At 33.3% G+C, this 60,948-nt stretch overlaps 2 protein-coding genes and 2 long non-coding RNA genes across 5 annotated transcripts; 1 reads left to right on the forward strand and 3 right to left on the reverse strand.

The window, feature by feature from the left end:
- Window positions 1-17,759: 17,759 nt before the first annotated feature.
- LOC134259447 (uncharacterized) lies at window positions 17,760-58,784 on the reverse strand. The gene is made up of 17 exons (XM_062742058.1): window positions 58,646-58,784; window positions 52,836-53,084; window positions 49,075-49,266; window positions 35,594-35,776; window positions 31,444-31,641; window positions 30,021-30,203; window positions 29,571-29,747; window positions 28,520-28,690; window positions 26,797-26,868; window positions 25,586-25,753; window positions 25,244-25,325; window positions 24,647-24,864; window positions 24,397-24,567; window positions 23,892-24,025; window positions 23,573-23,744; window positions 23,136-23,297; window positions 17,760-19,163 (listed from the first exon to the last, which is right to left on the reverse strand). Exons 1-17 carry the CDS (start codon window positions 58,713-58,715, stop codon window positions 19,075-19,077), a joined length of 2,691 nt encoding a protein of 896 aa, XP_062598042.1. The 5' UTR covers window positions 58,716-58,784; the 3' UTR covers window positions 17,760-19,074.
- On the forward strand, window positions 37,654-41,354 carry LOC134259379 (uncharacterized). Its single transcript, XR_009990347.1, has 6 exons — window positions 37,654-37,954; window positions 38,144-38,287; window positions 38,448-38,541; window positions 38,669-38,839; window positions 39,945-40,242; window positions 40,383-41,354. It is a non-coding gene; the product is annotated as an uncharacterized LOC134259379 (long non-coding RNA).
- LOC134259151 (uncharacterized) lies at window positions 41,309-42,978 on the reverse strand. Of its 2 annotated transcripts, XM_062741847.1 has the most exons (4): window positions 42,869-42,978; window positions 42,418-42,557; window positions 42,014-42,138; window positions 41,694-41,755 (listed from the first exon to the last, which is right to left on the reverse strand). In XM_062741847.1, the coding sequence occupies exons 2-4, from the start codon at window positions 42,527-42,529 to the stop codon at window positions 41,729-41,731; spliced, it is 264 nt and encodes an 87-aa protein (XP_062597831.1). In that variant the 5' UTR covers window positions 42,530-42,557; window positions 42,869-42,978; the 3' UTR covers window positions 41,694-41,728. The 2 variants fall into 2 exon arrangements, with proteins under 2 accessions (XP_062597764.1, XP_062597831.1); XM_062741780.1 differs by lacking the exon at window positions 42,014-42,138 and having other exon boundaries at window positions 41,309-41,755.
- LOC134259314 (uncharacterized) lies at window positions 44,646-48,759 on the reverse strand. The gene is made up of 4 exons (XR_009990335.1): window positions 48,421-48,759; window positions 45,511-45,579; window positions 45,190-45,274; window positions 44,646-44,753 (listed from the first exon to the last, which is right to left on the reverse strand). It is a non-coding gene; the product is annotated as an uncharacterized LOC134259314 (long non-coding RNA).
- Window positions 58,785-60,948: the final 2,164 nt, after the last annotated feature.

The raw sequence follows: 60,948 nt of genomic DNA on the forward strand, positions 1-60,948 counted from the left end.
TTAAAGAACAACATGATCAAAGCTACTCAGGTGAGCGATGTGGCCCATGGGCGTCTTGTTTTTAATTCATTTCTCTGCACGTAGGCGCATGTAATAAACAAAACAAATACATAGTTTTGTTGAATAAGGCTGCCTCTTCTAAAATTGTGAATTTCATGATCCCAAGGTCAGGGTTTCTTAGGTACTAGGTGTTGCGGGTTCTTCCTTATTATAGTAAAATAACAACAGTCAAAAGCGTTTTCACATTTATCTAGATTACATCAACTGTACATAATATATATTCCGGCTCCACTGTAACCATAACCTCCACACCATACAGCATAAAACACCGAACACATGACGTAACGTAGGACGTGTAACCTGGAACGGGACTTACATAACACAAAAAAAATGTAAACATAAACACATTAAGTTACACATTAATACAGAAAGCAAGTTTACATACAAGTTATTACCCACATAGCCCACCATACATAAAAAATGGGATAATAATGGGGTGAACATCACAGCGCTGCATTAAAGAACTCGTATTAAATGCTTTTACACAATAATTACATTATTTTACATGTGACTTACACTTACACACAGTAACTTCACTTAGATAATTATTTTACTGTGTAGAATCATAATGAAAACATAAACACATTAAGTTACACATTAATACAGAAAGCAAGTTTACATACAAGTTATTACCCACATAGCCCACCATACATAAAAAATGGGATAATAATGGGGTGAACATCACAGCGCTGCATTAAAGAACTCGTATGTAATGCTTTTACACAATAATTACATTATTTTACATGTGACTTACACTTACACACAGTAACTTCACTTAGATAATTATTTTACTGTGTAGAATCATAATGAAACTAAATACTAGAATACTAGAGCCGATACTATCAATTAACACTACTCACTATAATATTTATAGAACATACAAACTATACAAACAAACGAACATTCAAACGAATAAACTGAAATGAAAATACGTTGAAATAACAAAGTTATCCCAGGACCGCTTAATTAACAAAACAGAGAAGAAAATGTAAATAAAACATTGCTCACCTCAGAAGTCAGTGTCTGTATTAACGCTGTAAAATACTCAGTACTTTAACTTTACAAAACTATGGCAGTATAAAATTGGACAGTCATTGAACTCGTGCAGCTACATCTCGGAAAGCCGGTTTTAAGAAGGGCGGAAGCCTAAACTCAGGTGAATAAATACAGGTAGTGGAGAGGTACCGTAAAAAATGCTTGTTTTTATTGTTTGTTAATACATAATAAAGAATTTTTATATGATACATTGTAAATACTTTTTACATATTAGTAGTATTGTTTATATATAATATAGAAAGAAAACTAAAAAAAAGTGTACTGTAGTTAATCTAAACCTTTTCATCTCAATAGTTCGTTAGCTCAGCAAAATAATCACTAGTAAATTTAAAATATTTTCTTAATGTGAAACTAACCTTTATAATTTTCTAAAACTCTTTTAAAATTTTCTAAGTTCAAGACAAATAAACAACACCGTAAATGTGAACAATAATCACAGTAAATTTAAAATACTTTACAAGACAAACAACACCGTAAATGTGACACTAGGGCGGGGTTTTATAAAGTGAAAATGCATTATTATTTTATTTCTTTGAAAATCTTCTTTTTTACTCCTGGGAATTCAATAAACAAACCAAATACATAATTATGTTGAATAAGGCTGCCTCTTTCAAAATTGTGAATTTCATGGTCCCAGGGTCAGGGGTTCTGGTGTTAGGATGGGGCTGTATTGAGTGAAAATACATTAATTCTTTATAAATCTTCTCCTCTGCTTCTGCTTATTAAAACAGTGAACTATGTAAATAATTATGATGAGAAAGGCTGCCTCTTCAAACACTGTGAATTTTAGGGCCCTTTGGTCAGGCTTTTTGGTGTTAGGGCGGGGCTCTATTATGATTTTATGTAGGAATGCATTCATTCTTTGAAAATCTTTTCCTTTGCTCCTTGGTATTATGCCAATGATCTAAGTACATATTTATGATTAAGAAAGCTGCCTCTTCCAAAATTATGAATTTCATGGCCCCTGTGTCGGGGGTACTTGGAAAGGGGGGGTATATAGGCTGAATTCAAAATAAATCAATGCTTTGAAATCTGCTCTTTGGTATTAATAAACCATTTATGATGAAATGAAATTTATGATAAAATTTCCAGAATTTTGAAATATGTGCCCCAGGGTCAGTGGTTTATTAAGGTGATGTGCACAACGAGGTTATAAAGTGGAAATGCATTTTCTCTTTGTTACTCTGGTCTAACTCATGGTATCAAGTAAAGAAAGCAAGCAAGCTAAGTGTATAATTATCATGAGCAATAGTGCCTCTTTCGAAATTGTGAATTTCATGGCCTTCGGTTTAAAACATGAAGCAATTCAATTATTGGAAAGTTGTTAAATGATACTCAGTTGACCCGCGAGCCTCTTGTTTTCAATGCAATAATGAGGAAAATTGTCCTTGTTGTCCACATTATGAATTGTCTATAGGTGTCTATTATAATTAGCTTATATTTTTTTTCCCAAAACGGAATTGCATATATACATTTTCCTTGTCCTCTCATTTCATCACAGTTAATCTGTTGATGGTAGCTTAATACAGTTGCAATTTACTCTAACGGCGGCATCTACCTAACTAGTAAAAATTCATGCATTAAGAACAGATGATATAAAAAAAGATGGACGTCTGGATAGGTATATATTTTTTGGTCTAATTTCGTTGAAAGTGATGCAAATAATAAATACATGTATCTGGAACATAAAGAAAGATTCAACCTTCTGTCCTAGTTAAAGTCTGCCTCTCTGAAATCATCCAATATTTTCCACTTTAAATCCAATTTTAGTGAAAATTTAAATAAAAAAATTAAAAAACTACGCGGTAAAACCATATCATTTTACTCATTAAAACATGACTTAGGCTGATAATAGTTTGTTTGTATCTTCTGTACTTAAGCATAATTTTTATTGTATAGAATCTTGCGAATATTTACTACCATCATTCATAAGGATATTTACCATTGTTATTAATCTTAAAAAATCATGAAAGTATTGAATATTTTCAATTTTCTGTTTATTCTTTTCAGAAAACATGTCATCAAATAGTATGTGGAGCCGGACTGAAATATGAAAACTCTGAATGTGTTCCAATTCACAAACAAATTAATCAACAAATGTACGAGATTAATCTAATACTGAAAGCACAAAAATTTCCAAACAATATACCGTTGTTGAAGTATCAGGTAGATATTCTAAATTCAATAAGAACAGATCAGGAGATCTGGAAACATTTATGTTTTGCTCAGACTATGACCTCTGACCCAGAGGTTTTACTAAACACGTCTGCCATCTCTTCTCTTATGATCTACATTAAGCTTAGTGTAAGTGAGTTTCATGATTTAAAGGAATTTGTGAAAAAAATGATCGAAAAGTTTAAATTTACGAAACGTTTGCACAATAACTTAGACATTGAAATGATCAGTAAATCCTTTAAATCCACGTATAGTCCCTCTGTTCCTGGGCATTCCGCACACGGAGAGAGCGTCCCGGAGTACTTTCTGGACCCCGTGTCTCAAGGCGTTACATACGGCGTTTTCAAATTAAAAGGTAAAAATAAAACGCTAAAGTGCACAGACAATGTTTCGCCTGTCATTACAACGATTGCCCCAGTCACCATTTGTCCGAGAATAGTTATACATAAAAGTCAAACAAAGGTTGTTGTATCTAATCTCTCTCTTTGCTTTGATGACTTTGGATTTTGTTTGGAATCTCGATATTTTAAGGAATCCCCGAACAGAAGTCAAGTTGAGGTCTGTTTAAGTCAGTACCTTGAGAGAGCAAGTATTTCAGCAGCATCATTGACGGAGGAGAAGATATTATCTGTCGTATGTCTGTCTCTGTCCTCTGTTGGGTGTCTGGGCTCCGTGGTCACCTTTGTCATATTTGATGAAGTCAAACACCTGCATGGATTCAATATGGTAGGCTTGTCGATTACGTTATTCTTGGCTAACACCGTCTATACTTTCTCTAGGGTTTCTTCCCTCTATCCCACACTGTGTGTGACGGTGGGGGCGCTCTCTCACTTCCTGTGGCTGTCTGTCGTCGTGTGGATGACGGTCTCTTCCCTCCCAATCTTCCGTGCGTTGACATACTTGACAGCAAAGAAGACGGAATCTCAGAGGGTTGGACGTCGATTTATGCTCAATATATTTTGCAGTTTTCTAATTCCAATTTTGATGGTTTCTACGAATATACTGATAAGTGTTTTTGTATATCAGGATTCCAGTTACGGTTATTCGATGTTTACTTGCTATATTTCAAGAACAGATATGATAATCTACACCTTCGCCATTCCATTAGCCGTTATGGTAACTCTGAATGTCTTCATGTTTATTCTAACAGTCCGTGAGATCAATCTCAAAAGGGTCAGCCCTGTTGTAAAGCAGGGCACTGACAGACAGATGCTTTTGATTTTCTGCAGATTGTCAACCATAACGGGAGGGGCGTGGGTTTTTGGTTTTCTGCATCAGTTTTTCCAGATTCAGTTGTTCTCCTACTTGCAGATCCTAATCACTGGTTCACAAGGTTTATTTATATTCTTAGCCTTCGGAGTGAGATTGATTTCCAGGAAGTCCATTAAAAGAGATCCCACGACTAATTCAACTTTGACATCGTAGATTTTATTTTTGGGATATGATGCTAATTATTACCTGTATAAGACTGAAATGGGGATTAAACAAGGTTTTCCTCAGCTTCAAGTTTACGTCTGTTCATTACGAAAGCCCATTTGGCTCATTTTCGTAGGTAAAAAATAATTTTTTCGCGTTATAACCGCGTAATTTTCGCGAATGAACACGAAACTTTTGCGACATAAGGTGTACCTTTCGAATTCGCGAATTATCACGAAACTTTCGCGAATAAACGCGAATAAACGCGAAACTTCCGCTCAATTACGTGAAACTTTAGCGAAATATTTCACATATACATGTAGTAATATATTTTTCAGGAACCTTGATCTTCACTTACAAATAAAAATAAACATGAACGTTGACAGGAACTTACATGAATACATTCATAAAATATTATTTCTTCAGAATAAATAAGTCATCAGATTATTTTTATTTCAAAACCCTACCAATTTATAGAATGAATTTTACTTTTTTGTACTTGTTTTTCAGTTATTAAATTCAAGAAATTCTCTAGATTGATTACTTTATTTAAGTAAAATCTCCAATTGTCACTTTCTCAAGCTGTTTTTTTTTATCAGTAACATTCACTACAACTGTACTACTAGTTAATTAAGCAATCAATCATTTTGGACTAAAAATTATACCTTTAGAAACAAAGTTTAAAAGTGTGTGAACAATGTATTTTTTTTATCAGTAACATTCACTACAACTGTACTACTAGTTAATTAAGCAATCAATCATTTTGGACTAAAAATTATACCTTTAGAAACAAAGTTTAAAAGTGTGTGAACAATGTATCATTTCACCAGTTAACGTACCTTATGATTAGGGATGTCAAAATTGTCAATAATTGATATTCGAATATTCGATAAGAGTATTCGAATATATTCGAATATTCGATAAAATAAATACATTTTGCATTATGAAGTATATATTTTATCTCTCCTGTCAGCCAGTATATGTTGTACGTCATTATTTTAGAAAAAAAATTTACGTAGAGTATTGTAAATGCAAACTAATTATATATTTAAAATTTTTACAGAGTATATGAAGAGTATACATCTAAAATGTAATAATGAAAATTCAAAAGCTTCTTTAGTATGTTCCAGATTAACTGATCGACTTACAAAGTCTTCAATACTTACTCCAATTTATACCACTTTAAACAATTATCCACTGAAGAACAATTAAAATCAATTAATTTTTGAAGTAACGATAATTATTTTTAATGATATATACATAAACAAGGGATCCATGTGTTTTCCGTAAAACTGTGTCCTTACAACAATACAAACTGATTGTAGGTTAAAAGTGTGTAATTTATTCTAATAATTACACTCTTCACACTTTTAAAGTAATCCAACAGGACTGTCTTTTAATTTTTTTAAAAAATCAAATCTTATTCATGTCAACTGTACAAACTTCATTCAATTTCAAATAAAACATGTCAGATTTTTCTCTCTATTATGCTTATGATTAAAAACCGAATATTCGAATCACAAATTTGTATTCGAATGTCAACCGAATGAATAGAATATTAACGTGCCTTATGATGCTTTTTAAGTAATAAATATAGATGGATGTTTGTTATGTACAAATTTATGGAGGTAGAGGGGTCTTAATTTTTCTCCAATATTTATATATCCGAGGGGCTATTGATTATAACGCGAAAAAAATATTTTTTTAACCTACAAAAATGAGATCACTGGGCTTTCGTAGTACATAAATTTGACTTTTTGGCAGTTTTTTAAAGATCATTATATACCTATTGTTATCTCCACTTTTTTTCATTTGTTCAGTCACTACAGAAAAGAAAGATGTTACATGGAGATAACTAATAGTATTCAAGCTCAAAAGCCCGTTAAAACAATACAAATCATAGCAAACACGAATCTCTCTTAAAAACATCAAAGGTGGGATCAGGTGGCAAGCGGTCTTTTTTCACCTTGAATAGTCTGTATTTATTTTGAAAAGTGGAACAACCAAAACCTTAGTCACTGATGTGACCTATTTCTATATCTTTTCGTCCGTCGTGCGTTTGTACGTTTTGTATTAAAATTTGGGCTGGACCAAATTCAACAAAATTTGGCATATACAGCATCTATGGGTAAAGGGGAACAAAAAGTATGTAATCCATGGGGCCTTACATGTGGGGCTTAAATAATAAAAATTAATACAATCTTCAAAAATCAGCTTATTTACTTCTGGGTACAAAGCAGTCAAACTGATAGCATGATTATAATAAGGTTAAACCCACTAGCTAAATTGCGAAACTCATGGCCCCCAGGGTCAGGGCTCTGGTGCTAAGGAGGGGTTTCTTGTGTTGACGATACATTGAATTACACATTAATTAATAGGAAAGCCGATAAACTGTGTACATAATTATGATGAGAAACGGTGCCTTTTCCAAAATTGTGAATTCCATGGTCCCTGGTTCAGGGGTTCTGGTGTTAGGGTGTAAAGTAAAAATGTATTCATTATTTGAAAATGTTTTCTTCTGTTCCTGGGTACTATGCCGATGATGCTATTAGTACATAGTGATGATGAACAGGGGTTCCTTCAGAATTGTGAATCAATGCACTTGGGTCAGGGGTACCTTGGTGGGGTGGGATAGGAGATATAAAGATTATATACTGAAAATAAATTATTGATTTAAAATATGTTCCTTGGTATTTATCAAACATTTATGAGCAGCAAGGGTGCCTTTTTCAGAATTGTGAAACAATGTGGGTCAGAGTATCCTGTGAGATGTAGCACTACTAAATTTATAATGGACATATCTTCTTTCTCTTTGCTCTACCTGTGGGTATTACGCATGCTTAATGTATGGTTATGATGAGGAAGTGTGCTTCTTTCAAAATTGAGAATCTTATGGCCTCTGGTTTAAAAGATGAACCATATTCAATTGTTGGAAAGTTGTCACATGATACAGGTGACCAATAATTGTTTTGTGATTTCCTAAAGTTAGAACTGTTATGTACAGCAGTCGTCGATTAGACTACGTCGCCGCCTCACTATGGAACTCTCTTCCTTTGTGTCTTAAACATTTCAGATCTGTCTCGGCTTTTAAAGAAGGTCACCTCTTTGAACAAGCTTACGGGGGAATGTAAATATTGTATTTTAGTGATATGCCTAATGTACAAAGGAACTGATGAACATATTTTAAGGTCATTTAGGATTTTATTTTTTTGCTCTACTGATAAAGTACAGGTTCTTTTATTTAAAAAAAATGTTTCAATACTTTACGTCGCGGGCTCGAATCCCACTGTGGGATCTGGAGACCGGTCCTTCGGTTAAGGTCGTATAATCCGAAGTCCCGTGTCGCGGTAAGTGCTGGTATGATAAAGATTCCTCACTGTTCAATGGCCTTGAGTGCCGAGTATAGGACAAAATGTGTAGCTCTCCACCGGCAAGTGGTGGCGTCTCCATCTGAGTGAAAAATTTTTGAGAGGGACGTTAAACAACATTCAATCAATCAATCAATCAATAGTTGTATTTTTTTAAAAGTGACTTCCACGAAACGTACAGTATATAAGTAATATTTTATGATCTTTTAGTATAAATGAGGTCTTTTAGATATACTTTTTTTTTTACACACAAATATATATATTTTTTTAAAAAGTAGGTTGTTCTCCATTTTGTATGCTTATGTATATTTTAATGTTAAACGCACTAGAGCGTCTTTATTATCATGCGCCTTAGAACTTATTGTATTGTAATTGTATAAGGCCTGTGTGCCTCTTGTTCGATATGTTGTCTATTGTATCGTCTATTAGCCCATATTTTATTATTTAATATGTATACTTTTATTAGGAACTCAATTTTGAGCAAATCGGACAAAAAGTTTGAATCTGTTTCTTTAAATATACATGTATCAACAACGCGTAGGTTAGGTGAGCATTGTGTCCTGGGCTTCTTGCTTTTTCCTTTGAAATGTTGCATGTGATTATATATATAGATTTTTTGCAAGTATTCTGTAAAAAAAGAAAACAAAACAAATATCAAGTTGTTATAACCATAATATTTTAAAATTGTACATTGTATATTAGTTAAAAAATATTAGTAATGCTATATAAGTCCTTCGTTGTAAAATATTGTCGAGTTTAATATAACTATTTTAATGTTTGCTTTATTGCATTTTCTTTATAGTTCCTGCATTTTGCTTGATTCTGTATAAGAAAAAAAACTATTACATGAATGTTCGGGAGACATGAAGATTTCTTCGCCCATGAAAAATCATATTTCCCTCTGGTTTTGCCCTCGGAGAATACCTATGATTTTTCATGAATCTTCATGTCTCCCAAAAATAAATGCAATAAATGTATAATATTCTTGTTGTAGATCGAAAAATTAGAAATTGCACCTTAAAATCAATAGAAGACGAAATTTATTTTCAAATTTGATTGTTCTAGGTATGCATTGCACAAAAAGAACTAAAAAATTACATTCAAAATATAAAATTAAAAAAATCCTCATTATCAAATAAAAATAAATTGTGTGGCTCATGAAAAATGAAAATAGTGAAGTAGTGAATTGTTTTGCAGAATATACAATATTTAAATGTTTTCAAATTGGAAACAATATTTCCCAGGATGAATTTAAGCATTACACAATTATTTGAATTAGCAGGAGACATGTTGTTACTTTTTAGCTCTTCTGAGCCAAAGGCTCAAAGAGCTAATGCTATGGCCATTTGTGCGGTGTGCGTAACTTTTTAGAATATGGGCCATAACTCAAGAATCCCTTGGCCAATCAGTACCAAATTTGTCACAGGGTATCCTTGGCCCAAGGGCTACCCATCGTCTCAAGCCACGGTCCGGAGTCCGCATATAGCTCTCTCCTACCCGTGGCTGCTTGATCACAAAAAGTGTCGTAATCTTGAATATTCACGCCTCTTTATTGTGACGTCATATTTAGTCAATGACAAGTTTTTTTTCCATCGCAATTGAAATCAACAATTGACATCAGCAGTATACAAGAAATATTTCGTACACTGCGATTGGGTATTGAAAGGTCACATGAAAGGTCAATTTCTGACTATGCTTTACTCGCATTGGTCAATACTTTAATGAGCTACGAGAAAATTCTCGTCTCATGCAACCACGGCCAGAATGGGAGAGGATCGTACATTTTGGCCGTGGTTTGCGACGATGAGGGCTACCATTTATAATAAAATATTTACATTTCCAGTGTCTTTGTCCGAGAAAAAATTACCAATTGTAAATGTAATTTATTTCCTCATGAATGTTTTGGCGCGAAAAAAAAACCAAACGTGCAGGGCGGGACAAAATCTTCTTAGAGAGAAGCAGGCACCCGTGGATTGGCAGAATCAAAACATGTAAATATAAGGAATAACAGGATTTGAATTCATGAAGATGATAAAATTGGCTTGTGTGGAATTTGCATAAACGTAAACGGCAAAGGGTTTATGCAAAGGTCACTTCAAAGTTGACCTCAAATTTCAAAAATAAAAACAGTTATTCCTTAAATAAGGGTTGGGACCCTTAAACAAGGGAAGATAATTAGGAAAACAAAACCAAAAGTACTGGTTGCTAAAAAATCTTCTTCTCCATAACCACCAGGCAGATTTTCACCAAACTTACAAACAAGGAATAGGATATGTCGAAGGTTAAAATTTGCACGGGGAATTACCCTGGGGCAAAGGGCGTGGTCTCAAGGTCACTTCAAAGTTGACCTAAATTTACAATTAATAAAAACATGTATATTTTGCTTACTACAAGGACTAGGATCATCAAATCTTGCAAGTTCATGCACCTTAGGACTTCACATCATGTTAACTCAAAAGTAGGTCACTGTGACCTACTTTTTAACTTTATGACGGGGATTTGTTTTCAAAAAAATTTGTAGGCATATTTTGGACACTTTAAGGCCTATGATCATCAAACTTTGTCAGTTGATGCATCTTGGGTCTTCAAGCAATGTCAACTTAAAAGTAGATCACCGTGACCTACTTTTTGAACTTTATGACTTATCCTTTTAAAAAAATTTAATCCCATTATTTCAGACACTGGGAGGTTTAGAATCATCAAATCTTGTACTTTGATGCACCTTGGGACTTTAAAACATATTTATGAAAAAGTAGGTCACTGTGACCTACTTTTTGAATTTTGCCGACATTTGTTTTCAAATTGTTTAAAAAGCATATTTTGATTACCTTCAGACCTATGATCATCAAACTTGGTCAGTAGATGCATCTTGGGTCTTTAAAAAATGTCGACCAAAATGTAGGTCACGATGACCTACTTTCGAAATTTTATGGCTATATTTAAGTATATTAGGTACATTTTGGCTTAGAATCATCAAACTTTGTGAGTTGATGCATCTTGGGTTTTCGGAGAGTGACGACCAAAAAGTAGGTCATGGTGACCTACTTTTGATATTTTGTGACTATAATTAAGTATCTCTGGTACTTATTGACCTAAAATCATCAAACTTTGTCAGTTGATGCATCTTGGGTTTTCGGAGATTGTCAGGCAAAAAGTTGACATTTATGGCTATATTTAAGTATCTCAGGCACTTATTGGCTAAGAATGATCAAACTTTGTCAGTTGAGGCATCTTGGGTTTTCGGAGAATGTAGACCAAAAAGTAGGTCAAGGTGACCTACTTTTGAATATCTCAGGTACGTATTAGCTTAGAATCATCAAACTTTGTCAGTTTAGACACCTTGGGTTTTCGGAGAACGTTGACCAAAAAGTAGGTCACTGTGACCTACTTTGACATTTTATGGCTATATTTAATTATATCTGGTACTTATTGGCTCGGAATCATCAAACTTTGTCAGTTGAGGCATCTTGCGGTTTCATTGAATGTCCAACAAGAAGTAGGTCACGGTGACATACTTTTGAATATCTCAGGTACTTATTGGCTTAGAATCATAAAATTTTGTCAGTTTAGGCATCTTGGGTTTTTGGATAACGTCGACCAAAAAGTAGGTCACCATGACCTACTTTTGACATTTGATGGCTATATTTAATTATCTCTGGTACTAATTGGCTTAGAATCGTCAAACTTTTTCAGATGATGCATTTTGGGTTCTCAGAGAATGTTGACAAAAAGTAGGTCATGATGACCTACTTTTGCTTTTGAATATCTCAGGTACTTATTCAATTAGAATCATCAGTCTTTGTCAGTTAATGTATCTTGAGTCCTCAGAAAATTTCAATCAAAAGGTAGGTCACTGTGACCTACTTATGGTATTTTATTTATAATTAAATTATAGTATCTTCAGTCTTAACTTGCTAAATATTATCAAACTTTGTAAGTTGATGCATTTTGGGTCATGATACTAAAAGAGTTGGAGGCTTCTAATAGAAGTGATAGATTGTACAATTTATCAGAAGAGCGATTCAAGGCCCTTGGGCCTCGTATTTATGATTGATGTCTCAAACTTTGTTACGTGCATATCTATCTTTTGGATCTCTTGTCCTACAAGTATCTGTTGTTTGTTTATTTTCTTATTTATGTTTGATGTTGTTTTCATATCCTTATAGAGTTTTTAAATGGAAATAAAGAATTAACTTGCTTACTCACTTGTATATTTTTTTCGACATTCCAAATTATCCATCTTTATTGGAAGACGATTGTTACTTGTTCTGAATTTTGCAGACTTATTTCTAAAGTTTTCCTGGTAAAACACTTTTAAAGTGTTCCTCACACACTAAGAATATGTATGTAATACTGTATGTAATTATCTTTGAAATGAAACATACAGTTAGAAGCATTGTTGTCCATGAATTTATGATTAAAAGAGGACATGGAAGTATTTGAAAAGAAATCTGCACCAAAAACTTTAAACAGGGACTCTGAAAACGTCATAAATATCGTTTGTAGTTCAGTGTAACCTTAAAAATTTTCACCCCTCGAAAACCATAAGATTGTCAACCGAGGCGCAACATTAAAAATTTTCACCCCAAGAAAACCATTGTCAACCGAGGCGCAGCCGAGGTTGATTTTTGTTTTCTTGGGGTGAAAATTTTCAGTGTTACACTCAACTACATGCAATATTTATTATTTCATATTGAATGTTTTAGACAAATAAATACCGGTTATAACAGTGAACCGTGCGCGCATAAATTCTGCGCAGTCGCCATTTTTTGGAATATCACCCGTCGTCAAGCAATGTTGACCGTTGCTACGCTGGAAGGCGTGGCTTCATTATTAGAGGGTAACAGTGTTTTTAACAAATGTTTTTCGGCCAATCAAATTCAGCTAATATACATGAAAGTATAATATTAGCTGCTAACAACTTTATTGAGGTGACCTACCAAGAGATTAATAGTTACTGCTAGCGTTCGCGAGCAATCTCTCACCAGAAGGCGTATTACGTTTCGCTAAAGTATAAGTGGAACGATAATCATGGGTAGAGATTGGCACTCTAGCGCTAGCAACTACTTTAGTGCATATTTCAGGAGTACGCATGCTAAGCTTCATGGTCGGGCATTCTGGGAAAATTTCAAGGTCTAGCATTCTGTGTATAGATAGATTGTACGTTAACTATTTCATTGTGAATTAAATAACGTTGCCATGGCCTTTTTAGGTCACCTGAGTAAACTTAGGTGATCTATTGCTATCCGTTTCCGTCTGTCTTCGTGCGGTGTGCGTCGTGTGTTAACATTTGAACATTTTCAGCTTTTTCTCTGCAACCGCTCAACCAATTACAACCAAATTTGGCACAAAGCATATACGGGTAAAGGGAAACAAAAAACGTTAATTTCATGGTCCCTGCCCCCTGGGGCCTGAGGGATGGGGCCAAAAGCACTAAAATTAATGCAATCTTTAAAAATCTTCTTTACTCCTGGACATCAAGCAGTCAAACTGTTGACATGATTATAATGAGCATCGAGTCCTCTACCAAACTTGTGAAATTTATGGCCCCAGGGTCAGGGGTTCTAGTGCTAGGGCGGGACTATATAGATTATATAGTGAAAATGCATTATTTCTTTGAAAATCTTCTTCTCTACTCATGGGTATTAAATAAGCTAACTAAGTACATAGTTATGATGAGCAAGAGTGCCTCTCCGAAAATTGTGAATTTTATGGCCCCAGGGTCAGGGGTTCTGGTGTCAGGGCGGGGCTTTATTGATTATATAGTGAAAATGAATTAATTCTTTGAAAACGTTCTCCTCTGCTCCTGGGTATTAAATTAACTAACCAAGCACATAGTTATGATGAGTAAGAGTGCCTCTTACAAAATTATGAATTTTATGGCCCGAAGGTCAGGGGTTCTGGTGTTAGGGTGGGGCTCTATTAATTATATAGTGAAAATCCATTAATTCTTTGATAATCTTCTCTGCTCCTGGGTATTAAATAAACTAACTAAGTACATAGTTATGATGGATAAAAGTGCCTCTTCCATAATTGTGAATTTCATGGCCCCTGTTTCAGGGGTTTTGCCATTTGGTGTAGGGTAGGGTGCTCTTTAGATTATATGGTGAAAATACATTAATTTTTTGAAAATCTTTTAATTTGTTTCTGCGTATTATGCCAATGATCCAAGTATATATATATTTATGATGAAGAAAGGTGCATCTAGCAAAGTGGTTAAATTTTTGCCCCCTGGGTCAGGGGTATGGGGGGGGGGGGTTACATAGTCTGAAAATAAATTAATGCTTTGATATCTGCTCTTTGGTATTAATCAACCATTTATGATGAAATAAAACTCATGATAAAAGTTCCAAAATTTTTGTCCCAGGGTCAGTGGTTCCTTTGCGGTGGGGTGCACAACTGGTTATAAAGTGAAAGTGCATTTTCTCTTTGTTACTCTGACGTACCTCTTGGTTTTAAGTAGCTAGAGTAAGCATGCTAAGTGTATAATTATGATAAGCAATGGTGTCTCTTTCAAAGTTGTGAATTTCATGGCCTCTGGTTTAAAACACGAACAAATTCAATTGTTGGAGAGTTGTTACATGATACTCAGGTGACCTATAAGGCCCGTGGTCCTCTTGTTTAAACAAAACAGACCACCTTAAAACCAAATCAACAAGCTCGTTTGCAAAATTAACAGACTCCGAGGCAAAACCAACGATCACCGATGCAAAATCAACAATTATTCGCTGAATTGACGCTAGATGGCGTGTAAAAAACAGGCATTACCTGAATTAACGTTAGATGGCGCGCAAGTTTTTCTGTCATATTTGTGTACTTTCATAGTCCTGAACGTAAATCCCGCAAAATTGTGTACATGCATCTAATTGGCAGATTTAGGAATATATTATAAAATATATTATCGGTAATGGAATCGTATATCGAAATATATAATAGCTGGGGGATTCCATACTCTGTGCACTCATTTTTTCTCTCGGATTGACCCTGTGCTTACATTTTATGGAATGAAGTGAGTAATTTATTGTATAAGAAAAGAAATTAAGGCAAGATGTACACTGTATGTTACCCAGATCTTTTTTTTTGCTCAAAAATAAGGTGACGGAACGTAGGACAGCGATTAATCCAGGTTTTTTTTAAAGGGGAGGGGGTACTGCTTTTCTAAGAAATTAAGAAAACCATTAGGGGGCCTTGGAGCCCAGAGCATGCAGGAGGCGTGGGGGTGACTGAAATTGAATTTGAGCAATCTTATGGCCATTTAGAGTGCCTAAATTGCATATGAAACCATTATCCGTGTCGGTAAAAATGCACAAGGTAACCACGCATACCTTGACAAGATGCCACCACATATTGTACAGGGGTACAACTTAGTCATATCCTTGTATTCCTACACTGTAAGTTTCTTTACGGTTTCAACGATTTATTTGCTCATAAGCCACTCACCAATTGGATTTGGCGCAAAATAGTTCATGCATGAATTTATCATTTATCAAACATAAGTATTTTCAGAATGTAATTTTGTATTTTTGCATAATGTAATTTATATATATACAGGCGTGGAATTTTTCCAGAAGGGGTGGGGGTCCACCCTAATAAAAAAAAATCCAGGCCAGAAATTGCTTGACATGCAAAAAACAAACAAAGGTAAACGCCTTTTCCAAACCTGAAAAACCGGGCGCGGGGGGGGGGGGGGGCTAGTTTATTTGATACCCTGGAGCAGAGAAAAAGATTTTCAAATAAAAAATGTATTTTCACTACATAATCAATAGGGCCCCGTCCTAGACCCAAGAACACCTGACCCTGGGGCTATGAAATTTACAATTTTGGATGAATCAGCATTATTTGATATAACTATATACTTGGTTAGTTTATTTAATGCCCAGGAGCATAGAAGAAGATTTTGAAAGAAATTATGCATTTACTATATAATCTATATTTTTTTTAGCCTTTCCCTAGCACTAAAACCCCTGACCCCAGGACCATGAATTTCACAATTTTGATAGAGGTCTCATTGCTAATTATAATCATGGCAACAGTTTCACTGCTAGATGTTCAAGAGTAAAGAAAAAGCTTTTTTAAAGATTTTAAATTATTTTTAATTTTAATTCTAGTGTTCTTGTCCCCACCCCTCAGGCCCCTGTAGAGCAGGGACCATGAAATTCACGATTTGTTTCCCTTCACCCAGACATGCTTTATGCCAAAATTGGTTGAAATTGGTTGAGCGGTTGCAGAGAAGAAGTTGAAAATGTTTAAATGTTAATGCACGACGACGGACGAAAACACATAGCAATAGGTCACGTGAGTTTACACAGGTGTATGGCACTCCAAATTCACAAAAATGAGCTAAACATAGTTTCATAGTCGGAAAACTCGGTTTATCGACTGTAAACCATAGTTAACAAACAGTGAACTATAGTTAACAATTCGTTAACTATAGTTTTCATCTGTAAAACTGTAAAACTATATTTAAAGGTTAGTTTACGGATGTTCATCTAAGTTTTTCTGTCTGTAATAAAACGTTGACAATAGATTTTGTTGATAAACATAGAATCACGTCTGTAAACTATAATTTAAAAACGTGAACTATAGTTAAGACTTGTTAATCGTAGTTTCACAAATCTTGAAACTATAATTATCAGACCGTTAACTATAGATAAGAGTTGTAAATCATAGTTTACAAATCGTGAAACTGTTTTTATCAGGTAATATATGTTTTGGAATTGCAAATAATTGTTTTCGGTGTTAAGAAAAGTTTACGGTTCTGAAACATAGATTATCGCTTTAACTATGATTTACACCTTCGGCGTTTATGCAAATTATCACACAAGCCAATCCATTGATCACTTCATGAATTCGAAAAATAAGACAGTTATTCCTTAAAGAAACTATGTTTAGTTCATTTTTGTGAATTTGGCGTACCATACAAGTGACCTAAAAAGTAAAAATAATGATGAAAAAAAAATTATCAAATTCAAGATTTATTAAAAAACAGAGCTTATATAGGAATTCACAAGAAAACAAGATACGAGGGCCGTTCAAAAATTAACTGTGCTATTATACGTCATATAGTTATAAAATTTCACAGAAATATGTTTCTTAAAGATTCCAATAAATTTGGGCAAAATTTCTGTATTTTAAAAAAATTCTACTAAAATTATCAGTATGTTGATATCGTTGATGGAGAGGTACGGCGCACGACAAAAAAATTGAAGCAAAAGCATGCGGATTCAAAAAATTATCTCATTGATTTTCTAAAATTCGCGATATTTTTCAACAATTTTCTCAAATGTACCTTTAAATAGTTCTATTATTATGTATTTAGATTTCGGACGTAATATTTGAAGTACTAACAGAAATATAGTGATTTTTCTCTGATGCGATTCCCGTGAAAAGGACTGTGAAAATGACGTCTCCTGAATTGACGGCGCACCACTTTTTTGTTAAAATATGTGTAATGCTCGAGATATCGGCAACATAGATCCAAAATATGCATAATAAAACATGTAGTAAACTAGGCTACTCGTGACATTCGCCCACAAATAGCAAATTGAAATTTTAGACAGTTAGACCTCTGTAAAAAGGCTATACAGGAGGACGGGAAGAAGATTATAGACGAAAAGTTCGGACTGTAAAGAACGTGATTGAGAGTCACCAATATCACACTATATCTCATAAGTAGTTTTTGGTTTTAAAACAAAAAAAGAAAAAAGAATATTCTTTACATGTTTAATAGATTTTAAGCTTGACAAGAAATGGTGTTTTGATGTTGAGTAGATAAGGTAACTCAAACTATACAGGTACTCAAGGGAAAATATTGAGAAGATGAAAGCTCAATCACATATTTTTTATAATTCTTGTGACGTCGAAGATTTTGCTGCGCCGTGACTTAGTGGTATGTCCTGAAAAATCACTCAAAATTAATACCAATTTACAATATTTTGATATGAAATTTTGAAGACCATATAAGTAAAGATTCTTTTATATTATTTGTGAAATTTTGCCCGATTATGTCGTCAAAAATTTCTTCTGTGCGACAAGTCCGCGTAATTTTTGAACGGCCCTCGTATAATGATTGAATGAACATAGGATAATTACAGCGGCTTGATTTCCTTAAGGTAGGATTCTTCTCATATTTCTAATATTTAAAAATTAATGAAATTTTCAGAGAATCAAGAAGACAATATCAGTAAGTGATAGTATCAGTGAAATTTAATTTGACCGTTTTATATTAGAGGCAAAGTCAGGTCAAGGTCATTATCTTTTTCCTTGACATTAAGAATAAAAAAATACTGTTGCCAATTAATCATGTGATACCTACTTCTATTTCAAAAGTTTAAAGATTGTTCTGTTTGCATAAAAAGATATTACTACATCGGGTCTATAGCATGATATTACCAAATTTACATAAATAATTTAACTTTCTGGATATTGGCTGATCCGAATTTTCTCTGTTTTTCTTAATTTTTTAGGATATATTAGTTATTTTCATATGCTTCCTATATATAACTTTTTCTTATTTTCACATATAATAAAGTAATCTTATAAATGTACAAAATGATACAAAAACAAAATGTTTTGATCGTTTACTACGAGAGAAAAAATACTTTTTTATGTATTTTTGGCTCAAATCTGCACTTTGATAGGAAACGTTTAATAGCTAACAAAGTTCTAGTTTGTTTGGGAAATCATATTTATTTGATATATTTTGAAAGTTTAGTCCCTCATTATTAATTTAACTTACATTTGAAAATTTCTCCAAGTCTTCACTTGTGTAAAAATTATAACTAAATTCATTGTGCTATTATAATTTTGAGAGGCAGAAAAGAAGATATTTTCATACGCCACCATTCCGCCAAAAATATAGTCCCTGCTAGTTTTCAAACGCATTTTACCATTTCTATTTAAAGTTGTACAATTGTGATGAGGAAAGAAAAATATGGTCTTTTAAATTCCTTACACCTCAATATATAAGACATATAAGCAGATATACTTTTAAGTGTCGCTAAATGACCAGTACATAAATGGCAATAACGAAAGTCAGGCTAACCGCCAACCCGCCGGCTGTCACCATGGCCGTCACGGAGAAAAAAGCTGAAAAATAAAGAATCTCTTCTTAAATGTTTTTCGCTACCATAAAGTACAAGTATATGGGTGCATTATGCAATAAAGAGAGATAATTAAGAAGAAGATAACGAACAGCAATCGATGTAAAACAAGATATCCTTTAAGGTATTTCTCATTTAATAAAGTTGTTTCCAAAAATTTATAGGTCGCCATATTATTTAAGATGGGAGATATAAATAAACAAAAGAATATGCCAACATAAAAAAATCGTACATTTTTTGGTAAACAGTATCATAAATATTATGTTAAAAGAGGAACCCTTTTCTGAATATAACAATACCATTGCTGAAGCAGCCTATATGTCATTCTTATAAACGATAACTCATAAATCGGCACTTAGTTGGTCATTTTTCATACATGAGTTACCTGTCCTTAAAACACAGCATTGATGTAGTCAACTACAAATAATGAACTTTTTAATGATTTGATTTCACGTTCTCTGGGATATATCGAATTAACATACTAGTATGCATGTTTTCTTTAATAACAGTTTATTGATAAAACGCTGTCAATGAAATATATGGAAATAACAAACAATGAAAAATTGTAGCAGAGCAACCACGATCTCCGAATAAAATCAGAGGTGGGATCAGATACCATGGCGGAGTGAGCATCCCCTGCCGAACAGTCACACCCGCCGTATGCTTCTTGTAAAGTTCTGGAGAAAAACGGAAAAATCCATGGACAACTCAGTGGGTAAATAATGGCCATCAGTATTTAAAAAAAGTTAGCCAGCATTAATGGTCAATTGAATTTGCTGACAAGGTCATTGTATCGACCGTAGAAATGTCGAAATGATGACTTTAAACGAGACTGCTGGTCTTCTTCCTTCATCAATTTTTTGTCAATAATTTACCTCGTTTTAGAAATTGTTCATTCGTAGAATATATCATTCAATATCGAATCAAATGAAAGATATAAACTCTGTATGCAGGTGACAAAGGTATATTGCTGCATGAGTAAGGGAAGATGACGATTAAAAGTTAAAGTCATAACATTTTTTCCTAAAGCTTGATTGCAAGATAACCATTAACGCTTTTTTTTTCTAGTAAAATATCCCAATATGATACAGATGTGTCAGACTCTGTGGTATCTTTAATTTTAAACTCACTTGGATATATCCTGTCGACTTAAGAATGGAAATTAATTGACAATACGTTGTCGTTTACCTAAATGTTGTGTTGAAGGCCACAAAAAGAGTTTTCTTCTTTTCACGTAAAAGATTTTTAAAAAATTCCTCTTCATATGAATGCAAAAATAGGTTTGCTTATAACAATAATATCAGAATGTCGAGTTAAAGGGCACATAAAAGGATTTCTTTTTCACTTGAAAATTACGCCAGTCGATGGGCCAGATATATTTAATTTAATATATTTAATCAGGATTTAATTTTGGCATTATCAGCGAGGCTGTTGAGATCGCTAAAATTAAATATCGCTAAAAATTTGTAGCGTTTTATTTATGATTACTTCTTTTGTTAGCATTTGAAAATCGCTAAAATTACTTATCGCTAAAAACAAAATACATATTTTTAAGGACAAATCACTAAATTTGCGTTTCGCTAAAATTTCCACTAATACGGCATGTAAAGACGTTGACACTTTGTCAGAATGAAATATAAGGAGATAACGAACAGTATTCAAGATCAAAAGTCCATGAAACAATACAAAACAGGAGCAGAGCACACACACACATCCAAAACATCAGAGGTGGGATCAGGTGGATTAAATACATCAGATCCAATGATAAAATCGCGTATTAAAAGATTGAGGAGCAATATGAGAACCATCTATCATTCTGTATTCAATAATCCAGACGTGAAAAAAGAGCTAGATGGATTACATGATCAGTACATATACCTACTTGTTTGTCATAATATAAATTGTATTATAGAAGAACTTGGATTTAATTCTACAAGTGGTAATCGAACTTAGACTTATAGTACCCTTTCTAAAGAAGAAATTCTTCAAAATCATATGTCAGTTTTGAATATTTTTAATATCCCAAAGAACCAAAATGATTTTGAACTAACATATATATAATTATATATTGGATTCCATAACTTTGGAATCCTTACAAAGATACATTGCGGGTTCCAGTACATTTTCAGCCAAGCCTCTTTCTTTACTCCTCACTAAGATATTGACAGTAGTGAAAGTAAACCTTCAAGAGTACTGTGCAATAATATTATCAAGAAGTGGTGTCAATCAGATGTGGATACTCAAAAATTCCAAAGAACTTTTGGAAAATTTGAAATCGCAAGATTTTTAATAAAATCAACAGCTTGAACACTAACGACTTTTCAACTTGATACAAAACCATTCCCCCACGATAAAGTAAAGTCCAGGCTTTTGATATCATGGACAACTGCTTAAAAATGGAACTCGTAAATTTACTTACCTGGTCATTGGTCATTTTGAAAATTATTTTGTAAAAAAAAAAACGCATTCTGGTTGTACACACAAGTACTCTGAAGCTGACATCAAAAAGATGCTTAAGTTTCTGATTGACAATATCTATGTGGTTTTTGGATACCAGGTCTTCCAACAATCTATTGGAATTCCCATGGGTACCAATTGCGCTCTGTTATTAGCAGAACTATATTTTTTTTCATATAGGGCAAAGTTTGTGCAAAATCTTGTACGTTAAAAGAAGAAAACACTTGCTGTGACCTTCAACTCAAATTTAGATATATCGACGACGTACTGTCAATCAACAATGGTAATTTCCATTCGTATGTCGATATGATATATCCTGGTGAGCTTGAGATAAAAGATACCACAGAGTCTGACACATCTGTTTCATACTTGGATATTTTACTTTGAAAAGACGTTAATGGTTATCTAACAATCAAGCTCTATGATAAACGTGATGACTTTAACTTTTCTATCGTCAACTTCCCTTACTTGTGCAGCATTATACCTTCATCACCTGCATACGGAGTTTATATCTCTCAGTTGATTCGATATGCAAGAACATGCTCTACGTATGAAGAATTTCTTAAACGAGGTAAATTATTGACAAATAAGTTGATGAAATAAGAATATCAACAGTCTCGTTTAAAGTCATCATGACCGTGTCAGCAAATACAAATTAAGTTCTATGGTGCCCATTGTTAGTCCATTATTTATACACTGAATTGACCGGATGTTATTTCCCAATCATGACAAACACAATACATTTTATCATTGATATGCAAATGCGTGTGAAGAATTTCTGAGGTAAATTATTGACAAATAAGTTGATGAAACAAGAATATATTGTTTTGTCCTATTATTTCAACAAATACATTTTATCATTAAGTCAAATGCTGACTGACGATTTCAGACTTATTGACGACGGATTTTCCCGTCATTTCCCCATCATGACAAGGAGCACACGGCAGGTGTGACCGGTCGGCAGGGAATGTTCACTCCTCCATAGCACCTGATCCCATCTCTGATGTTTTGGAGGTCCGTATTTTCTGTGCTCCTATTTTGTATTGTTTTATGGACTTTGATAGTAAATATTATTCGTTATTTCCATAACCTTCATTCTTCTTCACTTTAAAGGTTTTGAACATATTCAAATCAATATAAAAATAGGCGGCTACAAAGAGGAACACAATAAGCGTTATACAAAATTCCAACGAAATTTCGTGTTTCTTTGAAGGCCTTTTTTCTAAGGACTTTATAAATGTTTTCACTCTAGTGGATGAGGAACATTCCTTTAATTTCAGTTCATAGAGCCTGTATGTAGATTTAGAGTAATTTGTAATGAAGTAATTTTGTCGATAAATAACCACAGTGCATGTTTATTTTTAATGAAGAATCGGTCTTTTATGACTAAATATTCGACACCTTTGAATGACGAGAGTAATAAACTAATAATACAATACATTCACCTTTTGATGCTCCTCCGCTCCCCTTATATCCACAACTGTTTTTGTGAGATACTTACTTGGCTGTACCTGGGTGTCGTCAGAAGTGTCGAACTTGACGACCTGTACGGTGAGGAAGCTGGTGGAGTTGTCTGTTCCATCAGTACACTCAAACCAAATCTCAAAGTTAGTGATGTCCGACAGAGAAATGTTCTGATTGGCTCTGACGTTCAACTCCTTCGCTAGAGAAGAATTAACAAACAAAATGATTAACGCTAAGTATTCAAAAAAGAGCTTGATAGCAACCCATTCAGATATAGAAGCAATCCATTCAGATATGGAAGCAATCCTAGATTACCTTCTTATTCACTTTTTAATATAAATAAAAAAAATATATATATTCTAAATTAATTCAATGGAAAATACTCTTTTATTCATATATTCCCAATATATTTTAGTGAAATTGTAAAACTCTAACATCGTGTGTTTAACATAAATATATCTCAGGGATACTCACTTGCTGGATTGAAGGAGAATGTTGACATTTTGTCGGAGGGGAGGACGGATTGCATCACACACGTCACGCTGTCGGGGGAGGGGTCAGTGACGGTCAGGGTAAACAGCGTGTGTTCTTCCTGGATCCCCTCTATCAGCTCCACGTGGTTAGGTAAGTTAGAAAACTCAGGAGGCTGACAACGACATTTATTAAATTAAAATAAGTATTCATTTTAAATGGTTTTCAGCGAATTCAAAGTTGCATTATGATCTTTGAATGTTTGTTGTATTTTCATTCTAATAAAAACATTCATTGCAATACAGTAATTAATATAACTTACACCATTAAAGGTTGTTATGGTAACTGTTCCTGTGACGGCATTGTCGCATGAGTCTTTGGCTTTGATGACGTAAGTATGAACAGTCTCCGCCGTACCGACAGCATGAGGCAAAGTACTTTTTACTTTGATTGTCACTAAATATTAACAAATTTTTTCGATCTTTTAATTTTACTTGTTTAAATAACGTTTGAAAAAATAACAATACAAAGTATAAATGGCCGTCATCTTATTCCATGTTCTTGCGTATTCAGAACATAGTTGGAAATGTCAGCAAAAAGTAAAGGTAGGATTCTAAAGCTAAGCTTGTATAAGTACTCATTTTCTGGTTAAACATATTCTATATTTAAGGAAGAAAGAAATAAATGCATGTTTGTAAATGGAAAATATATAGTTTCTTTTTATTTATCAATTAGTAAGAATATACAACGTATATGTACATCTGTAACTTAACACTTTGTGCATTAGATTTGCCGAGATTTTAAAATTGTTCTTAGAGATTGCTTACGATCAGACGTATCATAGCGGAAGTAGGTGTGAGTGTTGGGATAGCCAGTGTAGATATAGAAGTCAGCAAAATCCACATCGGTAAAGGTGAATGGCATGACGCTGGTACCAATAGCTGTGTGATCAGCGATAGCCACTTTAACAAGGCTCATGTTAAATATAGGATCCGTATCTGTGAAATATTGAAATACAAGTTATAAGTAACATTTTTTTTAAATTTGACAAACAATAAAATGATAAAATACGCTTACTGTCAACTGTTGCGTATGTTATGGCTGTGTATCTGTATGTAGCCTGAGTATATGAACTCCATGTCTGTGTGCTCCCGACAGCGACTTCCGTAAATGACTTTGACCAATAAGAATCCTGGTTACAAGACTTCCAGGAAGGTTCTCCCGTGGTGCATTTGTTGTTAGTGAGAGAGGAACTGCATGTTGTGTATGGAATCATATTGCTTGTGTTACAATACCTATTTGTAATAGCAAAATAGTTTAGTGCCCATAAACATGATAAAATATACCATAAAACACTTTTAATTAAACAATATAAACTTTATTTAAACGAGGTGGTCTGCTCGCGAACATTCTTTTTAGTAAAGATTATATACAACACTATACTGAATATGTGATTTTTCCTTTCTTAATTAAGAGATACTTGTTCATGTAAAGGCACATAAACATGAGCATCCTTCAGTATGAGGTAGATTTTCTTGTTTTTACATAAATAGTCTGTGCGATTATATGTTTGACATTTCTAACTTTACTTTCATTTCCAAACCTCATTTCTTTTACGCAATAAAAGATAAGAATCAAAATCAGTGTTATTTGTGTATGTTTGAAAACATTTACCATCCAATGCGATAACCATCGATAACTGCTATTCTGTTAGCTGTTGGTACCGCATGTCTATACACAGTGTTCACTGCAGAGGCTAAATCACAAAAGTACTTAATTAGTAGTAGTCTGATTTGAAAACATTTTTTAGCATAAAACTTGTTATTATTAATATTAAGTGGAAAGAAGCTAAAACCATAAACAAAAATTAAGTTCCAACAAAAGAGGTGTATACTCTATTTGGAAACAAACACCAGTTTGCTCGTGTACAGTTTCACATCCCGTTTTAATGTGACAAGCAGCTTGACGTATAAAAGTTTCATTTCATCAATTTTATCAAAATTATTGAAGCAGTACCTGGAACATCAACTTGGTTTGAGCCAATGAGTTTATATGAGGTCGAACTTAATCTTTCCCAAATCTGGAAAAATATAGTGCCCTCTGCCTTTGGATAAAATTCCCAATGTGAAATCAACCCACAACACTTGATCGAATTGTCCGTGTTTGGCATCAGGAAATATTTGTCTGAAATAAAAAGAAAATTGTGTCCCATCTGAAGGAATACAGTCTATAGCCGTAAGCGTGTTGGCAACTATCTGTAATTATATCTTCTTTTGTTAATACTTGTAGTATGTTGGCTACTGTCTATAGTATGTTGGCTGATGTTTAAAGTATGTTGGCTACTGTCTATAGCATGTTGCCTGCTGTCTATAGTATATGTTGCCTTCTATCTATATTATATTGCCTTTTGTCTATAATATGTTGGCTACTGTCTATAGTATTTTGGTTTCTTTCTATAGTATTAATGTAAAAAGTTTGTAGCCAGTTTTCCTAATTTGTAGTCTACTGTCTATATCATGTAGTATACTGTATTATAGTATGTAACTACTGTTTATAGCATGTGAAATACTGTCCGCAGTATGATGGCTTCTCTGCCTTGAGTATGTTGCCTACTGATCATTGTGTGTAGGCTACTTTTCATATTATGTAGACTATTGATTATGGTATGTTGGCTAATTGTCTTGCATGTGTGTATAGTAGTAACATACAACCTTCTGATGATGAACTTCATGGTATAGTATAGTATAGTTGATAAGTGTATAATAGTATAGTATAGTATAGTATAGTATAGTATAGTATAGTATAGTATAGTATAGTATAGTATAGTACAGTATAGTATAGTATAGTTAAGTATGTCTTGTCTAATAACTTGTGAGTTAACGCAGTTGATGTGCAGATTCATAGTATCTTACTACATTTTATAATTTCAAGCCATCTCATGTAGGGACACCAGTATGTAGTCTGTAGGCTACACATGATTCAGGACAGTCTGTTGTAATACTGTAGCGTCAATATGACTCGAGTACTAATTGGTCCTTCTGATGACGAAAACCAGCCTTCTAGTATACTAGTGTGTAGCTCTTTCATAGACCGTCTGTTCTCTTGACACCAGTACGCCAGCTTCATATTGGTCATTATAATTATTGACCTGGTATATAGGTTACATGTACGTACTGGTTTGTCTTGTGTATAGATATAACAAGTAAATTAGTAGGAAGGCGACTTACCGGTCAGTGACGTATCAGACGAGGCGTGGGAATCCGCTGTACTTTTCATGAAGTGGTCACGTACCAGACAAACTAAAAAGTTATGTTAAAAAGTAATCAACATAATTAATTGTCGTAAATAAGAAAAAAAGCAAAATTTGCATGCTATAAATCTTATCCTAAATATTTTAGATCAATCAAGTAAAGGATGAATTAAATTCAAGAAAAACTATTACAATTTAAAATAACTGATTATACAAAATGTATTCGAATTCCAAATTTGTTATGATTCTTAAAATTTTGATTTTCAAATTAACCGTCATATTTGTCTATTTATTTGTACAATAGAGAACAACAGTATTAAAACATTCATTTTCAACGACATCATCTTCAAAGGGTTTGCGGAGCCAAAACATTCAAGACGGAGTAAGCCAAGAAGGAATATCAAATGTGTTTGTTTAATGACATTTAAAAGAATTTAACAATTACTAAAGTCCAGGCTTCTTGGAATCATTGACAGCTGCATTTTTTTGATGGGGTTCATAAATTTACTTACCTTATCAATGGTAATTTGGAGAATTATTTCGTTAAAAATATTCTGATTGTACAAACAAGACTCTAAAGTTAATATTTAAAAGATCCTTGAGTTTCTGATTGACAATATATCTACATGTATGTGGTTTGGGATACCAGATCTTCAAACAATCTACTGAAATTTCCATTGGTACCAATTACACCCCGTTATCAGCCTACATATTTTTGCATTCATATGAAGCAGGTTTTGTTCAAAACCTTATACACGAAAAGAAGAAAACATTGGCTTTCACCTCAACATATAAATACGGGTATGTCGACGACGTTTTGTCAATTAACAAAGATTTTTTCCCATTCTTAGGTCGAAATGATACATCCTGGTGAGCATGAAATAAAAATACCACAGAGTCTGAAACATCTGTTTTATATATGAATATTCAACTAGAAAACGACGTTAATGGTAATCTAACAACCAAGATTTATGATAAACGTGATAACTTTAACTTTTCAATCGTCAGCTTCGGAACCTAATAAGTATGCAGCAATATGTATGTACCTTTATCACCTGCATTCGTTGATTGAATCTCCCAGTTGATTCGATTTGCAAGAGCATGCTGTACGCATAAACAATTTCTAAAATGTTATTGACAAACAAGCTGATGAAACAAAAATATCAGCAGTATCATTTAAAGCCCTATGGTCGATACAATGACCTTGTCAGCAAATAAATTCTATCATTAAGTCAAACGCTGACTTAATTTTTTTCACACTTAATGTAAACGATAATAATGAAACAAAGGTATCTTTTGAAGTCATTATGTAGCAAGTTCTATGGCAGAATATCAGCAAATACTATCTTAATTAGGTCAAATGATGACTGACGTTTTTCATTTACATTACATTTTCCTATACAAGAGATTAATTGTTAGGCCATCATTTACACACTGAAAATTCCATGGATTTTTAGTTTACCGGATCATCACAAGGCTAGGAGTACATGGAGGGTGTAACCGGTCCAGATGGGATATTTACTCCTTGATGGTACCTGAGCCCGCCTCTGCTTTTGCTGATCATTCTTTGCTCTGCTTCCATTTTGTATTGTTTAAATGGTACACTATTTGTTACCTGCACATTTTATTCATAAAGGATATGATTTAAAGAAAGTTTCAGAGCTTTTTACTGAAATCTTGTAAGAGGTCTCCATGCTTACATTGGCAGTTTTGAGTGTTACACTCGATACATTCGTCCGCTGAATTTGGACAGTCGTTTCCTCCGTTAGCTGGTGTGGGGTTGTTACAGAGACGTGACCTATTTTTACTTCCGGAATCACAAGTGACAGTACATGAACTCCAAGATCCCCAGTTTCCCCATCCTCCATGGACTATAAAAGTACAGAAAGATAAAAAGTGAATCCGACTCTTAGAGCGAAATGATAAAAGTACAGAAAGATAAAATGAATCCGACTCTTAGAGCGAAATAATAAAAGTTCAGAAAGGATAAAATGAATCCGACTCTTAGAATGAAATAATAGACGAATTTACTTTTTATGACGCCACTTTAATAATGTCAAAAATTATTTTTATATATGTATCTAAAACACTAAAATTAACAAATACATTTGGTCAATTACAAATTACCAGTTCCTTATGGAAAAATTAAATTGCAAAGATAAAATACAAAAGGAAAAAGCAACAAAACTCACCTGAGTCAAATAAGGTTTCAAATAAATACATAGATAGAATTAAACCACTTAAAGTGAGCTAAAATTGCATGATTTTAGGACCCCACCCTATATACAAAAATTGAAAATTAACCCAAACTTACAAAGTGTTACCCTGGTGTTCTTCCCGAAATCTTTATGTGTGTATTTCTATGTAAAACTGTTACCCTTTTGCCTGTATCATGCATGGGGGTACAGAATTAAGAATAGAAAAGAAACCCTTTCTACTGGTCATAGGTACCGGTATGTTAATAAGGGCACTGTCTCGTAGAGACCGGGAGTTGAGGGTAGGATGGTTGTCTTTTGCTTCAAGGACTTATTTGTGCTTTGAAATAACCCGTTATTTTCGTTTTATGAAAGTATTTTACCTAGCTGTTACAGATAAGAGATGGTAAATAACGGAAAAATTTAGATCAGAAAAGTCCACTTAAAGCTTTGGCCAATTTGGGCCTTCTATTTGAAGTCATTAATTTAAAGACACTCTAAAAAGAACGTCGAATAAATCTTTGTGATGTTTACGTTGTGTATGTCTTATAGTAACCTGGACAACCCAAGGAATAACAAGTAGCATCTTCATAACTACTTCCGGGACAGTCATCTCCGCCGTACTGTTTTGAGGGGTTTGTACACGTTCTAGTTCGTCTCACGCTTGTACTGTGTGGCCAACAGTTGGATGGACACGATGCCCAGTTAGACCAGGTAGTCCACGCACCATCAACTAAAGGAAAAGCAAGAAAGCAATAACTAGTTTTAAATATAACTTGTATTAGTTTTTTTAAAAATTACCCCAAAGATGGAGAAAGAAAATAGTTGAAAGTTTTAATAAGTATTAAAAACCCTACAAAAAGATCTTTACCTGTATTATTGTAAAAAAGAAAAATAATTAAATCATCAAAAAGGAATCATAAAAAGATTTTACCTGACTGCATCTTGTATGTGGATGCACATATAAACAAAGTTTAATTACATGTACATTGTACACTTTTCTTACTCGGGCAGTTTCGCTGTGTACAGGTTGCGGTATCTGAGCTTGCGCCCGAGCAGTCCAGGCCCGTTATTGTGGGAGTCGGATTGGTGCAGGTCCTGGTTCTTGTCAGAATAGTGCCAGCAGTGGCGCCATAACAATTGGATGGACACGCTGACCACGAGCCCCAGTTAGACCAACCGCCATTTACTTGATAAACATAAAGAAAATACAACAGAGTTACAGGAATGCTCTTTTACGGGCAGGGAATACATGTAGTTACTAGTATAGCTTGGATGTCTGACTTTCTCGTGGATGTCTTTCTGATCCTGTCCATTAATTATTCTGAGCGTTGTCTAGATTTTTTTAACTGTTACTTACCATTCTTTTTCATATAGCAAATAAGCAATATCGTCGGTTTATTCTACCTTAAGGTACACAGTTAATGATCTCCATTAGGCACAAGTTTACAAGTCTGGTTTGTACAGGACACGAGTTAGAATCTGTTTCAGTTGTAAGACTTTTTAATTAAAGGAAAAGGACTGCAAAATGATTACGTTTTGTATTTCATTTTAATTATAAAGGAGATGCTGGTAAGTGATTTGGTCGGATTCATCTCCGTGATTTTCCCTATCAGCACTAGAAGATAAATGAAAACTTGAGTTATATAATTTAATAATGTTAAGTTACACTCAAACTACTTTGAATTGCTATGTGTAGGGCGTCATTACATTCTTGGAAAATTGGCTTTAGGATGGTTTCATAAGGGATATTTGAAGGACCAGCATCCTCATAGTCAATTTAAACTACTAAGAAGTCAAATGGTAAGTTTGCAGCTTCCAATAATATATTTTGGATTAAGTATATTAACAGCACAACAAGACCTCAATGGACATATAAATTATTGAAAAGTTGTGAACAAAAGAGGCCCCATTTCTGAAACTGGGCATTCATCAGGTTGGGACTATTCGTCCGTAATGGGATATATTAGTCCGTCTGGGATATAATATCCCAAATTGGATATAAATTTACAGTACAAAAACGATTTTTTTTTATTTTTGGCTATAAACAACAAAAAATTCGTATCAAGATATTTATAAAGGAAGACATTTTGGTTTAAAAGTTTTTCTGTATGCCCACTGTTTAAGGTATTGATCCCTCAAAATTTCCTTCGTTTCTTTGGGATCAATCTAACAAATGGTAGGGTTGCAGGAAAAATTGCTTGTCAAAAGTTATTCTGTTTGAAGCATTTTGATGCGGCTTTACTATGTTTCTAGGCAAAATAAAATTTTTCTTTGTTTGCACTGTAAATTTATATCCAAATGGAAAATCATATCCCAGACGGGCTATTATATCCCATTTTGGCGAGCAGTCCCAACCTGTTCATTTCATTACGTCAAATAAAGCCGGAGATTTGCTCAAATATCAAGAAAAACAAAAAAGACCTTACCCTGGCAAACGGGAAGTGTGGTAATACAGTTGGTATAATCTGTTTGACTGCGTGCTCCTGTTGGTGTGTTTGCGCCAGAACAATCACCGCCATTGTCATATCCAGAGCAAGAACGAGTCCTTGACCTCTGACCTTCGTTCTCATTACAAGTGACTGAACATCCGCCCCAGCCACCCCAACCACCCCAGGTTCCCGCCACTGTAAAAGTATAAAATGAAATAAAATGACACTGATCAAAGAAACTTTGTTGCCTTAAAAATAGGGGGAAAATAAGAAAAAAAATCAAGAATCAACGAAATAATTTGTCTGGTACTTATTACAGTTCATGCAATAGATCTGCATGCATTCAACTGTCAAATATTACCATGCAGACTAAACATTCACCTCTATTTCTATGCCCATCTCATTCCCTCTCACTTTACCTCTCTTGAACTTTAAAAGAACATTTATTTAAATTAGATGCACCGTACATATACCTGTTTACTAAATAAAAATAATCATACATTGTGTTCTTTTAACTGAACAAGAAAAAATCTTGCATATATCTCTTATTCTATCAATCTTTAGATTATATTATTTTACTAATTAATAGCAGAGATGAATAAATTCTCTTAGGAGAATACAAATGAATAAAGCACTTGCAAACACCCGAACACTGAAACAAGTGGTCATGAATTTCAAATATCTGGTTTAATTACCCCCAAGGATTGTTTATCATAACGGTATACTTTCTATATGGCAAGAGGCAGTGAAGATTGTCAAAGAAGTAATGCGTATTCACTGTTACTTGAACTCTGACAAGCCCTTTCACAAGAGCCCTGATTGTCAGGTAATACATACTAATTGAAGATTTTCAAAAAATTAAATCACTTACAATATACAATCAATAGAACCCCAAACTAATATGCAATATCCAATTAAGTGCATCTGATCCAGGGCCCATAAATTTCCAATTTCGGAAGAGGCACTTATGCGAATCGAACCATTATATTTAGATGAAGAAGGCATTTTAAGAATTTATGCATTTTCACAGTCATTTATTTTTCATTATAGGCTCAAAAGAGGGCCACCCTAACACCAGATCTTCTGACGATAAATTAACGAGCAAAGAAATTAAAGCTTTACATACACTGCCTATGTGCACTTATTTTGTCTGCTTAACAAAAAGGAGAAGAAATGACCTTTTGAAATTGCCACTTCACTATATGTTTTCAAAACAATGCATTTTTACTATATGTACAAATTCAGTAAAAACCCATCCTTAAGCATCAAACTTCTGACTCAGCGGCAATGACATTCATCCCTTTTGGAGGAGACATTTATGCTCATCATTTGCTTTACTTGTTTAATATCCTCGAGCAGATAAAATTTTCAAAGATATGATTTACTTGCATTATTTAATCTATATAACAGGGCCCTAGCACCATAACATAGTTTTTTAATATATTGAAATGCACCATAACATCGGACTCTGGGGACCATGTACTTCACATTTATAGTAGAGGGTTATTGCTAACTACAATTAGTCAACAGTTTGTTTGCCTGTAAATTTTCTGAGAGCAGAGAGGAAGATTTTTAAAGACTACATTTTGATATTATTCATAGGATCCAAAGAGCAATCAAGGACCGTAAAATAACAATTTTTAACAGTGTATATCCTTTACCAATCGATGTTAAATCCCAAAATTGGTTGAAATTGGTTATAATAAGTGCTAGCTTGTGTTGAAAAAAGTTTCTTTTAATATATTGAAATGTTCTTGAAAAGTTCCTAAATTTAGGGAACCCCGATCCTTCAACTGGCATCGGAATTTCATAAATATTTTGGATTCTGTTGAAAAATTACGCCAGACGATGAGCCAGATATTAAAAAAAGAAGACGTTGACACCTTGTCAGAATGGATTAAATGTATCAGATCCATGTCAAAGTCGCGTATTAAAAGATTGAGGGGCAATATGAAAACCATCTATCCTTCTGTGTTCAGTTATCCAGAAGTGAAAATAAGAATTAGATAGATTACATGATCAGTACGCACTGGTCCCTGTCGACAAAGCGGTTAACAACATTGTCTTCGTTTGTAAGGCTCATTATATAAATTGTATTTTAAAAGAACTTGGATTTAATTCTACAAGTGGCAATCCTACTTACACTCATACTTCCCTTTCTAAGGAAGAAATTCTTCAAAATCATATGTCTGTTTTGAATATTTTTAATATTCCACAGAGCCAAAATGAATCTGAACTACCCCTATATATACTGGATTCCGAAACTTCATAAAAATGCTTACAAACAAAGATACATTGCAGATTACAGTAAATGTTCAACCAAACCTCTTTCTTTACTTCTCACTAAGATACTGACAGTTGTGAAGGAAAAACTTCAAGAAAACTGTGCAACAATATATTCAAGAAGTGGTGTGAATCAGATGTCGACACTCAAATATTCCAAAGAACTTTTGGACAATTTGAAATCACAAGATTTTACCAAAATCAACAGCTTAAAAACTTACGACTTTTCAACTTTACACAAAACCATTCCCCACGATAAATTAAAGTCTAGGCTTTTTGATATCATTGACAGCTGTTTTTTTCAATAAAAATGGAACTCGTAAATTTTCTTACCTGGTCATTGGTCATTTGCAAAATTATTTTGTTAAATCAAATTCTGGCCCCAGGATCATGAAACATACTTAGACTTAAGTCTAATTTTCAAATGCCTGTAAAATGTTTATTTATTATAGAATTGATCTAAAAATTTGCAAATAACAATATGTTTATGAATCAAAATAGAAACACGTTTCAATTTTAATCTGTTTGCCCTCTTCAAAATTTAAGTACAGCATAAAGATTCTGACTTAAGCTTAAGATGTTTCATGATCCCGGGGCCTGATTGCACACACAAGTACTCTGAAGTTAACATCAAAGAGATGCTTGAGTTTATGATTGACAATATCTATGTTGATTTTGGAGACCAGGTATTCCAACAATCTGTTGGAATTCCCATGGGTACCAATTGCGCTCTGTTATTAGCAGACCTATTTTTATATTCATATGAATCAGAATTTGTGCAAAATCTTATGCGTGAAAAGAAGAAAACACTTGCTGTGGCCTTCAACTCGACATTTAGATATATCGACGACGTATTGTCAATTAACAATGGTAATTTCCATACCTACGTCGATACGATATATCTTGGTGAGCTTGAGATAAATGATACCACAGAGTCTGACACATCTGTTTCATACTTGGATATTTTACTTGAAAAATATTTTATTGGTAATCTAACAACCAAGCCATATGATAAACGTGATGACTTTAACTTTCTATCGTCAACATCCCTTACTTATGTAGCAATATACCTTCATCACCTGCAAACGGAGTATATATATCTCAGTTGATTCGATACGCAAGAGCATGCTCTATGTAGGAACAATTTCTAAAACGGAGTAAATTAATGACAAGCAAGTTGATGAAAGAAGAATATCAACAGCCTCGTTTAAAGTCATTATTTCTTAAGTTCTATGGTCGAAACAATGACATTGTCAGCAAATACAATTTATCATTGAGTCAAATGCTGACTGACTATTTTCATGCTTATTGTTAGTCCACTATTTATACACTGAATTGAAGACGGATTTTCCCGTTATTTCCCGATCATGACAAGGAGCACACGGCGGGTGTGACCGGTCAGCAGGGGGTGCTCACTCCTCCATGGCACCTTATCCCACCTCTGATATTTCGGAGGTCCGTGTGTGCTCTGTTCCTATTTTGTATTTTTTTTATGGACTTTGAGATTGAATATTGTTCGTTATCTCCATATCTTTCTCATGCTATTTATAAGATACTTTGGAATTTTGAATATTAGGGAAACTATTTTACATTAAATGTACAATAAATAAAATGGCTGAATGAAGATACCTGAGAAGGATATTGCCCTTGTCAACATTTTTCAAAGATTGAAGAATTTATTGAAATAAACGTACTTTTAAAATTCTTTTTGGTAACAATATTTATCATTACACCTATTGAAAAACATTCTTCCAAAAGATATTGTTCTATTGGGTATGAATTTAAATTACTGACAGTTTTTTGCAAAAAAATGACATCATAGAAGGGTGGAATTACCTTAAAACCGCTCTCAATCGTTACGTACCGTAGCATCCGACGGAGCCACAATTAGAGGACTGCGAGTCTGACGTGGACCCTCCACAGTTGTCTGGGTCGTTAACAGGGGAGGGGTTGTTACACGATCGGGATCGGGATGCTGATGTTGATGTAGATGAACATTGAATTCCATCACAGCTCCAGGTTCCCCACGACCCCCATCCACCATTGACTGAAAAGAATAAAAAGGACGAATGTAATGGAAAGTGATCGATCTAAAAAATTCTCCAAAAAATTCAAAACTGCGAGGTCATAAACACAGACCCCAGGAAATTTTCAATGTTGGATAAGATGGGTGTATGAGTGTATCTAATATAACCATCTATCGATAAAAAATATCAAAAGTGTAAGAATATGTACAAATTATACTTTTACTGGTTCTACAAAAAAATACCCTTATATTGGGTTTAGCCGTGGATCTTTACTATGTTGATGAACTAAAACAGCACAGACTTCAAGTTCGTGCAATCCTGTTTGCAGTTTATTAATTCAATCCTTTCTTATCTTCTTATTCTATGCAGATAAAGATCTTAACACAGATTTATTTAGCCAGAAATTTGCATACTCCATAAAAGCAAAGGAAGCAATAAAAATCGCAAAAATGTAAATGCCCCTTCTTATTTCAAAAAAGGAATACTGGAACAAATGTACAAATTTGATGTTTTCTTATACTTTGAGAAAACATACTTTTCATCCGAAATACATTTTTATGCATGTAACTATTATGTTCATCTTTTATGTAAAAATGGCTCTCCTGATCCGTTGTTATCTTTAAATTAAGAAGTTTTGATGTGTGCATTTATTCTCCATAATTTTATTTTAGTTGTAAAGCGTCATTTGTTTGGATAAAAAATTAATCTAAATTGTATAACCTGGGTTGCATACCTCACAATAACTTACGTCAGAAACGTATCAATTCGCTTGACGTTACGTTTAAAATATGAAAAATTTGGAACCGTTTTAAGGGAGGTATTGTCTTGTTTTCTATACTTAATCATTGAAAATTAAATTATAAGGAATGAAATAAATGGCAACCCCAGTTATACTGTTATAACCTCTTCACGAAAAGTTCACGCTTTTCTATAAAATGCTCTTAGGTCAGACGATACGTTCCCCAAATATCTGTTTTGTAAATCTTCATAATATATGAAAACTATGCAAAATTTTCATTACTTAGTACTTTCTGATTTCTAAACCGGTTTCTAATTGTTTTTAAAAAAGTTTTTTCCCTAAAGGATTGTATAAGAAATGCTACCCTCTGGTATCTCGCACAAATGCCTGGTAAGGTACCTCAATTTTTTGTGAGTAAACATGTTAAAGTAGTAATTCTTTAATGACAAAATCTTGGAAAAAATTATATATTATTGAGGAACGTCTCGTCTGTCCTTAATTAGCGGTTTATAAAACGTAAACTGTCCCAATCCAGATTATACAGTATAACTTGAGTTAATTGTATATAAGCAAAAAATGAAAAATAACACTTTTTATTAAGTATGGCATGTCAAACGTTGCTATATTCGATAATCTTGTGATGTATATTCAAAATCTTGTGATGTATGTTCGAAATCTTGTGATGTATATTCAAAATCTTGTGATGTATATTCAAAATCTTGTGATGTATATTCGAAATCTTGTGATGTATATTCAAAATCTTGTGATGTATATTCAAAATCTTGTGATGTATGTTCAAAATCTTGTGATGTATATTCGAAAACTTGTGATGTATATTCTATAATCTTGTGATGTATGTTCAATATCTTGTGATGTATATTCGAAATCTTGTGATGTATATTCTACAATCTTGTGATGTATATTCAATATCTTGTGATGTATATTCAATATCTTGTGATGTATATTCAATATCTTGTGATGTATATTCAATATCTTGTGATGTATATTCGAAATCTTGTGATGTATATTCTATAATCTTGTGATATATGTTCAAAATCTTGTGATTTATATTCAATATCTTGTAATGTATATTCAAAATCTTGTGATGTATGTTCGATAATCTTGTGATGTATATTCGATAATCTTGTGATGTATATTCGAAATCTTGTGATGTATATTCGAAATCTTGTGATGTGTGTTCTACAATTTAGTGATGCGTGCAATTATATTGTATGACGCAACAGAAAAGTAAGGACAGTTTTCATTGGTTAGAAAAAACGAAAGTAGCTGAAGCGATTGTTGTCGGGAAAACTATGCAGGTGAGAAAAAACACATCAGTTTGTTTATTACAGCACTAATTACGAGATGCACGAGTGTTGACCCTGGTGGCATGATGGAGATATTTCGGCCTGCTAGGGAAAAAACTCAGTAAACGTAGATATATTGACAAAATTGGTAGGTACTTGTAACGATATGTCACGATGCTGCATTGTCAGATACAGTATTTATACATACATGCTAAAAAGTTAAATCTCGTAGTAATCAATATTATATAGCAGAAGAATAATGAAGAATATATACTACAAAAATTGTGCAATTTGTAGCAAGGTTAATTTTTGTTTAACAGCTGTTTTTATTATATTTTTAGACGAGCTGATCGCCAATCAGGAGATCAGAATGATCGCATCTGCTCCTGCCACTTTAAGGATGGTAAGAAGGAGGGGGACCCTGCATATTTTTCATGGAATGAAGGAAAGGCCATGGATTTCTCTGATCCTGAATGTAGAAAAAGGTGAAATTATTTTTCAAAATATGATCGACATCTTGTTTTTGGATGGTGGGTGGGTGGAGTTTAATTGAGAATATTTTACTAAAAATCTTTAAAAGGGTACATGTATAAACAGAGTAACAACTGAATAAAAAAATAATTCAAGTTTAATTATTTTACAAAGGAGGAAAAAACTCAAAAGTGAGGAGTCCCTGTCATCTTCACAGATGGACCAGTTGCAGATTCCACAAGCACCAAAATGTCAAGATCAAGAAAAAGTAAAGCTCATTTAAAACACCAATGATGACAAATGACCAACACTGAAACATTTTCAATAATTTTTGAATTTAATAATATAACAGTTCTTTTACATCAAATTACTCATGATTTACAATATATTTTCAGTTGATATCAGAGCACAACTACTCAGCATCCTGCACATTTAACTGTACTCAAGAAATGCAGCGCCTCTCAACAGAAATACAACAACTGGAAAAGGAATTGCTTGCCCTAAAAATAGAGTCTAGTAAAAGGAAGTCAATGTCAATTCACGATATTAAATACTACGAAGAGAAGGTACATTTAAAGGAATTCCAATTGTGATTTCCAATTTCCTAACAATTTCAGTAAAACTTGTTGCCATTGAGGGATGAACATCTAAGATTGACTGTTATGTTAACATATTTTGTTATTATCGTTGAGTTCATAATATGCAATTTAAAATAACAGAGAAAAAAATCATTTAATTTGCTCTTTGGGTGAATAATATCTAAAACCTTCTCTGTATAAACCATGTTTTACTTAAGAAATAAAGTCCGCGTTTTCGTGAATGTTGCAGAATAACCTCCGAGGTCGAGAAATGTTGTTTGAAAGATAAAAGCCGAGGCTTTTATATTTCAAACAATATTGCGAAACCAAAGAAATTATTCTGCATCATTCACAACAACAAGGACATTATTTCTATTCTACCAAGACCGATAAATACGGCTGATCGTTTCCTCTATAGAGAAACGAATTAGGTCACCATGTCTCGATTACACTGTTTTATTTAACACCAGAGGTACAATTTGTTTGCTTACCTGTGTTAGGAATGCAGACGATCTGAGCTTTCGTTACATTGAAAATAGCCTTTTTTAATTTACAAATTTGTTCGTTATATGTATTGATCAGTTAAAACGAATATACAATAACAAAATCATGTTCCTGTTTTACTGCTAAAATCACGTTGTTTAATGTGTAGGGAGGTCCGTGGAATAGCCCCGCTTAGCTATAAAAACCGACTTCATCAGCAACTTTATGAAATTTACAGTGTTTATTTCTTATAAAGACGACACATCGATGCGGTCTAAACAAGTATTTCATTCTACAGCCAAACATGCATTTGAATTTTTTAAGTTTGATACATGCTTCTGATCTGATAATTTTTTGATGACGTTCGTGATTTATTGGAGAATAATGTCCGGCGGCTTCCTTTCATGTTTTGAATAATCGTGGTAGAATCTATGACAATTATCAGAACACTAAATGTCTCATTTCAACAGTTTTTAAATAAATGCATAATATGGATAGTAGCAAACCTGACTGCTGTGACTAATATTGTTATTACTTAAAACTAATTTATTTACAATCTTTTCAGTTTTTGGAAATATTTTAATAAGTATTAAAACAAATTTATTTTCAGATGCTTTTGTATACATCCCTACAGTATGACAGACATATTCGAAATCTTAGTCAGATTGTTACAACGATTTGAACTTGATTATTAAAATGGCTGGACTCCTTCAATGAAAACAGAGAACCAACTGCTCATTGTACTAATGAAGTTAAAACTCAATCTAGGGGACACTGACTTGGCTCATAGATTCTGTGTCAGTCGACCAACAATTTCGAACATCTTTCATACCCTTGTTCATGCACTACACAAGATGCTGTCTGATGGCGTAGTCAATGAATGTTTCCAAGTCAGCTTAAATGCAAAGGTTTGTTTTAAAATTTATCATAATGACTTGCAAAAATTTAATGCAGTTAAATTTATTGTATTCTTGAAAGTTTGACTGTAACACAATTTTTTTTACACAATTACAAATAATCAAATTAATTTTTTTCCAACTTTTTTCAGGGTCTCTGCCAAAATCTTTTGAAGAATTTTCCTCTGCTAGAGCATCCTTGGATGCAATTGAAACAACCCAGGACATCCCAACACATATGGACAATCAGGCCATGGCCTACAGTATGTACAAAAGTCGCCATACTGTTAAAGCAGTAACTTGCGTGGCTCCAAATGGTGCACTTACATTTTGCTCATGCTGTACCCAGGTTCTACTTCTGATGTAGCTATTGTACGTCACAGCCAAGTTTTACAAAAGTTCAAAGCTAGAGACCTTATTTTGGCGGTCAAAGGTTTCACCATTCATGACCAGTTGCCCCAGGGTGTCTGCTTAAATATACCAGCTTTTTTATCGACATGAGGCCAGTTTACCAAACAAGAAGCAGCACTGTGTTACAAGATTGCTAAAGCACGTATTCATGTGGAAAGAGCCAACGAGAGGATAAAGAATTACGAGATTCTCCGTCACATACCATCTACTTACAGACCAATCTCAACAAAAATATTTAAACTCTGTTCTGTCTTGTAAATTTGCAAGCTCCACTTTTGAAAGAAATTATATAAAGATACATGTACTTATTATAAATTTGCATAGGCCTCTGACAGTATGTTACACTAAACAGTAAAGATATTCATACCAAAGTGCAAGGGATAAGCAAATCTTGATTTGTTATCAATGTCAATGGTTATATTTGTTAACTTTGTAGTATGTTGTAATACATGTACTTCAGAAAATGAAAATCCCTTTTGTTAGCATGGATTTATTACAAGAATGTTTGACAATTCCATTCCTCATTTGACATTATAATTTGGAACAGGGTTTACTTAAAATTTTAAATCTCTAGTTTCAAGTACATGTATATATAAAGCACAACTCAACAAATTCATGTTTTCAACAATTTATCTATTAAGAAAGACAAAAATTTTACATTTTCACTTTGAGAATAACATCTTCAATTCATTAATAAAATGATTCTAAATTTTGATATTCTTTTTTATGTAGTACATAGATTTTATTAATCATCATTGCTATTTAAAATAGTCTTGTAACCCAGAAATTTTATGATGGAACATTCAACACATTTAACATGATTACCCATTTTCCATTGTTAGAAAATTCTAAAGGTACAAAACTAAGTGTCAAGAAGTTCAAACCAGAACTCAGTTTTCCATCAGTGCTGGAATGAAAATGTTAATGTAGAAATCTATCAGCTTTGAAACATTTGCTGTCCATTCAATGTCTTTTACTATTCTAATCACAATGCAGTCTACTCTTGTCCACACAATTAAGTCGCAGGATGTTTTGTCACATATGTGTAGCTGGCCTTGAATTTGATGATAGTATGGGTGACTGGTTTTCAGGCACAGGGTATCTTGTTTAAGATCTAAAAAAATCAAAGAACACTTTTTTAAAAGTTGTGTTATACCAGTTCATATCCCCTCCTTTTTCAATATCTTCATACCATATTGAACAACTGCACTTGTAAATTAATACATATATTGAAATCATTTACTCACCAAGATTTTTAATTTCAAAGTACTGGACAATAAAGATTTTTAATGTTATTTACCTATGAAAAATCCTTCAAATTTTGTGCCCCATCTGTTACTGTTGAAGACGATGCTGTATATGGACACTTCACCTCTACAATATCAGGAATGGCGTCTTTGGCTTCTGGAGTTTGATAAAATACACTGCATGTTGGTGGTGGAACAACTAAGCCATCAGGTGAAGCTCCCAACACTCCGGATTCATGCAACCATATCCCTTTCAGAAAAAAATTATAATACTACTGAATGCAAACAAACCATAATACAAATGATTTTGTAATGCAAACAAAGTCTAAGTAGAGTTTTTATAATCCTTCCACTTCAAATAAATTTCAAGCAAATTTTCTGGAATATGTTGGTAATTGAATATTTTTTTTTACAATTAGACTTCAGTAATTGATTTCTGTTTGTCACCAGGATAAGTCCTGTTATTTGTTTTGACACATTGAATGTTAACATGTCAGAGGTTGAAGGAATATTATTTTGTGCTGTATACCTGACTGCTCTACAGCTGCATCAAAGTCCTTTTCATACTTTCTCAAAGCATCATCTTCATGAGTGATACCCCATGCAACAGCCTTGATGGACTCCAGATTGTAAGCCGACATCAGTCGTTTCTTCAGTGACAATGTCAATCTGGAGAAGAAAATATGATTTTTGGTTATTAATCTTATATTTCCTGCATCTTTATGTACAAATATCTAGTCATTACAGTCGAACCTTATTATCTCAAACTCAATGAGACCAAGAAAAATGTTGGATATATCCGTGGATTCAAGAATAATACATAAAGAGTTATCGAGAAAATGTCCCAGTCTTTTATAAATGGTTTGGACTTCAAAATTACTTTGACATATCCATGGAATTTGAGATAATAGGTTTGAGATAACAAAGTTTGACTGTAATTTAAAAAGTCTATTTCACAAAAATTTAATCACACGTCTTACCACCTTTGCTTAGAACCGAGAACTGCACCAAAGTTGGAAGCTGATATGCTTTATTTCCTTACAATCTACCACATTGGGTTGTTTCGTTGCCAATGCAGCTCTTTTAATGGATTCATCTGACAGGGATAATGCATGTCATAACCATACCATAGGGGTATCAGAATGAACATACTCTGGTGATGTTAACAGGTCTTCAATGAGAGGTACAGGTGGACCAGGTTCACATGGCTCTGGTTCAAGAATCCAATTCAATGCTGAAAAATTTCATTACTTGTGTCATTCTCAAAAATAACATCCATAATATCCATATCACATATACCAAGTATATATATAAGAGTCCATACATTTCATTTTAGTGAACACTGTAATGGGTTTTTGTAATGTATGCATTACATATCAAATTTACAACTCACTTGCATATATTTGTTCAGAATTGTTCCTGTATATAATTTTGCACATGGCATTCTTAGTGTGAAAATGCCATGGAAAAATTGGTGCAAATGTAAAATTAATATTTACTAAATTATTAACAAGGTTTCATAATGACAGAGTATTTAAATAATAGAAGAATGATCTGATAATTTGCAAGAATATGAAACAAAATATTTTTTTTAATGTAATTGAATAATTTTTTTTTCCTTTCAAAAATGTATGCTCATGTACAAAAATGCTATCATATTTATAATATTGTCTTTCTAATTATTCAAAGGTTGTTATTAATATTTATTACATAGTATGTTAAAAAATTGGGCAATATACATAGCCAACTATATTATGCTCCTCATCTTTGTACATTTGTTCACAATGAAAATTAACCATCGGTCAGTAATCTACACTACCTGAGGATGCTTCCATATAAATAGGATCAATTATGGCTTAGTCATTCTTGAGAAGAAGATTTTTAAAGAATTTTCCTATATATTTCTATGTTAAACTTTGGTCAGCCATTGTGGCCCCGCCCTACCCCCGGGGGTCATGATTTGAACAAATTTGAATCTACACTACCTGAGGATGTTTCTCCATAAGTTTCTTTTTTCCTGGCACAGTGGTTCTTGAGAACAAGATTTTTAAAACTTACCATCAAATTTTCATTAATTCCCAATTATCTCCCCTTGAATGAGGGCGTGGCCCTTTATTTGAACATACTTGAAACCCCTTCACCTAAGGATGCTTTGTGGCAAGTTTGGTTGAAATTGGTCCAGGGGTTCTTGAGAAGAAGTCGAAAATATGAAAAGTTTACAGACAGACAGACAGCTAGATAGACGGACGCCGGACAAAATGTGATCAGAGAAGAGCTAGAAATGAAACATTCCTCACCACAAAAGCCAGAAGAATATAGGGACCACCACCACCAGTAACATGTTTCTGGGAAGAACCAAATTTAAGCCATAAGAGAATCCATGCAGAGATAAATATCAATAGTCCTGAAGCTTCGATGCAGGACCAAGTAGGAGAATTGCTACAAACACTACTCCGGAGACTTACCTATTCAGGGGCGTAGCAACAGGGGGGAAGGATGGTTTGCCCCCTCACTTTGTACCACAGTATAGTGATATCAAGGAATTGTAGGAAAATGTATGAAAAAAATGGAAGTGAAAGTATTTTGACGTTGAAAAACTTGGCCACTACCCCCCCCCCCCCCCCCCCCACGAAATAGGATTTTCGAGTTTGGGCAATTTTCGTTTTTTTTTTTTTTTTTTTTTGCTTGTCAACTTTTTTCAGGTGAGTAAAAAAAAAATTTCTGGCCCCCCCACTTTCAAAATCGATGCTACGCGCCTGCTATTATCCTATGATGTAACGTACTTTGTCCACTGCAGCTGGTTCCCTCATAAGCTGGTAGTTCAGGATGTCCTGTCAACTTTATTCCTCAACTTCCTGTCTTGGACTGAAAATCAATAAGTGGAAATCTTTAGTGTTGCCTAGTGACTTTGAATTAAAAAGAAAGTTGTAAGATTGTGAAAGGGGGGGGGTATTGATGCAGTGCATTTTAATTAAATGTACGAAATTAGTATTTCACAGTTTAATGCATTCATGTATTTTGTGAATTGTCTTACATGTAATAATTGTTGCTATGTATTATTATGCACTAAATCTATTCAACTGCATGTGTAAATGGGGAAAATGTGGATATGTAAATGATGTATAATTGCAATGTGTAAAATGTGACATTTTTTTATATGAGGGAGTCTGTTCATATAATTTTTTTTAAATTATTTTATTTATCTTGATAAAATTATTTCAATTAACAATATTGTTTTTCTTATCTGTCTGATGAACTCAACAAAGGTTACAGTGGTGAATGGTAGAAATACGAGTATTACGGGTGTCAAAACTCTCCCTTGATGACCAGACTGCATGCCGCACTGTAAAATCACCATTTTGGATCTTTAAAAGGGGAGGCTACTCCTGAAATCAAAGAAATTGTCATAAAAATGAGTAATCTGATTTTCCTTTAGGTCTCACACAAGGAAATAATTTCACTGTATGTTACTATATAACTTTAACTAAATAAATTAATTAACTAGACTCTCAGCAGATAATTCATGAATGAGAAAAAAGATTAATGCTTAGACAAACTTTGAGATCAGAAAAAATATACCCCTTATGCGGCTTTTAAGAAACAAAATTGAGAGTAAACATACCTATACCCCGAAATACACATGGGCAAACAGTCAACACACCATCGAGGAAGTTACATCGATCATGTGTACCTAAAAAAAAAAAAGAGTTCCCTTTGATTCAGTGGCACAATTCTGCTGATATGATATTCCTAGTGCATGAGTCCAAAATTAAAACTGTAGAGTAGACCTACATAAAGTGGCTGAAAATGAAAAAAACAAAAGAAATATTATTGTCTCCATATACATAAAACTACATTAGACTGAGTTCATTTTGATTGGCTATCTCCTTGCATAAGACCTTTAAGGGGTAATTTTATGATATTTACCATGTGCACTGATTGCCATAAAACAAAAGAAAAAATACCAGCCTTACAATTCACTTGACCTTGACCTTTGACATACTTTACTAAGAATACCCTGGACAATTTGGTTTAACTTAAGACTTCTGAATTTTTAAAGGCAGGTTTTGATAAATTAACCATTTAATATACTTATGAGCTCATAAAACTGTTTTTTATAACTGTATGATATAGAGTGTAAAAACTTTGAAACATGTTTGGAAAGTATTATCACACATGTGATATGGGATATATCACCACAGAGAGATAAAAAAAAATCACCGCAGATATGCGACAATAATTTTTATCATTGCTTTTGCTGGTCAAGTCTGGAATATGATATATCATTACATATATTATGATTTTTTGAATTTATTATTTCAGGCTGTAAAAACAGCTTTAAAATATTGGGAAATTTTCAATACATTTACTATAAAAATAATTGGACAAATTTGTGAATGACAATAATCAATGATGCATAGCAATTAATCTTTTCCTGAGAGCCACCTTCTCCTAAAAATTTGTCGTTTTATTTATTTATTTATTGCAAAGTCGTCCCTGGACTAGTGCTACGGTCAAATGGGCCAATTTCGAACCCTGCGTGGTAAGAGTTTGTCCCGAGACACAGTTAGATTATTCTAACTAGCACCAATATAGATAATTTTCATTATAATAATTTATTTTATCGATATCAGGCGGGTTTTTTACCTGGTCACTCTACAGTGTACCAACTTCTAGAAACTTATCATAGTATTGTGCAAAGTATAGACGAAGGCAAATCGTGTTGTATGGTTTTTTGCGATCTATCTAAAGCATTCGACAGAGTATGGCACAATGGTCTTCTTTTCAAATTACAAACGTACGGAATATCTGGGGATCTTTTACAGTGGTTTACAAGTTACTTGAGAAATAGATCACAAAAAGTTATGTATAAAGATCTGCTATCATCCAACCTCAATATATATGCAGGTGTGCCTCAAGGCTCTGTTCTAGGTCCTCTTTTATTTTTGATATATATTAATGATGTTGCTGAAAATATGCTTACAATGTGTAGATTATTTGCTGATGACAATTCACTTCAACATGCATCATATAATGTACTAGATATAGAATACAGGTTAAACCACGATCTTGATGTTTTAGACAAATGGTCGAGTACATGGCTTTTAAGATTCAATCCAGCAAAAACAAAGGTTGTATTTTTTTCTTTAAAACATAGACCTGTTTTACCTAACTTGTATTTTCAAGGTAATGCACTGGAGTTTGTATCGGCGCATCGCCATTTGGGTATATTGTTGTCACAAAATCTCAACTGGTCTGAATATATAGATGGTATTGTTAATAATGCTTATAAGAAATTGGGGTTATTGAAGAAGTTGAAATTTTCAATGGGTAGGAAAAATCTTTCTCTTTTGTATACAACATTTGTAAGACCTACACTTGAATATGCTTCAATTGTCTGGGATGGTTGCTCTTTATCTGATGTAGAAAAACTTGAAAAAGTACAATTAATGGTTGCTAGAATAGTTACTGGTCTTCCTATATTAGCTTCAAGAGAATCACTCTATTTTGAAACAGGATGGGTACCTTTGAAAAACCGTCGTTACCAGTCTAAAATGATTACAATGTTCAAAATCATTAATTGTAATGTACCGGAATATATACAAGATATAGTCCCAAAGAAACGAGAACACACATCAAGATACAATACACGAAATAAGGATCAATTAACTATCCCAAGGGGCAGTTTAGAAATATTTAACAAATCTTTTGTACCTGATGCAGTTAAAAAATGGAATTTACTGAATAAAGATACAAGGGATGCCATCTCAGTCAATTCTTTTCGTAAGAATATAAGTGATAATAATCCTAAAGCACCATCATATTTTTTGTTTGGTAAACGTATTACCAACATTATTCATACTAAATTAAGGCATAACTGTGTTTTGAACCAAGACTTATTCAAACGTAATATTATTGATAATCCCTACTGCTCTTGTGGTAAACACGAAGATGCCTATCATTTTTTCTTTGTTTGTAAAAAATACTGTAATGCTCGAAGTAATCTTTTTGACTATCTTTTTCGACTTGATTTAAACATCATAGATGTACACCTACTGCTATGGGGCAATGAAAATCTCTCAATCGAAGTAAACATTGACATTTTTGCCGCTGTTCATAAATTTATAAATGAATCCTGTAGATTTAGCTAGATATATTATTGAATCTTATTTGTACACGTTTTTGTTACTATTTTGCATGACAATTATTATGTGTTCTTTAAGGAGAAGAACTAGTAAGTTGTTAGAACTTGTTTCTTATCCTTTTGCTTGACAATAAAATATGTTCAAAACAAAACCAATATAGAATAAATCATACCGTCCGATTAATCAACATCACTTCAATATGAGGACGTAAAAATACAGGATAAATATTCTTCAGTCCAGCGAATTAGCCATTATTGCCCATTAAATTGTTTTTGATGTCGTGTGTTAAAATACCTTCAAACAAATCAAATTAATGTTCTTGATTCCCACTTTTCACGTTATGACTGACTTAGTGCTTCGTGATACCAAAACAATTTTTCTATTACCTATAATTTTGACTTTAGGTTGAAAATCGCCAATTTCATGCTTGCGAAGTTGTACATGCATTACGACCGCTCCGGCTACTTTCGTTTTTTCTAACCAATGAAAATTGTTCTTACTTTTCTGTTGCGTCATGCAATATTATTTCACGCATCACTAAATTGTAGAACACACATCACAAGATTTCGAATATACATCACAAGATTATCGAACATACATCACAAGATTTCGAATATACATCACAAGATTATAGAATATACATAACAAGATTTCGAATATACATCACAAGATTTCGAATATACATCACAAGATTATAGAATATACATCACAAGATTTCGAATATACATCACAAGATTTCGAACATACATCACAAGATTATAGAATATACATCACAAGATATTGAACATACATCACAAGATTATAGAATATACATCACAAGTTTTAGAATATACATCACAAGATATTGAACATACATCACAAGATTTTGAATATACATCACAAGATTTCGAATATACATCACAAGATATTGTACATACATCACAAGATTTTGAATATACATCACAAGATTTCGAACATACATCACAAGATTATCGAATATAGCAACGTTTGACATGCCATAATTAAGAATTGTACAATATATGTAAAATGTATAATATTACTTCTACATCCTTTAGCACTACAAGTTCCAGACTCTGAGTCGGAGCCAGCACAGCTATTTCCTCCATTCTGAGGAGTCGGGTTGGTGCAGGTCCTGTACCTGGTGGTGGTACCAGAGGGCGATGAACAACCATAACTATGGCTACAAGGACTTCGGGCCGTCCAGCTCTCCCAAGCACTCCATCCACCATGCACTATAAAATAATTTTTATGCAACATTAACAATTGCAAATGAATTACTTTATACGAAGTATGAACAATTTCTAACCTTATATATAAACATTCCCTGCGATATTAAATTTACTCTTTAATTTAATTACATGCACCTTGTCATTGATCACTTCGAAATTAGTGTGTTAAAAATACATTCTGAATGTACATGCATGACAAGGAGCACAAGGCGGGTGTGACCGGTCGGCAGGGAATGCTCACTCCTCCTTGGCACCTGATCCCCCACCTCTGATGTTTTGGAGGTCCCTGTTTGCTCTGCTCATATTTTGTATTGTTTTATGGACTTTGATATTGAATAGTGTTCGTTATCTCCATATCCTTCATTTAAAAAGATGCTTGAGTTTCTGTTAACAATATTTTATCTGGATTTTGTAGATCAGAACTGCAAACAATCTATTGAAATTATCATGGTTATCAATGCCACCCCGTCATGAGCGGAATTATTTTTTTTATTCAATTTGTTCAAAATTTTATACGTGAAAAGTAAAAAAAAAATCCCACTTGCTGTGGCCTTTAACTAAATATTTAGATATACCAACGACGCGTATTGTCAATTAACAATGGTTATTTCAATTCTTATATCGATGTAATATATCCCGGTGAGCTTGAAATAAAACATACCACAGAGTCTGACACATCAGTTTCATATTTCGATATTTTATTAGAAAAAACATTAATAGTAACCTGACAACCAAGTTTCATGCTCTGCTGAGACTTTAATGGTAATCTAACAACCAAGCTCCTATTTTGTGTTGTTTAATGGACATTTGAACTTGAATACTGTTCGTTATCTCCATATATTTCGTTCAAATGTATATGTATCTCTAATAGAGGCTTTAAAATTCGTTCAAGTTTGAATTGGCTAGAATTGGCAGTGTTATACAAAAATTTTGAAGGAAATATGTGAAGATAACGGACAGTATTTGAGCTCAAAAGTCCATTAAACATTATATAAATATTGCATGAAGTTGAGTGTAACGATGAACATTTCCACCCCAAAGACAACCATTGTCGACCGAGGCGCAGCATAGGTTGACAATGGTTTCGAGAGGTGAAAATGTTTAATGTTACACTTAACTTCATGCGATATTTATTACATTATACTGAATGTTTAAACAAATACATATTACAGTAAACCTTCCGCGCATAAATTCTGCGCAGTCAACATTTTTTGTAATATTACCCGTCGTCAAGCAAGGTTGACTGTTGCTACGCTGGAAAGCGTGTACATGTATTCATTATTTAGAGGATAATAGTATTTTTTAACAAATGTTTCTCGGCGAATCAGATTCAAACAATTTACATTAAAGTATTATATTATAAAAATAGGAGCGGGGCACATACGCACATCCAAAACATCAGAGTACGTGGGATCAGGTGCCATGAAGGAGTGAATATCCCCTGCCGACCTGTCAAACCCGCCGTGTGTTCCTTGTCATAATTGGAAAATAACAGAAAAAAATGTGGACAATTCAGTGTGTAAATGATAGCCTTACAATCAATATGAAAAAATTCAGACAGCATTTGACTTAATGATAATTTGTATTTGCTGTGAAGGTCACTGTATCGACCATACAACTTACGAAATGATGACTTTAAACGAGACTGTTGATATTCTTGCTTCCCCAACTTGTTTGTCATTAACTTAACACGTTATGTATCTGATGAAAGCATATATTGCATATATATGATATTCTGGGATTATCGAATCAATCAATCAATCAATTGAGTAGATTTAAATTCAGCATTTTGTTAATTTTCTATAATCATTATACTAAATGACCATATTTGCAACAACAGCCTATCATTTATTTCGGCTGACATTTTCAGAGAATTCATTATGTTTGGCCTCTGTTTTTATACTAAATTTGACATTCGAATACATGTATTTTGACTACTTCAAATAAAGCTAGGGTTTACGGCGAGTGTGTGTGATCAACAGGAATGCTTTTTTCCCTATAGACATCAGTCTCACCTCTGGAATATCCTATGACCTGTGTGTTGTGTTTACATTTTTTATTAATTTGATCACTGCTTGTTATCTTCACCCTTTTCACAGCTTCAGGCAATATATTCTAGTATTATACTTCTGTTAAAATGTTTCCTATATAAAGTTCAGAAGGTAAAATGACTATCTTTTATAGTCCACGCATAGCAAAGCTATACCCCGGGGTATATTTTTTGCTATCCACCCTCGGAAAATTTTCATGCAATTTTTGCCTCCAATTTTGATTTCCAACGATAGATCTATCTACTGATAATGCCATAATGACTTCAGTAGCATTGTGACATCATCAGGATTTCAGATTATTCTTGCAGTATTATCTTACTCCGAAAAAATTCAAACCTCAGAAATTATATTATACATCAGCATAATAAAACGCTTATCCACTGTTTGTGAGTGGGATAACTCTTTTATCAAACCCTTGACAGAGACTATTCCCCTCGGGCAAGCCCTCGGGGAATAGTTCTCTGTTTGATAAAAGAGCTATCCCACTCACACCCAGTGGATAAGTGTATAGTATACACCATGCTAAAATCTGTACAATGGACAGGGGATTTAAAGATCATGCATTCAGTGGTAAAAGAAGAGTTGCGGATAAGAGATGGGCACTCAAAAGCGTAACGAATGGGCGTACAGACGGAAGGACGGACATTCCGATCTCTATATACCTTCCCGCTATTCAAGCTGGATTAAAATAAATTGGGTCGATTGGTAAGCGGGAAAATCTTCTTTTCCCAAAAATATTTAACAAATATTAACGGAAATGAGTATTCGGGAATGAAAAAAATCCCCTTCATTTCTGGAGGTTAATAAAAGTTTTGAGTCGGGGCAATTTAAGCCAGTCGGTCTGGAGAGCTCAATCAAACAATTTTTAAAAGATGATCTCAAATAAAAAGTGTTGCTCATGCCTGAAATAGATTTTTTTAAATTTTAAATTCATTTGTAAGACTTAGAATTTTAAAAAATAAAATGAATTAAGTGCTTCAATCATTAATTTCAAAAATATTTTATGAAGCAAAGTGGCTGTTTCTTGATTGATTGAATTATATATGTCCATAAGGCATTGAAGTAAAAACAAGAAACTTCAAGGTGTACAAAACTCAACCTGTAAACCAAAGGTATCTGGTACCCGAAGTTTCTTTTACTTTATCAGCGAAAGATTTATAGGAAAATAATTAATTCGGCAATAACTAAACTCATGAGATCTAATAGGTAAGCAGGAATAATATATTTTTCGTTTACCTTTTTAGGAAAATTCTACCGGTCCATTTCCTAATTTTCCCCTTTTGTAACTTATCGAAAATAAATGATGCTTTAAAATTAAATCAAATTAAATGAAGAATATACAAAACCCTTAGTGCATGATTTCACTAAGATTGTGTAAGTTTCACTTCATAAACGTAGGAAATCAATAATGCAGAATCATGTACATTGAAGAATGAAACAAAGTCGTTTTTAAAATGTGAAAATAAACAAATGTATTACATTTAATTATACAATTTATTTGACTTGCTTTGGTGGCCTTACCCACGCATTTCCATGTTACGGAGAGTTGTTTGGTTTGTCCTGGACATGGATCACCCAACACTCTGGCGTAAACATTAACTGAGCAGGAAACTTGATTGTCGCAATTGCTTTGGAGAATCGATGTGACGTCATCTGAACACCCTCCGCTGGAGTACGTTGCGGATTGGATATTTATGACGTCGGTGACACTTGGATAGTCGTTACAAGTTGCACTGAATGTTGATACCTCTGGTACGGTATCCGTGTGAGCTATAAGATAAAATGGAAGCTTTTAATAAGCAACATTTGTATAAATGAGGATATTAACTAGAATAGCCTACTTGATGACCAGAAAACTTGGGTAATTGCTTCATAATACTGTGCGTGTACATTATTTGGCGTATTCAAAATTTAGCGCAATCACTGGGTGTGGAGTAGTTGGCGTAATCATGAATTAGCGCTACTCATGTCAATTCAGTGTATTGTATATGTAAATGATTTCTTAGCGGGATTTAATTTAGCGCATTGTTGACGCGCCAAAGCCGCTAAAATATGAAGCCCGCTTTTTAAAGTACACATACCGTATTTATCATTTTAATCCAAATGTCAAACTGGGGTATAAAAAATATGACACCCGAGTTTGCTGTAAACCAACTTTATTCGCGCGACAGCCTCGTCATCGCGAAGAATTCTCGCCGCGAACCGGCACATAAAGTCTTTCTGTCTATTTACACAAATCGAAAAAGGCTTGATTGCGAAAATTAATCGTCGCCAACTAGTTTACCCCTGGTAGATCGCGGAATAAGGTCGTCACAAACAAAAGTTGGTTTACAGTATTTCAAATGGTTTCTACTGGATTTTTTCTCATTGCATTCATTTCGTTGTGGAGCAATATCCTTACTGACTGGCTGATGTTTTACCCGAAATGAACTTTTGTGAATATATTTTCTCCGTCACGTTCGTCCAGTTTTTCGCCTGTCTGTCTTTCCGTCTGAAAAAGTTTTCGTCACTAGAAACGTCTGGCTAATTTGAACAAACTTGCTAAAAAGCACCTATTGAAACCAAGACTTTTTTGTTCACGTGAAGGATCATGCACTATTTATTAGGAAGACGATTCAGAATTTATGTCAATTTGGTGGCTTCATTTAAAAATCTTCTTAATAATCACTTCGCCAAACAAGTAAAAATTTATATAGAATCATCATTACAAAGTGTAGATTCAAGTTTTATCTAATCATGACCTCCAAGGGTAGGATTAGACTAAAATTAGTAAAATTAAACTTTGATGCGACAAGCCCATGTAAGAAGATGTCCTTTTTCAGGTATCCACAGTTTGAAAATAGGCACCAAATATGTACGTCGTATGCTAGATAATGGGGGTCCGAGTAAGGATTCCAAAGCGCCGGTACATGTAACAACTAGGCGACACACACACACATCGCGTTATCTCCCTTGAGAGACTGACACAACGGCCGTTGCAACAACGTGAGCAATGAGCTCATTAAATGATACCCAGCCTCCCATATGAATATTAAGGCAGTGTCCATTTTTGCTACGGGAAACTCAAAATATGTGTCGGATGAGAAAGTAAAATAAGAGGTGCACAATGGCAACATGTAATAAAGATAATGTGAAAGTTTCATCAAATTTTATACAGTGGTACAAGAGGAGTAGCGAATAAGGGATGGGGTACCCAAGAGCGTAACAGACAGACGGACATCCCGATTACTATATACCCTCCCACTTTTCAAGCGGGGGTATAATAATTTCTTTTGTAGAAAACTAAGTCGAGAATTTTTGTATAATTATGCGGTTTTTTTTTTCAAAGAGAGTTTAGTTTTAGTGATTCCATGGTTAAAATAAAATTATGTACACTCTTAACATTTTTTTTTCAAGTGCGTTTCCAAAGCCCTGTCATGAGGTAAGAGGAATGTTCATTAAATACTTGTAAAATATGGTTTATCATTATGATAATACACTGTATATATGTAAAAAAAAAATTCGATTCATTTTATTGACAATTATGTCATGTAAATTTTGAATTTACCAGGTGGCAGTGAATCATGAGGCGCCATTTCTATATTTTTTTTTAAATGTATTTTTGATATCAAAAAAGGAATTCTTGATTTCAAAAAATAATTCTCGATATCAAGAATTTGAATTTTTGATATCAGAAATTAATTTTCCGGTATCAAAAAGTCGAATTTTTGATAATCAGAAAATGATTTTTTTTGATATCAGAAAATCTATTTTTTGATATTAGAAATTAGTTAAGATTTTCTGATATCAGAAAATCGAATTTTTTACATCAAATAACCATTTTCTGCTAACAGAAAATCGATTTTTGATAGGCCTCAGAAAATGAATTTTTGATATAGAATGCATTCGATTTTTTTTTTATATCAAATGATCATTTTTTTATATCAGAAAATAAGAGTGAAATAAATAGAACCTTTTTTAATAATGAATGCTCCCTTATTCCCATATCAATAGTTATGTACTCTTAGAATACAGATTCCTCTGCTGTTTACTGTGTTAAGTGTTATCACTCGATCTTCATAGTTGTTTCAGTCTTGTCTAAATCCTTGTGTGTTTTTATTTGCATTTTGTATAGATAAATAAACGCAGAAATATAAATAAATATACGGATTTTTTTTTATTTAATTTATTTACTATGGTGATATATTACAACCAAAAATGTCTGATGAGACTGTTGCTCTACTGGTCTGTACGTATAACAAGGGAAAAGTAGCACTTGGATTTGAAACTTTGCATCAGGCAGCAATAAAACAACAATTTTTAGAATAATAATTGTATTTATGTATTGAATGCGATAACTTAGTTGGAGGTTTCCGGTAGGATTAATTTTGGTAAAATATAAAAAATTCTCAGATCCACGCCTTGGTTGATGGATTACGTGTGATAGAAGGTGTAAGGTCACGTGGTCAGCTCAGCGAGTCATTCAGTTGTATTGTGATAACCCGCCTGATGACCGCGCTCATGATAAATAGTCAGCTAATAGAATGTAGTTTAAATACAGGTCAGTGATTAACTGCTGTTTTGTTTTACTCCTACAAGATGAAGTACCTTAAGGAACATGTTCATTTGCACACTGACAGGTCAGTGAATAACTGCTGTTGGATATTAAAATACACCTTTCTTAACCTAGCTTGCTTGCTGGCTCATACAATACTTTGTGATTGTTATATCATTTATTCTGAAATTATTGTTATTTCATACTTTAATTACTTAGTAATGCCTATATTTCTTAACATTTCTCGGATATTATTTTATAAGATGTTCTTCCTTCATTTTGTATTACATATGACATTTTCGTGTAAACTGTGATTATGGAATAATAATAGGAGGATTTTTCATTGCATTACTTTAAAATAAAATGTATGGAGAGGCCAGTGATTAACTGCTTCCATGAATAATTCATATTGTGTGCAAGCTCACCTTGGATGGCACGGATGTGATCTGCATGTCACATCTAACATGGATGTGACTTGCATGTCACATCTTGTGGCCTATTTTGTTTTTATGTGCCATCTTTTTGCTAACTTTTTCATATGATGTTTTCATTGTCTTGTCTTACAGATACTTTTTTCTAGTCAGTTTTGGGGGATCAGACATTATCATATTTTACGTAACTGCTAATCAAAGCTTGTGAATCTGATCCCCTTCTTGTTTGTTAAATTGTTCACATTTATACCGTCATTTTAATAAATGACATTATTCATCTCTATGAAAGTGTTTTATTTGACTTATACAAAATTAGCAAAAACAAGCTGCGGTGAGCTTGCATATAAGCATAAGAATACATAAAACAACAATTTTTAGAATAATAATTGTATTTATGTATTGAATGCGATAACTTAGTTGGAGGTTTCCGGTAGGATTAATTTTGGTAAAATATAAAAAATTCTCAGATCCACGCCTTGGTTGATGGATTACGTGTGATAGAAGGTGTAAGGTCACGTGGTCAGCTCAGCGAGTCATTCAGTTGTATTGTGATAACCCGCCTGATGACCGCGCTAAAATTAGAGGCACGTCTATTTTGAAGCCCCTCCTCCACCCCTGCATTCCTACCCCTTAAAATAGGTACAGTATTAGTGTGTCATGCAAAATCATATATTTCATTAGTTCTGACTCGATTTGTTTATACTGTTTTTATGTATTTTGTTTCACTATTTTCCTTGGGCTAGGCCTATTTTGTTTTTATGTGCCATCTTTTTGCTAACTTTTTCATATGATGTTTTCATTGTCTTGTCTTACAGATACTTTTTTCTAGTCAGTTTTGGGGGATCAGACATTATCATATTTTACGTAACTGCTAATCAAAGCTTGTGAATCTGATCCCCTTCTTGTTTGTTAAATTGTTCACATTTATACCGTCATTTTAATAAATGACATTATTCATCTCTATGAAAGTGTTTTATTTGACTTATACAAAATTAGCAAAAACAAGCTGCGGTGAGCTTGCATATAAGCATAAGAATACATAAATAGAATTATGTTTCTTTAAATGTAGTCTACTTGTGCCAAGTTATACTGAAATCACACGAAACTGTTGGAGGAGTGGCGATTCGTAAGAAAATGAAGATTTAATAAATTTTAAAACACTTTATGCATTCAGTAAGTTCTTTACATCATTAAATCGCAACTTGTAGCCCTCATTTTATTACATATACAAGTTTGTATTTCCACTAATTCTTTGGAAAATAGTACAATACCCAAACACAGTGTGTTGCCTGCTTCTGTGAATACATTCTTGGGGAGAATTAATTATCTGCATGAGCCTAAACATAAATTTTGGATTTTCTGATATCAAAAAAGTGTTTTGTGATATCAAAATATCGAACTGACTTTCTGAAATCACAAACGATTTTTTGATATTAAAATTCAAATTTTTGATATTTGAATTTTTGATATTACAGAATGATTTTCTGATATCAAAAATTGGAATTTTCTGATATCAAAAATTGGAATTTTTCATGTAAAAGAAATATCGTTTATATTTAATATCAAAAAATATATTTTCTGATATCATGTTTATTTGCATGAAGTTAAATCAAAAGTGATTAATAGCGTTCTGCAATAATAGTAAACAAGTAATGCATCATGCATTATAAGAAATAAATGAAGTAAATTAAAGAAACTAATTCATACCATATATGTTTAAAAATCTTTCAATTTTCTAAAAATTCTTATAGTTTTTATCCTTATTTTTTACAGATCAATTTTCAAATCTAAAAGACAAATATATGTTTCTTTTTTAAAATATCATAAAAAATTGAGATTTGCTCATTTTCTCTACATCATGATTAATTTCAATGATGAAGTTTGAAGAATTATTGTGGACCCGTAAATCCGTAATCACTTTGATAATTCAGAGATATTTTTGTGAGTATTTTCCAATATATATTGGTCTTTATTCAATGACTGATTTTCATGACCTGAAGTGGAAGAAATTAATTTTATTTATTCCCAATCAAAAACTTCTTTTTAAGAACCCCTATCACCCATCGAAAACCAACTGCCTTTTGTAGTGCCTTTGCAAGGAAATTCATTTTCTTAGCAAGTATTATGCGAAACTACCGGATATCTTCAAATTTTCAGAGAGATATTTTTCTTCATTTCAGCCTAGAGAAAAGGAAACTGTCTTGTCCATTTATTTAAAATGAAGATAAAATTCTCATTTCACTATTGTATAATTATTTACATGCAAAAAATTTATTTCATGTGATAAAATCGGATTGGGTACCGAAGTTAAACTTATAATATAGTTGCATTACAATTAAAAAAAATTACAAAATTTATATACTTACTAGTTGTACCCAAGCACGTTTTGCCATATCCAACTAATTGAATAATCAAGATAAAAAAGTTCTTATACATCCTAGATTTTGTTTGGAAATTACATTGCAGCAGTAGACTTAATTCAAAATATTGAGAAATCTTCTGATTGAAAATTGGAATTGATTCAAAGATATGTAATCATATGTTTTCGTCAAGACCATGAAGATAATTAAAACAATGGAGCAGACAAAAGCTTTTTAAATCTTTATTGAAAGTGTGGAAAAAGACAATGGAAAGAAAATTGATATGGCTTAACTTCAAACTAAAGATTAAATCATTGACAAAGTAGATATTTGTACTGTTTTTTTTTAACTGTTCATTCAACCAAAACAAGAAAGGGAAAAACATCATTATTTATATGAGTGGTAACTACCACCCGTAAGGCACAGAATATTTTCAAGTGAAAGAAATCATGACATTTTTCATTTCAAAACTAAATGTTTGGAAAATGTATAAAAAGTTGGATTTGGTGAAGAATGTACGTATCCATATTCCACTCAAACCAGCATCTAAATTGTTTTTAAAAATGAGAAATATTTAAGACCATCTTTAAATAATGTTTGTTTCGCCTTTCCTGACTTTGGAAGAAAATTTGATGGGTAGGTAAATGAGAAAAATTTAGTCGGTTTTCCGGGGGAAATTCTACTCTGTGTAGTAGTTATAGAATGCGATTTCCCCCAAAGCCAATTTCCCCCAAATAAAATATAATTGATATACTTAAGTTTTGAAGAGGAGGGGCGGTACATTGTAACAAGTGCCCCTTCTCAAAAAATGATGACCAGATGTTATTGAACACCCGTATACGAAGAATGAAAATGAAAATTTTAAATCTCATTTTTCTCAGCAACTGTCAAACCAAATGTTTTTCAGATCAAATGAATCGGTGAAACCAGTGGGACCATGAAGGTTTACCTTGCGACTGTCCGTGCGTCCGTCTGTGTAGCTGTACCTCTTTCTGTCCGAAATGGTTTTCCATACTTTTTCCCAAAACGTTTGAAGTTACTGAGATGAATTTTAGTATGGGAGTGTATCTTGATGAGTTAAAGTTCAATTTTGCATTTTATTCCGCTTCAATATTTTTGTTTTTCGGAATATGACATTTTTAATTTTAGGGGGAAATCCTACTCTAGAGCACAATTTCCGAGGGGAAAGCTGACTTTTGGGGAAATCCTACTCTACAACACCGGTACCTTAAGTATACCTTTACTCAGATGACTAAAAATTCCACTGATAAGAACGAAAAACCACCTATTGCACATTATACACCTATGATTCTTGTGTTAAATTTCAGTTTCAAATAACTAGGTCAATGACCTCGTTTTCATCCTAGTGGCCCCTGAGTATTTCTCGGGATATACCTCAATTTTTCACACTATGACCATTTTTTTCTTCACTCACAAAATATTGCAAGCAACAAAACTCTTTAAATAATGAAATATTATAGCAATGGAGCAGAGTTGCTCCATATAAAGAAATGAGTAGAGTTTGGGCTATAAACGTGATAATTATTACAGTCCGAATTTCCTCTGTCATATTTATATTTTTTCCTATTTTTAATCAAATATTACAAAAATCTGACTGATAGGAACTCTTAATTATTTATAGCCTCATGTTACTTTTGTTACCCTAATTCTCATGGTATTAATATTATATGGGGTCAATGATCAAATTATTGAGATATGTTGTCTGGAGTGGTTTTTGTACATATTTTTGAATTTCTTTATTTCATAGCATTCATTTATTTGAAATAATTTATGAGCTTAAACACATATAATATTTGCAAAATGATGTCTTAAAATACATGTAACCTTTACTTTCTGATTAATACCAGGTATGGCAAACTATAAAAATTTTGACGAAAATGATAAATAAAAAATTTAGTCCGAATTTCCTCTGCATAGCCATACATTGAGTTTTGTTCCTGTATATTTTCTTCAAGTACTAACATATTAAATTTTTAAATTGATATTGAGATAAAACTTGGTTATTTTATCTATTTAGAACAATTTTTGATTTAACAAAATTTATTATACTTTATAAAATTTCCTTTCTGTTTTCTGAAACCTGAGTAAACGTCATCCTTAAAGTACTACTGATCTTATTCCTTTTTTTTTATTATACCGTACAAAATTCATTCTCTAAACGCAAGAAAAGCAAGCCAAGAAATCTCGTTCTGTTTACGCAGCGATGAAGTCAATAAAAGTGTAACTGAAGCAAATCAGCCATATTCCCCAAACGCTGGCAAAGCAATTTATGGCAGCAGATTTCAGGG

The sequence above is a fragment of the Saccostrea cucullata genome, unplaced genomic scaffold, assembly GCF_032062105.1.
Source record: "Saccostrea cucullata isolate Sc308-1 unplaced genomic scaffold, CSIRO_AGI_Scuc_v1 ctg775, whole genome shotgun sequence".
Classification (NCBI taxonomy): domain Eukaryota; kingdom Metazoa; phylum Mollusca; class Bivalvia; order Ostreida; family Ostreidae; genus Saccostrea; species Saccostrea cuccullata.

Excerpts from the sequence above, each read along its gene's own strand:
- LOC134259151 (XM_062741780.1), bottom strand. The coding sequence starts at position 42,529 with ATGTCGGCTTACAATCTGGAGTCCATCAAGGCTGTTGCATGGGGTATC. Across the intron at positions 41,756-42,417 it reads TGCAGCTGTAGAGCAGTCAG|ATCTTAAACAAGATACCCTG; the intron begins GTATACAGCACA and ends TGATTTTTTTAG.
- LOC134259447 (XM_062742058.1), bottom strand. The coding sequence starts at position 58,715 with ATGTATAAGAACTTTTTTATCTTGATTATTCAATTAGTTGGATATGGC. Across the intron at positions 53,085-58,645 it reads AACGTGCTTGGGTACAACTA|CTCACACGGATACCGTACCA; the intron begins GTAAGTATATAA and ends TTTATCTTATAG. Across the intron at positions 26,869-28,519 it reads TAACACTCAAAACTGCCAAT|TTTGTCTGGTACGTGACCAC; the intron begins GTAAGCATGGAG and ends ATAACTTTTTAG.